Here is a 72,089-nt window from a genome sequence, read left to right as displayed (position 1 = left end):
GGATCAAGTTGAAACCTGTCCACCTAAGTGCTCAGAGTGTTTGGAATGGAAAAAAGGACACTGTGTATTGGAACATATTTTTATTATTAATTTATTTATTTTTTTATGAAGCTCCTGGAATTGTCATCCATTTACTCTCAGGTACTGTTGCAGCAGCTGCCAATCACATTAACCAGGGAAATGAAATATTATTAATGCACAGAGAATAGAAATGAAATGGCTCCTGTATTCCACCAGACCAGAAAGCGATGTTTCGCATCACCATTCTTAATGTTCCATCATTTCAGAGCGATACAAAAACAGCATAAAAATTCTCCTTACAGCAACATAATTGACACTTCGAATTTCCCAAATGTCATGCACTGAAATGTAATTTTAACCCAGAGAGGGCTGTGTGCTCACGCTAATTTAAGGAACATAAAAGCAAAACAATTGCATAAATGCTTCTGCGAGAAATATTGCAAACGAAAACAAAAAAACAAAAAAATGGCCTGCACTTTTATCATCATTCTTGTGTATTCCCAGGGAGGGCCAACATAACAGTAATGCTGAATGGAAAATATTTTTAGACAGCGCTTACAAGGAGAAATATGGGAATTGGTTTTATGTTTTTTGTGAAAAAAAAATTATATATATATTGCTGGCTCCTGCTAGCCACACGGATAAGTAATAGCTAGTAACCTCATGTGTCACCTCAACCACTGCAGGAAAGAAAAGGCATTTTTCCAGCTCAACGACCCTCATGAACCCATACTTCATGTCACTGCAAACCATTCCATGTCTGCTTCCACTGAGTAATATTGATTTTTTCTTAAGTTTCACACATTAAACTAACTGTATAATGTTAATGCTGATACTAAGTGATTCATCATTGTTTATACTTGTTTTACATCCTCTGTAATATTCTTTCTAAAGACATCTCCTTTAAGTCAGAGATTTCCCTATTGTATGTTTAATTTTCAGTCAAAATAGCCATTAAGGACAAGTTGTTCATTTTTCAGTTATAGAAAAAAGCAGGTTAAGCATCTATTTAATCTTAAATATCTTTAAACTTATTTTTCTTTGACTTTACCCTTTATGCAGGTGGATTATCATATATATATATATATATATACTTGTATAAGAAAGGGTAAAGTCAAAGGAAAATAAGTTAAAAAAGGAGTTTTCTACAGAGCCCTGCTGACATAAATAAAAATAATGTGTGGCCACGACTTAGTAGGGCATGAACTTGTTCCCATGCAATAATAAGGCGTGGCCACGCATTATTTTTATTTATATGGGATGTCACCAGCAGGGCTCCGTAGTTTTCAAAACTAGAGTTTTAAAAAAATTAAGATGTAGAGAAAACGGGACTCCTAACAACCATGCAAGACCTGACAGACCACCTGAACTGTCACCATCAGCTCAAGAAAATTGATATCCACTCTTGCTTCAGATCTGAAAAAAACTCACAGGTGTTTCTGTTCATTCTCCCACTGTGAGAAGACAAGTGGAGCACTTAACGGTCAAGAAGCCATTACAGTGAAAGAGGAAACAGACAAAGAAGAAAGAAAGATGGAATGTTCCACTAGAGCACTGAAACTGGACAGCTGAGATGTGGAATAAGGTTTTATGGATTGATGAGTTTACATTTGAAATTGAAATGATGTTGATTGTGAGAAGCAGAAAATGCAGCTAACTTCTAAGACTGGAGGTGAGGAAAAATATCCCTGCAGATTTCTTTGAATAACTGAAGGCAAGTCTCCCAAAAAGAATGGACGCTGTTATAAATGTAAAGTGTGGACACAAAAAATAAATAAAAATAAATTTTGAGCCGTTGAATCATCTGTGTAATTTTGTTATTGTTGTATATTTAAATGTTTTTTTTTCTTTTTTCCTGATTCTGAAGAACTAATAACTGAATTACTCAAAAGCTATTTTGACTGAAAAGTAAAGAAGTGAAAGGGGGATCTCTGACTTTTGAACAGTACTGTATATAATAGAGAAAAAGAGCAATATAACTGGAAAAAAAACAATATTATATAAATATATTGCTTTTGTCTGTAATTTCTGCTCAGTTTTGTGCCTTATTCAATTGTACAAGGTTACCCTAAGAGCTGCATTTGTCTAGATGTACTAGATAGATTTTCAGGCATTTAGGCTGAAATGTCTACAAATGCAGAGGCCATTAGTATGTGTCAGGCCTCAGTAAAGCAGTGTGTGTGTAAAGCAGGCTCATGGGGACCCAAGGGAGCCCGTGGATATGGGGCAATGGTGAGCCGGCTACTTCAGGACAGCGTTCAGAGTCTGCAGCCTGCTGGCTATGAGGACAGAGCTTTTTTTTCTGTTTGCTCTCCGAAATATAATGCCGCTTTACAGAACAATGAATTAATGGACACTACTGTGGTTTGTTTTTGTAATTATGTGTGCCATTGTGGCTGTGTATTGCATGCTGGAGCCCGTTAGGCAAAAACAAATGTCTGCAAATGTGCTGGCAATAATGTCCATGGTGCGAATGGCACTTGGCTTCAACTGGCAGCACTAAGCTGTGCCAATAATTGCAATGGGGCACACTCTTGTGTATTATGGCATTGCGTGAAGCTTAGTTTTGTCTGCGTATGATTAGATGAATGGCATTGAGTTTGGGGGTCAAAAGGGAGCAGCGTTTGCTCTCCAGTTCCAGAGCAAACACCAGTGACCCAGGGACATGGCCAAAGCCCAATGGCTACAACTACATCCAGACTGGACTCCAAAACATGCCCTGCCACAGACAAAAACGTTGTCTCTTGGCAACTCTCGAGGTGCGAAGATGACGAAAATCAGAGGAAGGGTCCATGTTATGTTTTTTTTCTTTACTTTGTTTTAAAGTTTGATGTCGTGCACTATTCATTCCCCAGTGCACATATGCAACTTAAGCAGCAAAAAGGGGAAGTTTTGGATTGTTTTTTTGATGTCACGAAAACCAATTCCAAAGAATAGAGAAAGAAATTAGAATTTTAGAATTAGAATCATCAGCTCCAAGTCTCCACATTAGAAATCTGTGGAACCCCTGTGTCTACTGCCTTTGCTATTCTTAGCCTTGTTTAGAGATAAATTAAAAATCACATTTTAACCCATTAACTGGCCAAGACCCACCAGCAGGTCCAGAGGTTTTTCTAGACACTTCCACAACAGAAGAATCACTCAGTCAGTTTGCATTGTAGTCCATGTAGCTACTAAATAATAAGCCTTAGTAAGTAATAAGCTTGGGTTTTTAAAAGGTTAAAGAACACTTATCCTTACCTTTAGGTAATAAACTATTTCTTGTTTTGATGTTTGTGTCTGCAACCTTAAGTGCAGGTTTCCTTTCTTTCAGTGATGCACATAAATGCTACTAATGCCCCCTTATGGAGAATCAGGATTATTATGGAGAAAATGAATCCTAACATTTAACAACATATACATATAAATTTAAACTTTTGACATACTCTTTCTGTTCACAGTTAAAATGACAAATCAAATCAAATTACACTTATTATCACATCACATTCACACACGTCTGAAGGTGAGTGAAAATTTTAGGTCTGTAGCCCCCTCATAGAACTTAAATACAAAAATAAACGAAGTGTACACAAAAAATATATTTAAGCAATAGAACATTCACAATAACACAAACCACGACAGTTAAATAAATAAAGTACGAAATAGATAAACTGGGCTGTGAATGTGGCATTTAATATGTTTTAATTATAGTGCCAAATTATAGTTCCTTAACAAGCAACTTGTTGCTACATCAGAGTAACGAACTCCGCTCATTCACTGCACAGTCTGCTGTAAGCCTCACCTTTTGAAGTACAGACTGAGCCATAAAACTGCCGCAATATCAAGTTTAGCTCAGTTTTGTCAACTTTTGCTAGATCAATATTAATGTTGTTTTGTTCCAGCCAGTCTGTAAAGCATCTTACAGCCCATTTTGTTTGGTGAATGGTGTTTGGTTCATTTCTACTGTAGGTCCAATGTGATCTTAAAGTATCCATTTTCTGTTTGTGCACAAAGTAAAAAGTAAAACCTTCAGAGTGATACAGTGTTTGTGAAAAACCCGTGCTGTTATGGTGAAAGAACAGCACAGTTAGTACAAGTGCTATCAACTGAAGAAGTACAGCCCTGAAGAAATATGGAGGATATGGGCTCTTGAACAATGATATCAGATCATACTGTCATTCTGTGGCATGGACAAAAAGAGAAAAAACAGTCTCACACCACTTCGCTCATTCTTACTTTAGGCCATCTGTTCATCATTCTTGGCCTTGCCTGCATGCTTCTCTTCTCCCTCGTGTCCATGGCGTGGCCATGCCAGCTGAGAATGGCCGAGTTGCTGAAGAGGCCTGGCCCCCCCTCACTCTTTCTGTCTCTCTCTCTCACTCTCTCTCCAACAGGCCCTTGGTGGATGCTTCACTCCATATGTAGTCTATGGTGCTAATTAAATAGCCTAGCTTGGCATTGATGCATGCCACCCTCATGTGAAATTTCTTTCTCGATTGTGCAGTACATTCCAGCTGACCCACATATGCTTCCTCACCGCTTTGGGAACATGGAACACCATGGAATTCTGATGTATGACACTTTCACACACTCTCCATGCTCGAACTGCCATTTCGGCTTGATATATGTATACATCAAAGTGGTCTCAGGAGGGAAATGTGTAAATAATGAGAGATTGTGGATTCCCTGTCAGATTTGCATGTCAAGAGTTATTACTGTCATTTTGCTACACTATTCAAATGTAAATGCATAATTATGGACTTAATTGCATGGGATGTTATGCCGTTGATTACGTTTACATTCAGTAGTGACAGATTCAAGTCTGCATTTCCGACTTTTTCCCATTTGTTGTCATCAAATAATAAAAATGTGGCAAAATATAAAGGACATTATATAATGCATGAAACAAGATGTACACACAACTGTAGCTTTATCAAAATAAATATTAAATATATTCTTTTCTACTTACAAATATGGGATCTATTGAACTTTTAGACTCAGCATTTTCAATCAAATCAAAATAATTTGTGCAGGTTTGCATTGTATTAAAGTAATACCCTATTAAAAACACTGTCAGGTTTGATGTGGCTTCAGATAGGAGACTTTTATTATAGAAATACCTTCAGACTAAAGGACAAAACTGAAGCACTACACACAGTAGATGCTGTGTTTAAAGGAAAGAGGCAAAATAACTTGAAATGGTTTATTAGCCTTGTGTTTGTGTAGTAACTATGCTAGCTAACTAGCATGATAGCTAATATAGTTATATTTTTAGTAAGTTTTGAAGGAATGTGATCTGCAACTTACTAAAACTTTAGCTAGATGAGCTGACAACTTGAGCTAAATTAACTCGCTAGCTAGAATATTTGCTATGAAACTAGGTGCCAGCCAACATTTTCAAGTTGCTTTGCCCTTTTCCCCTAAACACTGCATTTATTGTGAGTAGTGCTCTGTTCTCTTCTGTCTAGACTGAAGTTTTCTCTTTAATAAAAGACTTGTTAGCTGTGTTGAACCTACCACCAGTGCAAACTGCAGGAGAACAGCACCGCAGTAATGACTGTGCATGCCTGCAGCAAAACTGACACACGCATAAGGTTGGAAACGAAAGGTTTTATCTATTTACTGCATTAATGCTGGCACTCCTAATTTAATCCATTTGTTTTTTTTAGTCCTTTTTTTGTAGGCTAAAATTCTGAATCTTAAAGGAGAATTTCACATATTTCTGCATAATTAAATCATTAAGATTTTATTAAGAAGTCATTCAGCGCGGTTTGTTGTGAAATGCTCTATTCCCTAGAGGAACAGTCAGAATTATTCTCAGTGGTACTGATAGGAACCAGACATCCAGAGAGTTTAATGCATCTAAAAGCTCAGTCGCAGGAAATTATTACATGGAATGCTTACAAAGGCCCTGTCTGACACCTGAGACACTGCTTTACAATAGTTTTGAGAAAAGGTTTTGGCCTATTTTTAAAAGTCAGTCATGGCAGTGTGGAACACACAAGCAAAATAATCCCCAAAGAAAATGTATTTGTGTGCAAACCTCTATTTTACATTAAGGTCATTATGGATAGTACATAAAAATATTTACATTGTAGACATTGTAGCCCTTTGTTTCAATTACTTCCACTGTAAAGAAAATTAAGTTGGTAAGTTTTGCTAAAGTGCAGCATTTCATATTAAACTCTGAATGATTTTGTTTACAACTCAACTACTAAATTATGCAGACTCCCCTCAGAATTGCGAGTCAGTAAAAAATATGATTTAAATTCTATGAGTTAAGCTTTATATTTATAACAACAACAATATATATATATATATATATATATATATATATATATATATATATAATATATATATATCAGCATACTTTGTTGGCCCCCTTTCACCCTGTTCTTCAGAGGTCAGGACCCCCATGGACCCTCACAGAGCAGGTACTATTTGGGTGGTGAATCAGACACAGCAGCGCAGTAACACTGATGTGACTGTTAGTGTGTGTTGTGCTGGTACGAGTGGATCAGACACAGCAGTGCTGCTGGAGTTTTTATACACCTCAGTGTCACTGCTGGACTGAGAATAGTGCACCAACCAAAAATATCCAGCCAACAGCTTCCTGGGACCACTGATGAAGGACTAGAGGATGACCAACACAAACTGCGCAGCAGCAGATGAGCTATCATCTCTGACTTTACATCTACAAGGTGGACTGACAAGGTAGGAGTGTCTAATAGAGTGGACAGTGAGTGGACACAGTGTTTAAAAACTCCAGCAGCACTGCTGTGTCTGATCCACATAATGAGCATAGAAACAAGGAGGTGGTCATAATGTTATGCCTGATCTGTGTACATATAGCCCCCCTATATATATAAAGTCTCTCTGTTGCTAACTTGAGTTCTAAGCTATGTTTATGTTGCTGTTTTCTTGTGTTTGTTTTTTGGTTTTGGCTATATGGATTTGCCTTGTGTGTCTCTGCCCCTGCCTGTGAGGACTATGAATATTGGATGTACCCTAACAAAACTACTCTGCAACCTGCCTGAACTTATGAACACTATATGTTATAGAGTAAACAATAAATTGTCTGCACAGTATTTGCATGCAGTATTAAACCATTAGGTTGGGGTTAATGAGTAACTACAATCTAAGACCTTTTTTTTATTAATAGCTGAAATGCATTGTTCTGTAATAATAATATTCACCAGCTTTGCTTGAAATGTGAACACATCTTTCCAAACTGTAAAAATATTATTTTTATTATGGTCAGTTCCAGCTCTGTAGTGCCCCTCTGGTTCAGCTCTGCTATAAATTATTATTATGTGCCGCGCTCATAAATATGAAACCATATGAGCCTAAAGCGAGGGCGAACATTGCCGTTTTTGATGTTTTTTCATACATATCGTTTCATCACTTTTAATGTGTTATTAAGTGTTCTAGTTAGTTATTAATGGTAATTCTTAGTCATTGTATTTGTAGATATAGTAGTTTTTAGCCCTTTAGACTCAACTAGTCTTATATTGATAATGTTCAATGTATGATTAGGTAACCTGACAGACCGATTAAGTGAGGATTCTTTCAAGTCTCCATACAGGTGCTGATAAGTGCAGTGACCAGTTTGCAGAACGTAGAGATTTAGGGCCACCAAGTGAAAGATTTGTTCAGTGCCCACAAGAGCACCTGTATAGAAGGAAATGGTCCCTAATGGCCTAATAGAGGTATGTTTCTCATTGCTTGATGGCAAACTGAATGAAACTTAGACAGTGTTTAAAGAATTCCACTTTATTCCATTGGAATTCAGTACATCCCATAAGAAGAACTCGTGTTATATTGAGTATGGACCTGCTAAACAGCTAATTAGAAGCTAGCTGTCACTAACACTAGCTATAAAAACCCAGTTTCCCTGGCAGCCCCACCTCCAAACCATTTGATCACTGCAGTGCCCTGCCCAACATGCCCCTCACATTTTTGAACATTTTTCAAAGTTGAGCCAGGGGTGGAGCTTGCTGGAAAAAGTGAGGTGTACTTACTCCTTAATGCTAGGGATTGGTGGTTGGCATTCATTACTTAAAATAATCTCATTGGGATCATATTTTCTGATTAATATTTTGTGAGATTAGGGTCAAATAAATATTATGCAAATAATGTGTCTGAAAGAGGTCTAATTGCTCCCTAATGTCTCCACTCCTCTCCCTCCTCTCTCTCTGTCCTCGTGTCTGTCCATCTCTCTCTCTCTCTCTCTCTCTCTCTCTCTCTCTCTCTCAGGTCTCTGCAGTTTAATTGAGGTGCTGGCAATTAAACCATGCCCTGGAAGCCATATTCAGCATGCTCAATAGATTGTGGCAGCATCTCCAGATCTCCAGTGGAAAATAAAGTGCCTTTGTCTGCTCGGTTCACCTCCCTCACCCCTCCTGGGAAATTCTCTGATGCTTACAGAAATGTTTGGAAGTGCAGGACACAGCTTGAGACCAGCTCCCCCTCTTCTACAGAATGGGTCTGCCTTTCCACTATGTTTCCTTTCTCTGTCTGACCAAAACCATCTGACAGCGCAACCTGTGGTATGTCTCTAATTAGCGAGCAATTCCATTTGCTCAAATGAGGTCAGGGGTGTTCACCTAATGTACTGACTGCAGAATATCAACGGCGGTAATATCAAAGAAAGAGAGAAAGAATGGAAGTGGCAACCTGCACTCAATTTCTCTACTTCTGTTGTCAAAGGCTACATTGACACTGCAGGAAAAAGTGTCCTAAAATTGATTTTTTCATCACGTGACAAAGATTTTATTTTATAAAAGTGGTGAACATTGAACAGTAAAAGATAATATGAATGATATGAGGTCTTAACATGTGGCGATGTGACATCTGAACAGTCAGATTGGACTAAATCTCAAGAAAAGAATTTTGTTTTTAGTGTTTAGTGGCAGGACAATGATGTGTTAGATCAGGGGTCACTGATATTTATCTATCTATCTGTATATATATATATATATATATATATATATATATATATATATATATATATATATATATATATAGATAGATAGATAGATAGATAGATAGATAGATGTGTCCACCCTTGGTCTATTACAGCTTTCATTCTTTTCAAGAGACTTCAGTTTTTCAAAGAAATCTGCAGGGATATTTTTTCTACTCCTCCAAAGTTCAGTCTTAGAAGTTGGTTGCATTTCTTGCTTTTTGCACTCCAAGGCTACTTTAGCTAACTTTGATCAAAATTGGCAAATGTAGCCTTTATAGTGAATGATGTCTATTCGAATTAGCATTTATAAACATTTATGTAGGGTTATGTCAGTTGTCATGACAAGCTTATGTGAGTGTCATGTAGCCTTATAAACTGTACCCTACAGTAAAGTGTTACCGAGTTGTCTTCTCGCAGTGGAAGGATGGATCTGAAACAAGGGTGGAGTTTCATTTCCTTAATCTGGTGGTCATGGCTTTGGTGATCTACCAGGTCTTGCTTGGTCATTAGGAGCCCATTTCTTTTAATGGTGATCTCTGATTTTGCACTGTGGAGTACAGTGTGCAGCTAATTAACTTCTTCAGAGGTCCTTGATTGGCTGCTGTGTCTTCATCAAGACTTGTTTGCAAATATGCAGCCAGCCTCCACTGAACATCAATGTGTCAATGTTACCACTAAGTTACCGATTCCTAATGTTGTGTTCATTTTCCTTGTTTACTTTTGAATGACCATGCTAGGTGGAGTGTTGTTTTTTTTGTGCATGCAGGTCAGTTCAGGCCAATGATTTGTCCAGACTAGTGTCGGATATAGGCCATCATAAATGGACCATTTCAGACTATTTGAGTCAGTCAAGCACTTCGGCTTGCAGTGTAAAGGTAGCCTGTGCATCCTGTATGCGCTCTCAACGTTTTATAGATCTTCTGAATAACTGTGTGTTTAATAGCTCTCTATTTCCCTCTCTTTTTCGAGAGAAGAGTGGGCTCCAGTCTCCCTGATCACAAATCTTATTAACACTACAAATCTGGCAGTTGTTCTGTGGCGTATCTTCATGGAAAATGTTGCCATTGTTTAGAGAAACTGGCTAGCCAAGCAGCTAGCTATCACCCAGCAAACAAAACTGAGACATTTTCAGGGGAGATTGTTATTGGACGTTTCCCTTGGCAGCAAACAGAGTGCTAATCAACAGCCTATTCACAGCTGAAGAGCTGGCGTCAGCTGTTAGCATTAGTCAAGTGTTACACCAACAAAACATATCAGCCCACATCGCTACAGTCACACAGGAAGCCAAAAGGAATCTGTTTGATCGGGTCACTGATGAGCACCTCACTCCAGATGGGTTTTGGACTATTGCAGCTAGCTAGCTGAATAATCTGCGAGTGTAAATTATTTTATTATCACTATCTGCTATCTGACCGAGGATAAAAAGTTATTCACACAATTTTTTTGTACTTGATACCCAAATCTAGGGTCCACTATCAGATACCTGCTGTGAGCAAAATTATAAAAGTTCTTCTGTAAAACACATGAAAGATTGCAGGCAGCACTCACTGTAAATGGATTTTCACACTACGGATAATATGCAGTTATTTATAAAAGGATTTGTCTCTGCATGTAGACAAATGGGTTAAACTTCACCCACTGACTTGTCCATATGAAAAGAACATGTTAGCAGCATTCACATTGCCTGGTCTCGCATAACACCAAATTCGATTGAAATTCTCATATGTTGGAGAATCATAAGCAGCTATGAGAGCAGGTGGGCGATGAGGTTGGTCTTTATTTCTTTTCAAACTATTTTATTTCCACCATTCTTATGAATTTCAAATGCCTTTTTTCACATTTTCATGTGCGTTCCTGTTAAGTCTTGGTGAGACCAGGTTGAAATTATGTGTAATTAGCTCTGTTTGGCACCTCAATGCTGTTTTTCTATTCCAATCCTGAATATGTATGTTTCAGTCATGCATACTGTCTAATTATGTCTCTTGGTTTTCTAGGCACTGGAGAGAGATGCTCTAATTCAGGAGAAAAACACTGATGCAAGACTTGTTAACTCTGCTGAAGCAATGGCAATGGTAGGATTGTTTTAAAAAGACTGCAATTATATATGCTTGTAGAACAAAGTACATGATGCATATGAAGCTCCATGCCAATAACAAGCAAATAACTGGGCAAAAGTATTTGCTAATTAAGGACTTTTTGTTGTTAAAGTTTGTTTAAAAGGTTCTGTTTTGTTCTTGGCCTTTCATTACTACTTTGTGGGGACTCTTGGGCTTTTAGTGGTGCCCAAAATAATCAAGAGCTGCCTCATTTGACAGACAAGGGTCTTTTGATTGACATGCAAAGCAACCATTTTATTTTAGTATAATGTAGGGGCAGGCAAAACAGACCTGCAGCAAAAACAAACCAGGTGAAAGAGTTGTGTGCCTGTGGGCAAACATGCAATATCTTGTTTACTAGTTTCTAAATACTTTAGACAAAACTCCTGAATAACTTTAAATAAGTAATTCTGTGATTTTTTTTTTTTTTCAATCCGTCGATCCATCTTGCTCTGAAAGTCTATTGTCACAGTATGCAAACTAGTAGGCTTCTTGTTACTGGTGACTAGCTGGATGTCACGTCCCATCTCTGGGGAGACTCAACTTGGACCCTCCATGGCTCCGCCGACTCTCCTCCTCTCCCACACACCTGCAGCTCCTTTTGGACTCATTAAGACTGCTTCATGTACCCCTATGTTTCCACAGTTTGTTTGCGAAGTCTCTGTGTACTTTGCCTGAGATCTGAGTCTGTTTCTTGTGTTTGGTTTTCACTAGTGTTGACCCCTGCTTTTCTCTCTGATTTTGCGTATGGATCTGCGTCTTTTCTTGCCTACCTGTATGTTAACTCATGCCTGCTATGACAATGAGTATCGGAATGCCCCTAAGTCACTTTGCGCTTGTAATCTGCCTTAGCCCCTGTGCCACTTAAGCAACTGAACACCAGAGGGTATTATCGCAAAATAACTTCACAGCTGTGATTTGGTCAGAGGCACGAGCCGATGATGTTATTCGCGATAACACACGACCTCGAGTGTTCCATTGCTTTTATACAACAGTTAAATAAAGTGGTTGCTTAGCAACGGCGTCTCAGCAGAGTGATACAGTGTTGTTATGGCAAAATAACAGTACTGTTAGAACGCTTCTCAACCAATCAGCTTGCGTGGCTGGAACTAACTGTTGTAACACTAACACATCCTCCATCAATCTGAAGAACCATTTCACCATGCAAAGAACCTTTTATTCATGCACAAGTTCTTTGAGTGTTCATGGTTCTATTTAGAAGCATTTTCTTTACTAAAGAACCCTCGAAGAACCATCTTTTTAAAGAGTGTAGTAGAGTGTAACTGACAAAGTTCTGATGATAGTAGCTATGATATGGTGCATTCAGACATGCTCATCAATTTACAGAGTCAGAAAATGGTCATGTCATCAAATCAAGTACTACTTGTTTTTATTTGAGTTGTAATCAGTAGTTGGGGCAGGGATGGAGCAGTGACATTACTCAGTCCAGACATTTTTAACTACTAATTACTAACGTATTGGGAGTGCTTGTTCATTAAAAGTAGGCTTAATCTTCATGAATCATTTACACATTTTATACTACGAAACTGATGTACATATGATTAAACCCTTAAATGGCCAAGGCTCACCAGTGGGCCCAAAGTACTACTAGTATTTATGACATTGTCAGCTGTTCAATTGTTTTAAACTCAGAAATCTTAAGTGTTTATGAGCATACAAGTTTAAGTGGACTACTCAAATGCTCCAATAGAGTACAATATACAGAACTGTGCAAAAGTCAGTGACCATTTGCTTCATTTGTTTATTAGAACTGCCCATTAAGCACGTTATCTAGTGTGTCCTCCCTGTCTTTATTACTGCTTACAAACTTTTCATGAGACTTTCTTGCAGTTTTTCAAAGGAAATTTGCAACAATATTTTTCCAGACTTTCAAATTCAATCATAGAAGATTGAAAAAAAAACCTAAAAGTAAGTCTTATTTATTTCAGCAGCTTCTTTGTTTGATTTGTCCATTTCCTTTTCTCAGTACTGTCTTCTTGACAGCCAAACATCTTTTCAGACCCATAGTGTTGAGTTATCTTCTCACAGTGCAATGACAGACAGAAACACTTTTTCAGATCTGAAGCAAAAGTGGAGCTTGATTTTCTCCTCTCTCAAAGATGCATGAAGTACTGTTTATCTGATGGTGGAACTCCCATTTCTTCACTTATTTTCCTCTGACTTTTGCCTTCATTATGCAAGAATGTTATTTTATTTCTAATCTCCTCAGAAATATCTCCTCACCTCTACTTAATAGCCATTTTAAAGAGTGACCTCTGACTTTTGCACAGTACTGTATATCAGATGGTTTCTATATATCTGTGGGAGGAGCCTGAAACTGAGAGATATGCATCATCGTGCTATTTAAAAAAGTCACCCAAACATATGCAATCGAAACACATTCATATGTCGCTGCTCTTTTCCAAAATCCTGGCATCTTCCCAAAAAGTCTCTCCTGTCTCTTGCTCATCTTCCCTCACTCCCCCCCCGCCCCCTTTACACTCATACACACACACACACAGACGGCAGAGCTAAATCTGGGTCCTTTGATCAGTAAGGTGAGACAGAATGTGAAATGGCACAGCCACCTAACATGCAGAAGAGAAGCGGAGCGGCCCTGTCCCCAGGCCTGCATTTCATATCCATCGTAATTATGTTGTTCTGAATAATTCGTATTGAGAATCTGAGCAGCGGGGATTTGGAGCATTGAGGCATTAGGAAGAACAGGAAAGGTGCCTGTCTGAAGCCCAAGGAGTGGCCAAACAATGGCTCCGACAAACCATTGCTCTCTTTACCCTCTGTTATGAAGCCCAGGATGAATTCCATGGCTCTGAAGTTGGGGTTACACTATACGACTTTTACCCCGATTTTAGCCCTGATTCTCAGCTGGCTCTAATCTGCAAATTTCTGGGTCAGTCGGAGTCGACAGTTGGTGAAAGAAGAGAGTATCGAGTGTGTGAGGGGTGCAGATTTTTAGCCTCCCGGTTGTGTTTTAGACCAGTCGGAGTTTATCAAACATGTTTGATTTTTTTCAACCCGACTCTGAGCATGATCTAGTAGCGTAAACTGGTCAATGACTCAATCTGAACGGATTCCTGCAACAGCCAATGAAAACAGAGAACGCGAAAGAAGAAAATACAGCAAGTAAATAAAGAAAAACTCACGTGTGGAGTTTATGTACATTTAAAACTCTAAAAATACCACCCTAATCACGTTTTTTTAATCCATGAGCCTCACTGAAACATGTTTACCTGCTGCTTCTGTACTGCGTCAGTGCAAACAGCAGAGAAAACAGCAGCAGCAGCAGCTCCACGTTTGTTTATTTGGGTCTCTTAGTAACAGAAGAATGCAAGAGTTTGCGTGAGTTAGCGCGAGTTCAGTGAGTTCTTTTCAGTTCAGCAACAGCTTAAAAGTTGTATAGTGTGCGATCCCTAATTGCTAAGTGTGTGAAACCCAATATTTCAGTCGCCCAAAAACATCTGCAAAAAACAGTTGTATAGTGTGAGATGCACATTCTTTGTCGTGTAGTGTACCCAAGGCTTAAATGAGCAAGTATAAAAAAAAAAAAAAATGGAGAAAATGAGTGCAGCTGCAAATAGTTGTTGTGGTTTATATTTCTATTGCCCTGCATGTTTGGGTTCTGTCTTGTTTCAATTTTTAAAAATGCCAGTATTTCTGATGAATAATGTACAGTACCTGTAGTCTTAGAACATTCATCTATTGCAGTCAACTTTCACCACTTTTATGTCATGCTTTTTGAAACTACAGTGGGTCACTTTAGGGATTCTCTTCTTCAATAGGAGGATACATGTGGTTACATTTGCACTTTATTGAGTCAGATTCTAAATCAAACAGGTGGAGGTGTGCGTGTGCTTGTGGTTATGGTACTAAGAGATAAAGTGCACAAAACTTCAAAGGTGGCTGAGAAAAAGAACATTTTTTTTCTGTTCCCTGTAAGATTTCACTTTGATGGTTATCCTCTTGCCTGTTTGAATCATCAGACAGTGTTACTAATGTTCCAGGAATGTCTGGTTCTTTCAATTATCTCTTCCACTGCTCACAATACCTATTTGCCCCCTAGCCCTGGCAACGTCTATAGGATATGCAAATAAGGCTCCCTTATTTTTGGTTGAAATAATTATATGTTCAAAAGTAGCAAACTGTCACTCACTCTTATGTTTATTTATACTTACATTTCTATTTGTATGTTTATTCTGTTTTATGTTTTTTTTTGCCCTATTTTTTTCCCCCTGCAGTTGCTATAGGAACAAACCAGGGGGTAGTAAGCATCCAAGTTTTTTTTTTTTCTTTTTTTTTCCTTGCAATAGAAGAATGATGCCTTAAGCTTCTCCAGCAGATGGGAACAAGGCTGTTCTACCAACTCGTTTAAATACGCTGTCCTCACATATCTTCCTCTTTCAATAACACACACCACTGGCATCTCCTGATATGCCTGCATAGCTTGTAGGGCCCTGCTGTGTAAACATATCCCACCCTGGACGGCCTAGTTTGCGTCTGTAGTGTACAAATACACCAAAAGGGGTCTTTGATGTGGTAGAAGAACCACTTTTTGTTCCCTAAAGGATCTTTTGATAAACTTTCAGCTAAGGCAGGCTTACAGCAAACTCCTAGGATCACTTACAGCTCAGTTGGTGGAAGTTCTTTTTATTGTATACGTTATATGGCCAAAAGTTTGTGGACACGTAACTGTCACTCTCAGTGTGTCCCAAGTCACAGGAGCTGGATCCTTCAAAGGACACACCTTCATAGACCGCATACTTCGAAGGATCCAGCCCCTGACTTGGGACACACTGATAGTGATGGCTGTTTAGACAAAGCCTGAACCAAAATGAGACAGTCTGCCCTACGGTGGATTTTCTGGTTGTGTCACAGCACCACTGTTCCCGCCCTTACCGTTGTGCCACAGAACACTGCTCCTGTCAAGTTCTTTTAAAGTTCTTTAAAGATGGAGCCAGAAACTGTGATTTTAGTTTTCCATTTTTTCATTTATTAGAGCTGGAGATTCTTCACCATTTTTTATATTTAAAAGAGCACTCTTCAGCCACCGTTCATTCCTCTGTTGATGCCTCCATGTTCTCGAATCCTCGCCGGCATGCACTGAACCTCTGGATATGTTGGGTGGTGAAGAATGCAACCATTGGATCCTACTTTGCCATGGAAAAAAAGGACACATTTCTCAGCTGCATATGAAGGAGACTTCGAAATGGGACAGCCTAGTCACGCTGCTGTGATGCAATTTGCCCTCAAATGCAGCCTCCAAGGGACACAGCCCCTGTATTGGGACACATTATATATGTGCTTGTTGGACATCCCATTCCGAAAAAAAATGGACATTAATATCAAGCTGACCCCCCTTGCCAGCTAAAACAGCCTCCACTCTTATGGGAAGGCTTGCCCAAGATTTGAGTGTGTCTATGGGAAACCAAGCGCAGTCAGTCAAAAGAGTATTTATGAGGTCATGTTCTGATGTTGAACGAGAAGCCTGGCTCACAATCGACTTTCCGATCAGTCCCAAAAGTGTGTGGTGTGGTTGAGATCAGGACTCTGTTCAGGTCACTGGAGTTCCTCCTCAACAAACTAGTCAAACCATGTCTTTATGGACCTCATGTTGTCCACATGGGCACAGTCATGCAGGAACAGGAAAAAACCTTTCCCAAACTGTCTCCACAAAGTTGGAAGAATATCATCACTCTTGGAACAAAACCTCATATCTCCATGAAGATAACGTTACAGGAGAAGGACAAAACATTCTTAACTTATAATGAAAATTAATGTAAATATATTTTTCCAAGTAGATTTGCACCATTTCCATTGGACTCCAAAAATAGAGATATTGTTGTATGGCAGCAACAATATAACGTCTATAATGTCTGAAATGTCTTTGCATGTTTTAACATACATTACCCTTGATTGGAACTTAGGGGCTGAGCCCAAACCATGAAAAAACAGCCCAAGACCATTATCCCTCCACCACCAAACCTTACTGTTGGCACTAAATTCATCCATCCGACTGGCAGATAATTGTGATTTATCACTTCAGAGAATGCATGTCCACTGCTCCAGAATGCAGTGATGGCATGTTTTACACCACTCTGTGCATAGTGATCTTAGGCATATGTGGAGCTGCTCAACCATGGAAACCCATTTCATGAAGCTCCCAAAGCACAGTTTTTGTGCTGATGTTGCTTCCAGAGGCAGTTTAAAACTCTGTAGTGAGTGATGCAACACAGGATAGACCATTTTTATATGCTTCAGCACTCGGCGGCCCAGACACTTTATGGCTGAGATGTTGTTGCTCCTAGACGCTTCCATTTCAAAATAACCGCAGTTACAGTTGACTGAGGCAGATCTAGCAGGGCAGAAATTTCACAAACTGGCTAGTGGTAAAGGTGGCATCCCATGACAGTGCCATATTGAAAGTCACGGAACTCTTCAATACGACACATTCTACTGCCAGTGTTTGTCTATGGAGGTTGCATAACTGTGTGCAGTTTTGCAATGAGTGTGACTGAAATACCTGAACTCAAGAACTAGGAGAAATGTTTTTGGCCATAAAGTTTATATTCCTATGTAAAGCACTGTGTGATTTGTAACAGAAATTGAAAAATGCCATAAAAATAATAATTATTTCATTATAAACATTAGTTTAAAGCATAAATGGAAAGGTGCTGTACCAATTTCAGTTGTTTTTCCTAGTACAACACTCCCAAGCCCTCATTTTCTAAAAGACCCTTTTAGAAATCTTTATTTTTAAGAAAATAGATGAGTAGTGAGAACTAAGAATATGTTAATATCGGAAATACAACTCTCAGGGTTATTCCAGCATTTTTTGGCCCGCTAACCATGATGCTATTGGTATTTTGGAGAATAGAGGAGCGCGTGAAGGAGACAGATTGCTTGGCCTGCTGGCTCTCACTGCTGTATCATTAGCTTGGCTAATTGGATATTAATGACTGTGTGGCTTCCATTACAGCGAATGGCACACCTGAGGACATTAATATTGCGGAGGAGAAAGTGAAAAGAGCCAAACCACCTCCGTAGTTCCAAGGAGAGATTGTTTTAATGAACAAAAGAGCAGACTAGAGAAGGTCCGCCTGTTTGGCCTTGGAGAGAATGGCTCTGCTCTCATATATGCTCAGTTATTGCAAACTTGAGAGCAGCCTTGAGGGAGAAAGGCTTTCTTTTGATCTTGCAGCAAAATCACAAATTCAAACATCGGCTGCTTTGGAATAAATATGTAGAAAAAACATCGTCAAGCATCACTTAACCCTTTAACTAAGTAAATCCCATCTCCAACAGTTCACTCAGAATGGCTTCCTTTAGCACACATGTAGCTGCAGTTCAGTGATGTGATTGTTATTCAGCACTGGCTCCATGTCATCAGGAGAACATGGTGGGGAATCAGCAGGCGAATGCTGCGTTCATGTCCAAGTGGGAGCTGGGAAGTTTCCAGCTTTCAAGTAGGAAAAATCCATTTGAATGTCCCTCAAACTCATTATTCACGGAAAGTCAGAGCTTCTCAGAGTTGCTGATCTGTGATGTCATTTGAACAAGGTGGCGCCCATAGAACAAGAAATAATAGCATGTGTTAAGCTTTGTAAACAGAATTTTGAGTTTCTGTTTGTGTATAATATTTGCCATTTGTGTAAAATGTGAATGTGTACATTGGGATAAGAGGATGATTATAAGGCTAAGCCCTTCTGTGAACAATTTTAGATCAAACTGCACACTTTCGTATCATTTTTTGACTTTTTTTTTACAGTAAATTGTCATAACCCACATCCACTTTTAAAACAAATGAAGCACTAACCAAACAGCTCTTTAATTCAACTGTGGCCACTTTTAGGAGCTTTGTATAAGCACATAGAAGCCAAACAACTGCTAGTTTACTGTGAGGATACATTTTTTTTCTGACCTCAAACAGCTAAAGCTGCATGAATGCTTTTAGGTGGAAAGTAGGAGGACAATGCTGAGCTCTCAGTTATCATGGACACAGCAAATATTACATGAAAATAACATCAGATCATGGATCCTGTGGTAATTTGTTTTTTTTTTAGCCAGTTTTCTTGCTTTCTCAGTGTTTTTATAATGTGGTGACAGTACAGGTAAAAGTGTCCATGACTTCCAAATCTTTATTCAATAAAAAAATAAAAGAGAAGCCAGTTGTGGGCACAGCCATGATTGTTTACATTGACATTAACTGCATTTTGAATATGATGATAAAATGTTGATAATGGGATTATATGACAAGATTAAGTTATTCGTAAAACCAGGCAACCAAAAATGCAGCATTAAGAGAACCTACTAACTGAGGGGCTAAGCTTGAGTTTACGGCTTTTGTGAGTGTTTGTGTTAGACTAACTTAAGACTTAAATGTAAACCATATCCAATGTGTATTGCAGGTCATAAAATATTAACAAAGCAATTAGACATGCACCCAGGACAGCTGACAAAACAGGATGCGTCCCCAATGCTTTTGTTCATGAGTGTATTTTCTTTGTGCTTCTGTAATTTACTCTGACAATAAATGAAGACTGTGTCCACACTGTCAATTAAGACTAATGTCAGATTATACATACATCTGTTATCACAGAAATACTGTAGCATCCCGCTGCTGGTTCGAGCTGTGAAAGGAACACAGGAGGTGTGACCATACAGAGCAGCCACACGTGGAGACTCTCAGGAGGTTCAGAGCTCCTTCTATTTACACGGCCTTGGGCTGGGCTTGGGCTTGTCTGCCATCAGCCTTTGAGTTCTTGGAAGCACCATTCCTCTCCAGTCCACTGGGTGGCACCACCCCACTTCTGACACCAGTGTGGCATACAACAAGATGTGGGACACATTGTACTTTAAAAGCAAATGTTATTTTATTGAACAAGCAGCAAAGGAGAACTGCTACTAAGCTCACACTTCTAACCATATACTTTCTCCTAATGGTAGGCAATAACACTGCACCCCACAGCCCAACACAGAATAGCACAAACAACATGTGTTCAGCTAACAACAACAACATGCCACATCTCCCATGCTTCCATGTAGTAGCAGCAATATGCTGCCAAGTTTATGTTTATCTTATGAAGTTTTAACTGCATTTTTTTATGCTGTATGTTGTGGAAAGAAAAATCAGCAGATAGATTTGGTGAATGGCTCTAACTAAAGCTGACTCTTGCATCAGCATTCAAAACTGCATTCAAATCCAACTGGTAGGACCGTAATATCGAGGGACCAAGCATAGCAATTCTTACTGGTGGGATTGTACTTGTGAAGGGTTAAAGGAAACCTAATAGGAAGAAGGAAAAAAGGTCAACACTTTACATGAACCCTGCTACATAACACTGACACAACCATGTCAAAATCTTGTCATGCCAGATGTCATATGCTGTCATGAGTTGTCATGTAGAGGTAAATACAGGTAACTGTCATGACATGCAACACAACAGCTTATGGAGCATGTTAATTTTTGTTAAATGTACTGTAGTATTTTAGTTACTTTGTTAGCTGACATTAGTTGTGACTTGAGTCATGATATTTAATAGTAGTTGTCATGCCTTGTATGGACTCTAGTGTTACGGACTACATTTCCCAAGACACCTTGGGAAATCACGTGACCGCGGACTTCCCTGTAGAATTGGAGTCCTTCATGAACTCCATTACCCAGGAAGGAGGAAGCGGGAATCATGTGATCAGTGACGATCAGCCTAGCACCTATCAGTGCTCTCGGTCACCAGAATACTGAATGGTTTCACCTGTGTGTTTATGTCATATGACCAGTTTAGTGTAGTATTTAAGCCTGGGCTTTAGGAAGGGTTCTATGCAAGGTATTGCTTCTTTATATATTCGTGATCATCTATCGTTTCCTGGTTTTGACCTATGCCTGTACTTGGATTACGACTCTGCCTTGTGTTAATAAAGCCACTCTTCTCAGTTTTATCCGCACGAGTCTAAACCTTGCTGACTGGTTACAGTGGTAAGATAACACTGTTATGTTAAACTAAACAAAAAAACTAAGCAACTTATGATACCATTAGACATCTGCCATGACATGTTTATGGCATGACTATGTCAATTTTATGTGGCAGGCTTCAGGTATTACCCAAAAAAAGTTCTTCTGTACATTAAAAAATGTTCTTCTGTACCTCAAAACTTCATTGTACATTAAGGTGGAGAGATTTTATTCGTAAGAATTTTTGGCCCATTCATTGTGACATATTTACACAATGTAAAAGGTAGATGGCGTTTCAAATGATGAAAAAGAAAAGAAAAGGAAGGGTAATATACAATAGCTGTCAAAACACAACAATGAAAACATCAAATAAAGTGTGATGTAAATTGTCATAAGCACTATGAAAGGTATTGTACTTGGCATTATAGAATAACCATCTCTCCTGCAGTGCTTTTGCAGAACTGGAATTGCATGATCCCAGGGATACTATATTGAATGATTTACTGTTTTAGCACAGATTTGCTGTTGATCACATAAAGCCGAGCAGCATGTGCAATCATTTGTAAGAATTTTCTGTGGTTGTGTTTAATTTAGCACAAATCAATACTGTATTCCACACAAAAATAGGAGTGCAAAACTTGTTTATTGCTGCGTCTTGCTGTGCAACCAGAGATCACCTTAGACTCCTTCTGAGCAAAACAGTGATCAAACAACACACACGGGTGAGCCTTCAATCAGGGGCACATTGGACTTTTAGGCAAACAGGTTGAACCCAGTGGCAAAATTCATTAACTTAATCAAAATCACACCACTGTTCAAATATGTTATCATATTATGCTTATAATTAGAATGTGTTGTCATTACCATCACTATGTGTCTTCACAATTATAACCAAGTCTGTGATGGTAAGGATACATAATGGTAATTACCGTTCTCACTTTTAAGTGTTGGACTTGTTAATCCAACTGAATAGGTACTATGCATTGTACATTAAATATAGTTGTATGCCAAAGCTTGAATTCCACCGGTCAACTCAGGTTTTGAAAATGTTCTATGTGAAAATAAGTTAATAAACAAATCCTTTTCAGGAAGTGCATTTAATGTAAAATTTCTATTTATTTATTTTGCTGAGTTCACTACATTGGAAAAAATAAAACAGAAGATATAAAATGAGCACATTGCACATTTTCTCCCAATATTAAATTCAGCAAATAAACAGTAACTGTGTCCTCTATAGAGGATGTGTTAACTTATTTGCACTCTGAGAATCAACAAATCATGTAATTTGACCAGAGCTGCCCAGATTTTACATAATAGCACAAACAGCATATATAGGTCAAGGATATGCTATGATTTTTTTTTCTATTAAGTAATTTAATACATACATGACATATCACATTATTCTACAGCTCCTCTTTAATGTGAATACAATCTTCAGTGCATCCATTTCAGGCATTTAAAATTCATTTTGTCAAGTGGTGTGGCCATCCTACCAGACATGCAGATTAAGTATTTTAAAATGGTAATTTAGCCATAGAAAATTTTAAACATAATAGTTTGGCATGATTTTATGTTTGAATTTATGCCCTTAAAATAATAGGGAAGCTTGTATTATAGCACTGAAAAGCTTTTGTCCGTTCAGATTTCTTTAAATGTCAGGTGGCACAACCGAATACAAAGGATGTTTATTCTGACAAGCTTTAAAGAGTGTGCAAAGTATTGCATCATAAAGAAGACCCCCAAGTGGCCCTTATGGTGAAATGCTAAAGTCAGTAGCCCTTTCACAAATTGAAAAAATATAACTTTTCAGTCTCTGTTGGCTGATGCAGTTTACCAGGTCATGTGGTGTGACCCCAGGAAAGTCATGAAAATGTGTTGTTATTATTACAATAATGTTTATTTGAAAACAAATGTCTTCGATTTAAAAATCAAAGGAATATCAATACATTGGAAGGATTTTTGAGAGACAGGAATGCACAACATATCCTTTTTAAGATTTTTCAATTATCATTTTGAAAGACTTACTTGTCATTGATGTGCATATAAATTAAGGGAAACTTTGAAATAGTAACAATATTCGGTAACGATGCTTAATAAAAGCCACCTCTGGTCATCAGATATAGAAACATATGTAAAAAGTAAGAAATTTATTTAAAAAGTTTAGAGTCTAATCTAGTGTCTAAGTTTACTGTCTAATCTTAGCAAGTAAAACAACTGTTTAACTATTTTTTTCCTTTAAAAAATCAACACAGGGGACAAAAAGTCCTCTAATTGAAGAATCACCCACATGCTATTCACACTCAGTCACTGGAAGAGGGAATCGAACCCTGGTATTGATGCCATGTGTGTAAGCTGTTGACACAATGGTAGAAAGTCACATTCTGTGCCAAGGCAATCAGTCTGGCTACTTATCCACTGGTGCAGTGGGAGAGTGAGGCAACAATGATACTAAAGCAAACCTGGGTTTCCCTCTAGCACCTCCAATGAGTGTTTTCTTTAGAAAGAAATACTGCAAAACATCCCATGACGGGTGGAATTGCCAAATGTTCAATGTGCCACTAATGTTCCACAGCCTTGTTCTGACCTCACCGAGAGAAAGATTTCAAAGAGGCAAGACATCTAAAGATGAAGTTGATTTGCCAATCAACATTTGTTTTTATATATATGTATAAAAATGTGGGTGGCACGGTGGCGCAGTGGGTAGCGCTGTCGCCTCACAGCAAGAATGGCCTGGGTTCGATTCCCGGCCGGGCGACCAGGGTCATTTCTGTGTGGAGTTTGCATGTTCTCCCCGTGTCTGCGTGGGTTTCCTCTGGGTACTCCGGTTTCCTCCCACAGTCCAAAGACGTGCAGTCAGGCTGATTGGACATGCTAAATTGCCCATAGGTGTGAGTGTGTGTGTGAATGTCTATGTCTGTATGTCTGCCCTGCGATGGACTGGCGACCTGTCCAGGGTGTATCCTGCCTTCTGCCCAATGACAGCTGGGATAGGCTCCAGCACCCCACCGCGACCCAGAAGGATAAGCGGTTTAGATGATGGATGGATGGATGGATGTATAAAAATGTGTGTGTATATACACACACACATATATATGTATATATATATATATATATATATATATATATGATAGATAGATAGATAGCCAACCACCACCAGCCCACACAGCCTCGTAGCTGCGAAGTAACCCTGCTCATGCAGCTGAACACTACCGGTCTCATGGTGTCCTACATGTATCTGTCCACCATGAATAGATTTTTAAAAATATATTTTAGACCAAAATCTTATTCCAAAACTATCATCAAACAATGTCTCAGGCAACAGGCAGCATATTATAACCATTTCATGTATTAACTTCCTATAAGGGAGCTTTCAGACGTCAAGTTCTCATCTCCAGCACTGTGAACAACTCAGTAAACTCAGCAAGTTTCTCATTTCACATCAAAACTGCTCTGAATGCCTTTGTTTACATCTTAACAATTACTCTTATGCAGAAAGATTGAAAAATCAGTGGAATTCCTCTTTAAGTCTTATGATATTCTGCTTATGTTATAGTTGATAATAAGTGCAATGCTTCTGTGAAATGTAGTGTGATTGTTCTGTTAGCTGACTACAGCTGTTAAGTATTGATACAACTCAATATATTTCTTTTTAAATTACTGTAGCTGGGAAGGGTCTCAGATATGTGATGTTAAAGTGTGCAAGCTACTGAGAAGTGTTATTTTTGGTAGCCTTTCTGCCCAATATTCTGACCATCTGTAACTACTAAGTGTCACGATGCATATCGTGTGTCGTGAAAATGTCTTGAAGTATCCTATTATATTTTTGCCATATCACCCACCCCAGCTTTGAACCCCTTCAACTGCTATGAAAATGTCACTGCAGTGATGAGTCATTACAGTTGAACTGACATACAGATGATATTCTGAAGATGAACCCTTGTCTGTTTGTTAGATAGACTGATTTCTCTTTGTTCTCACAAGCCTCTCTCTTACCCTTTGCTTTAAAACATACCAGGCATTGAAAACGTTCGGGCATCTGATCCAGGATGATATTAGTCACAGAAATGTGTTCATTGCTACCCTAAAACACTTTGTGAAAATCAACTCAAAGTTTCATTATTCCTCTATTCATACCCAGGGTTGTGATGTAATGGAATACAAGTATTGCGTAAATGTATTCAGAATACAGAAATGAAATATCTACATTCAGTCCACGTTTCATTTTGTAAAGGGAGTATTCAGAATACAGCTACTTTTTACATTTTTAAGAGAATATGTTTACTCTACTTCCCTACCAAATAAAAAAAAACACAGAATCTTTAAAATAAACATCACTAATGCTTGTTCATTAGTGATTTAATAAAAAGTGTACAGTTTTCTAAAGAGGACCTCAATGAGCAGCTCGTTTGCAAACACTAAAATTTCTGCTAAAGCCTGAGTGGACTGATAAATCAATGTAATGATCGATTAATAATCTCAGTGTTACTGAGCTCTGTTAAAGCCTGAGTAGACTGATAAATCAATGTGATGATCAGTTATTAATCTCAGTGTTACTGAGTTCTGCTAAAGCCTGAGTAGACTGATAAATCAATGTGATGATTGGTTATTAAGCTCAGTATTACTGAACTCTGCTAAAGCCTGAGTGGACTGATAAATCAGTGTGATGATCGGTTATTAAACTCAGTGTTACTGACCTCTGCTGAAGCCTGAGTGGACTGATAAATCAATGTGATGATCGGTTATTAATCTCAGTGTTACTGAGCTCTGTTAAAGCCTGAGTAGACTGATAAATCAATGTGATGATCAGTTATTAATCTCAGTGTTACTGACCTCTGCTAAAGGCAGAGTAGACCGATAAATTAATGTGATGATCAGTTATTATTCTAGGTGTTACTGAGCTCTGCTAAAGCCTGAGTGGATTGATAAATCAATGTGATGATCAGTTATTAATCTCAGTATTACTGAGCTCTACTGAGGGATGATCAAACTAATAATCCTCTCAGTAGTGGACATGTTTGCAAGTGATAAGTTTAGCATTGGTGTTGTACTGGACTCCTGCTTGGGGGATTGTGGGTACAGCAGTGGACTGATGCAAGGTATGAGAGAAAAAAAATATATAAATTTATGAAACTACAGTGAGAAACAGTATAAATGTATGTATGTTTGTAAGTTTATAAGTTAAAAAAAAGTTGTTGTTTTTTTTTTCTCATGTGCTTTACCAAAATGTATGTAAATGTATTCTACGTGTATTCTGAATATGTTACTTTTATGTATTGCAACAGAATACATTACTGAATACATTTTGAACACTGTATTCCATATTCAGCCATCACTACTCTCTCAACGTATGTTGCCCAATCCTGTTCATACCCTAAAGAATCCCTTGAGAAAAGTGTTTTGAATCCATCACCATGTTCAACATGTTCAAGAGCAACAAAAGAACATCAGCAAAGTTTATACTATGGTGCTAAGCATCCTCTGCACAGGCTTATTCCAGGAACATTGATTTCCTACAACATTCCGATCTTAATTTCCCAGCACGTCCCTCAGCAGGCAGGACTTACGTAATTGCCAATTAATAGAGGGTTGGAGTGCAAAAGCAAGGAGAGAAAAGAGTTCCATTAAAACCCTTCCCACCCATTAAACAATCCCTCTCCGGTCTACAGTAAACAAATTCCCCTTAACTGACAGCAAGCTCCTCTGAGGCCAATCATGGCAAATAAATGCAGAAAATGACTTCACAAGCAGTTAGCAGGCCTGCTAATTGCGTGCTTTAAGTGGAGGTGAATGTTATTTTTGTTTGGAGCAGTTGAAAGCAATGAGATAAAAGTGAAAATGGGACAGGGTTATGGTTTTAGTTTGCACTAATAATACATTCAAGTGCACTTTTGTTATATGTTACTCTGGTACATATAATCGTCTGCATATAACATGTAAAAGGGTAACACGTAAAAGGGTAAAGTGACCTCAATAAGACAGACAAAACCTGTATGACTGTAGCAGCTGGGTCACACTGCAACGAACAGTGGGGATGTTAAGGCACTAGGAAAATTCTCCATGCTTTAACATACTGGTCTTCTTCAAGATGGAGCTGCTGCTCAGATGTGCTCCTTAACAGGTTCTTTGAAGGCCACTGGTTTCTGGGAGGTGTGAAAAGAACACCATGTAACACTCCAGACATACCCTAGGCAAGACGTGTGTGAAAGGGAATTCTCCAAATCTCTGCCCCTTTTCAAGGCCTGCTTATAATCATGGACCAATTCATTTTATGTCACTAAAATGTTTGATGATGAACAGTTTTCAAAGGCCCAAAGCACCATATGTGGTTCTCATGCTCTGAAAAAAGGTTTTGTTTGAATTTAAATGATTTAAATGTCTACATTGGTTCCACATAAGACAATTACATGACATGAACACAATTAGTCTCATTAATTTTACTTACACCTTTAAAAAGATGGTTCTTCAAGGGTTCTTTAGCAAATACAATGGTTCTATTTAGAACTATGGTTCTATGTAGAACCATTTGATTGATGGACAATATGTTGTATATGTAAATTCAAACCAACAATTTTTTAGTGCTTATCTGTCTTTCAGTATGGCACAAAAGTCAGAGACCAGAGACTTTTTCAGTTTTTCTCCAGGTATATTTTTCCAAACCTCCAAAGTTCAGCCTTACAAGTTGGTTGCATTTTATGCTTCTCATGATCCAAGGAATCCCAAACACATTCAGATGGCGAGGTCTGGACTCTGGGGTGGTCAGTCTATTGCTCTGAGAACACCAGCACCTTATTTGTTTGCAAATTTTCTTTTTTTTTGTCAATTTCCTTCTCTCAGTAGTGACTTCTTGACAGCTACACATCGTTTTAGTCCCATAACTTTGTGTTTCTTCTCATAGTTTTTTTAGATCTGAAGCAAAAAAAAGAGCCTGATTTTCTCATATCTTTCAAAAAAGCTTTAAATACTGTTAATCAGTTGGTAGGATGGTTTTTATGTGTCCCATCTACTCTACTCAGAAATATCTCCTAAAAAATGTAATAACTCATACAAAATAAATCAATGGAATTCAATGAAACAATATTTTGGGCCATTTCTATTGGTCCATTTATCATGAAATGTTCACACAATGTAAGAAGACACTGGAGTTTTCAAATAGAATAAAAAATACTTCAAAAATTAGAGCTGTGAGGTTTTGATATGACAGCGACACATATGCACTGTCTTTTAAGTGGGTCTGACATAATAAAGTCTCATTATTACCCCTCTGTAATGGCCAGCCTGCCCACATCAGGCATCAGGGATCAGTTTTACATCCTACTTCATTAAAATAAAAGTTACACAAGAACCTGATCCTGAATCAACACTTTGTTAATGACAGCTCTGGACTCTGAAGCCAGAGGCTTAAAGAAGGTCACTTACTATATGAAATGAATTTGCCCACAGCTCAAGCAGACTAAAAAGCTCATCCTAATCAGATGACAACAAAGACACCGAGTACCAACCCCCCCACACTCTTCCACAAGAGTTGTCATTAGTATTTCTCTATTAAAATGCAAATGAAGGAACTGAGACAGCCTTGAATTTGTCAGTACATGACTGATGCTGTTGAATCACTAACCATTTTTGGTAATACTATTTTAGGTGTCCATTATAATGCCCTTGTAATGCCTTTATTAAGCCATATCAAGCCAGTGGCTGGTAATTTACTACTTTATTAAGTAATAACTAGAGTGAATTATACACTTTTCAGAGCACCTTTATTTGTGTGTTATACATTATAATATTTTGCATATTATGAATTATTATGTAGATATCTGACAAGTGCTTTCATACCTAAATTGTGAGAAAGTCTCCTGTTTACTTCACCCTGGTCATCGCTTAATAATGTGTTAATGAACAGCCAGTTAACTGCCTTGAGAGGTCTTAAAGGGAAAGAAAACACATGGACCATGACATACATGTGAAATGTATAGTATTAAATCAAAATCTTCTTTGATAAAAATAATAAGAAAAAGAAAAGAATAAATACATTTCATCTGAATACAAAACCACAAAGTGCCTGATCTGCGCCTTTTCGGAAACCCCTATTTTTGAATAATGTCAGTCACCAGAATATTGTTTACAATGTGCAAAAAAAAAAAAAATACTCATTAATAAATTTTTGAATTGTTATATTACTTATGCTTACAATAAGAACCTACCTGTTATGTTTAATCTGTTGAGTGTTGCCTGTAAACTAAGATAAATTTATTTTAAAGCTGATGCAGGTTTTGGGGATTTGGAGGCCTCTCTGGTGGAAATGTGTAATTGCATGAAATGTTCAGAAGAATATTTTGTAACATCAGTTGTGTTATGGACCCCTTCCCCAAGCTAACTGAAAGAGTATTTAAAGAAAGCTCAGCCAAAACATGGTGAAGGACATGTCTCCTAAAGACGTGAATGAATGATCTACTATTGTCATCATGTCTTCATCAGTATAATGTTGATTTTGCATTTGACATCTAAACATTGCAGCAGTGCATGCATACCACATTTTTCCTGCTGATTCAGTAATGCTACTTTTTTCAATTTTAACAAAAAATGTCTCACGTAGCATTGCTTATATAAATATGAAATATCTTTAATGTAGACATCTACATGCAGTAGTATTCTCAGAAAACATACAGTGATCCATGTAGTTTTCAACATACCTTAAAATTAAGGCATGTATTACAAGCACTTCATAATGGCTAAAGAATAAACTGGATAACACTTTGCCTTAGGACAGTGTTAATTAGGCTATATGACATCTACATAAGCCTACATAAACATTTATAAACACTCATTCCAATAGGCATCACTTGGGTAACATTTTATTTTAAGGAACACAGTGAGAGTTTATTAAGGTATTGTTATTTGTTCATTAAATCCCAAGACACCTCTTCTGAATAGTTTATTATTATGACCTATATTAGTACATAATTGCAGGTCCATTATGTGCAAATCAATAAAAAATGCCAGGTTAATTGTAATAATACATAATAAATTCTCTATTATTACTTTGTAATAACAATAATTCAGTATAAATTATCATGTAATTCATAGGTTATTACAGTATAATTGGCAGCATTTTATTCTGGTCATGTCTCCCCCCTCTGGGGAGACTGACTTGGACTCTTCCAGGCTCTGTCTATTTTCCTCCTCTCCCACACACCCGCAAGTCATGTTGGTCTCATTAAGACTGCTTTATATACCCCTTTGTTTCCACCATGTGTTTGTGAAGTCTCTGTGTTTGTCACTTGAATTCTGAGCCTGTTTATTGTGTTTAGCTTTCTCTGGTTTTGACCCCTGCTAGTCCTTTTGTTATTTATAAATATGGATCGGCATCTTTTCCTGCCTGCCTGTGTGTTGACCCCTGTCTGCTACAACAATGAGTATCAGAATGCCCTTAATAAAGTTGCTTCACACTTGCAATCTGCCTCAGCCGTTATGTTACAATTCCTATAGCTAGCATGAAGTATCTGTAGTTTACTGCTTTAGAGTTAATAAGAGTTAAATAAGTCACTAATATTTCCAGTACTTTAAGTTTTAAGTTCTAGTCATCATCTGTAAGGTTCAATTGATTTATTTATTTATTTTTGTTTGCCAAAACCAATTGAATATATACTTCACTAATATGTCAGTATGTGTTCTATAAAATAGATCAATGACTAAAACTGCCATTTGGAATATGAAAGACATTTTGAAGTATTAGAGGCTTACTAAACTATTAGCTTTTGAATAATAAACTGCAATAAAAAAAACAAAAAATAAAATTCAAAAATAAAAAATAAACTTGTAGACACTATGTAGAACCTATATGAATCAAATTGTCACTGTCCAGTGAAAAACTCCAAAATAGTAACTGTACAGGAGAGGGCAAAAACCTTCTTTACTTTCAATGTAGGTTAATAGAAAAAGTTTTTATTCTAAGCAATTTTGGACCATTTCTATTGGTCCAATCATCATGAAATTTTCACACAATGTAAAGGACAGCTACTGAGCTCAAATGATGCAAAAAAGTAAAAATTGCAAAAAAAAGGAGATACATGTTTTTCATTGGACAGCGACGAAATGCTGCTAATTATACAACAAGTCAATGTAAATGTAGGTGATTATGCTCAATCTTTAGCATAACAAGGTCTTAAAGTTTACTGAGGATTATTACAACTAAAAATTCCATAAATAATCCAATTATTAGGGATTTTCACATCAGAATTAAACCTGAATGCGGAGTGAATTGACCGTATAGAAGGATCAAACTTTGTTGAACAAAGAACAAGGTCTTAGTAGCCTTTTGAACACTGCTCTCCAGAAAACTGATACCATAAACTGCTACCCAGTTTTTCTAAAGGCCAAAAAGAAGAAGAAAGAAAAAAAGATAAAAACAGAGTACAAGTAAAACACTGCTGAAAAATGTGTGCGACTAGTTCCCTCAGTATCTCCTGAGCTGTCTGGGAGGCAGAAAAGTCAAGGGGTGAGTTTGAGAAGTAAATGTGAAGGATGTTTGCAGAAAGCTACACAGCAAAGTGTTTGTTTGCTACAGCGCATTCTGTTGGAGCTTCAGGAGGCTGTCAGAGGCATGAGCAATGGAGCTTCAGCTGGAGAAGTGACTCGGCTTCAAAAGCCCTCAGCAGACTGAGCTGATTCAAACCCACTCCATTTTTTTCCCCAGCTACACCACATTAATAATTTATAAGAACGCTGGCAATTTGATTTCTTTTGCTGTGCCTGGTATGAATGCACATCGACAAAAACACGACTGACACCGCTATTGTGGTTCCTTTAGCTCAAACCCAAGAACACAAGCTGTGTGCCTTTAATTTAGCACGTTCTCCTGCAAATCACGCCATTTCAAACACAGCACAGGGAAACGGGTAGACAGATTATGTCAAAATGAAAAGGATTAGCAAACAGTTATTGCTTATCTTGGCTTTTCTGAAGGTTTTCTTCTTCCTTTGCGTCTTCTCTTAAGTGGATAAGTGTGTGGTAATTAGCATGAATGCTACAATTACTGCCGCTATCTCTAGCACCCTATATTATCCATAATTAAAATAAGGGTGATTAACATAATTGCAGTTGACATTGCTGCATACACATAACCTATAAGTAACATCTGATCATCTTAATTGTTCTAGTCATGATTCAGTCATATTCTAACCATAAATAACATAGTTGTAATTTCCTTTTGCAAAAGACAGAATGCTGCAGGTTAACGACCTGAAAAATGACTGTTAAGTAAGCAAAGTGAAGTCTACAAGTAAAGATTCAGAGCATTAAAGGTATGCTCTTTAAAATGAGGGTTCTTGGCTTGTACTACTACATTTTCTAGGAAAACTAATTTGTATAGAACCCATGTATCAAACACAAGGCCCGCAGGCCAAGTCAGGCCCATTGCACAATGCTATTCGGCCCCTAAACTATTTGCTATTAATATTAGCCCATTTCACCATGAGCTGCACTACAGTTCCCAGCATGCACTGCAACGTATTATGTACTCTCACCCCCCTCTCAACAACAATCTATCAAAAAACAAACAAACAAACAAACAAAAAGATGCTGGGTGTCTAGTTCAAGCGAATGGGCAGTTTTAAAAAACTTACTGTACACTGGGGACATTTAAAGAGGTTTAACAGTTCTCTGCAACTAATGTAGTCTACTGTTTTACATGAATCAAATTGTTTTTATTTAAAATTATTTTTGAATCGTTCAATTATTCAAGGCGTATTTGTGATGGTGTAGTTGTGGTGCACTTTGAATAAAAATGGCCTGTTGGAGTCATGGCAAAATGTTAAATACAAATAAAATAAAATAAAATAAAAACACAGCTTGCCCACTGATTCTTTGAGATTTTTTAATATGGGTGGAGTTTGACACCCCTGGTATAGAAGCTGACCTAGAGATGTGCAAAAATACTTGCAATGTGTTCCTTTACACATACACCAATTGTTTAATAGTCACATTGTAATTTGAAATTTATTAGCCTATTAGGCTTATTGTTTCTTGGCTTGGACATTCTAGAAAAAAACAAAAAAAAACATTGATTACATTGATTACATTGATTACACTGTGTGGAGTTTCCATAGGTCTCAACCCATGTGGATTACCAGCACAAAATATGTTGTATTGCATTGAAGTCTATTCTAATATAGTTTTCTCCATATACTTTTATACAGTTAACATCAGTATTTCTGTTGAATTTGGATTGATTTCTCACTTTCTATTTTATTAGACTTATTATAAGTGATGCCTTCAGACTATCAGTGATGTGGTACTGATTTCTGTGAAATTTTGTTCTCATGTGTGCACTGTACACATACAAAACAGAACAGATATGACAAAGCCATGAAAGCATTACTCACCTGAAATGAGGTGAAAACAAAAATTCTGATTCTAAATTCTATGTTTAAGAGCAGGAAACAACTAAACAGCACTGTAGTTTTTTAGATTGAGGAGCTTATTGTAACTATGATTAGAAAGTCTGATAAAATCGACAGAACACACAATTGATTCAGTACAGTTCCACATTGTTTGAACCAGACAAGCTATTCACCTCGACACATAAAAAGTACACACACACATATATATATATATATATATAATATATATATATTATATATATATATATGATGGTGTGTGTGTGTGTGTGTGTGTGTATGTACATACATACATCCATAATCCATAAGGCCATCCATAATGAAAAAATCAGTAAAACAAAGCACAGATCAAACAGCACAACTTCTATAACAGACTGTGTTTGTTCTGTACTTCTACAATGTCTATAGCAGACAGTCTATGACAGACTTTGTGTTTCCTGTGCTTGCTTTGTTTTACTGATTATTTAATTATGGATGGGCCTTGTGTGCATCTGTCTGCCTGTTTTTGACCCCTGCCTGTAATGACTACGAGCCTTGGATTGTCCCTCGTAAAGCACCTTAGCAAATACAGCCTGCTTACAATCTCCTATCATTACAATGACATAGTTTGTCTGGTTCAAACAATGTAGAACTGTATTGAATTAATTGTGTGTTCTGTTCGATGTACCAGACTTTGTAACACACAACACAAGAACCACGGATTAGTACACGGTTAAAGTTTCAGAGACTTTGCAAGGCACAAGGCCAAATGAAAGGACATATGTAAGTGACTTAATGACCCATTTCAGATAGGGCAGGTCCAAAGGGTCTCCCAGAGGGGCAGGAGGTGAGACATTGTGATCATCATTCGTGAAAAAATGCTGTGTTGAATATGGTAAGTTTATTTTATGAGCACAAAGTAAAAGAGCAAATGTCAGCATGATCAAACTGAAGTATGTTTTATTCATATGACATCTAAAGTATATTTTGTCATGAATCCAAGCATAAAAACTTTGAAACTTTGACTAGTTTGATTTATGTGAGGGGGTATGGAATTCTGTTTCACTGTGGGAGGCTCATTTGTAACACTGTATTAAAACAAACCCTGCTGTGTGGAGGCTGTACTTTAGCTGTACTTAGCTGTTTTTTGTCTCTGTGAGCTACATACATTCTTGAAAATGGAGCTGTCTCACAGCCACTAAGAGGGTGATCAAAATAAAAAAAAGTGTAAGACTCGGCATGTAAGTTTATGTAACTCAGTAATCAAAAACACAAAGAAAAAAGTTTTTTTTTTGGTACAAAAACTTTGTGTATCTTTAAAAATATCTGTCCAACTGCTGTCAAAATAGATGATATTTCTATGAGAACAAGAGAACATGAATCAAAGTATGTTCTACTACAAAGTATCTACATTACATTTTACCCTGCATTATTTTGTGCCCCCCTCTTCCCTACACTGTTAGAAATAAAGGTACTGTGCAGATACATTTTTCATTCATCAAGGTGGAAACAATGTAAGTGTACCCTCAGAGGTACATCAGTGGTTTTAAGGTCCAATTGTTTACCTTAAATAAGTTTTTTCCCAGGTGAAAGTATGTATTCATACTTTTTAATAACCTGATGTTTTAAAACAGAGCAACAAAATGAAAAGCCTGGAGAAGAGACGGGGTGTGTGGAGTCAATAAAACTTAGAATATATAATTTCATTGGATTATGATACAATTATGTGCCCTGACTAGAGGTACTGAGCTATACCATTGACGGTGCCACCCCAGTGACAAGAGGGGAACTGCCCCACTAATAGTTTGGTACCTTTTTTTTTCCTGAGAGTGTAATTAATTAATAAACTACCAGAGAAACATAAACTAAATGACCAAAAGAATGTGGACACCTGACAAACACATCTGTATGAACCTGTTGGACATCCCATTCCCAAACTATGGGCATTAACATGGTTAATGACAACACTTACAGTAGCCCAAGGCAGATCTAGCGGGGCAGAAATTGCACAAATTGACTTGAGGCAAAATCCCATCCTACTACCATGCCCTTTTAAAGTCACTGGGTCTCATTTCTCCAATATCTTCCTAAGTTTTTTCCTAAATGTGTGCTAGAGAAAGGTTCCAAGTAAAAGTCATCAGTTCCATGACGTGTTCTTAAACCGTAGAACCGTTCACACCTTTGTGCTCTTGAGTTTGTGTAGATTCTGTTCTTACCTAAGAACAAATCCCAAATAAAAAAAACATTGGTAAATGTCAGAGTCTTTGTGAAAACTGCATAAGTGGGTTTTAAGAAATTTCTTCTTAAGAACAGTTGGTGAATGAGGCCCTTTGAGCTCTGCCATATTTAAAGTCACTGACCCATTCTTCTACCAATGTTTGTCTATGGAGGATTAGTTTAGCAGGAATTAGGCAATGATTTAGCCAGTAATCAGCGCAGTTATTATTGCAATACCAAGAATCTGGAAAACGCTCTGTTGATTGTTGCTAATGTTACAGTCACTACAGATTCAACCACTATCAGTTTCAAAATTTATCTTCAAAATCCTCTTCTGATGTCTATCTGTGCTAAATATTATCTCTAGACCACAGCATTTGCCACAGGATATGTAGATGACAAAGGAGCCCCATAATCCTTTCTTCTTCTGTGATAGCGAGCAGTTATTCTGTTTCCAGTGTGGGAAGTAAATCTCTTCTTCCCACAGAAATTGATGTCCTCCTGAAACGCTGGCTCTTCGGTTTTGAAACTTTTTTTTTTCCTACCCTGGATTCTCGAGAGATGCAATTATTGTGCAGTCAACTTGTAAGGCTTAGAGAACCAGGGAATACATGCCCCCTTCTGCTTCCGTCCCTGCCTCTACGTCAGCCGTTCCTCGCGTTTATTTTTAACAGCTCCAGTTGCAGAAGGGTTGATGCTCTTTATTAAGAGTTTATCCATTGTGTCCGTGCTGTGTGATGAGTCGATGACACTATAGCTTCCTTTTTTTGCACTTAGGGGCGTCATCATGACTTCTGAGTAGCAGATCAGGACCATGTTGTCCAAAAATACTGTAGTAGAGGCTGCAGGGAAGGTTAACAGTTACCTCCAGTTTTCTATCATAGTAACAAGTTGAAGTACATGCTTAAATGAAAAGATGGTTTTTCAAGGGTTCTTTGGTAAGGAAGATGGTCCTATAGAGAACCATGAACACTCAAAGAACCATTTGCATTATCAAGTTCTTTGCATCGTTCTTCAGGTTGATAAAGAATGTGCTGTTGATGGTTCTATATAGATCTTTTTGAAAAGTGTTCTATATAGCACCTAAAAGGATTTTGCAATTGTTACAAGCTTGACATCATAGCAATAGAAGAACCCTTTTTGTTTCTATATAGAATCCTTTTAAGAAGGTTATATATAGAACCATCTACAGCACATTCTGAAGAACACTTTCATTATGTAAAAACCCTTTAATTATGCAAAGGATTCTTTGAGAGTTCATTATTTTTTATAAAATCGTTTTCTTTACAAATGAACCCTTGAAGAACCGTCTTTAAAGAGTCCCTCTGATGAATGGTGCGATGATGTTGCATTTTTCCTGTTTATGCTTGAAAAACAGACAGTTAAACACATTGTACACTCAATGGGCTCTTCACTGTCAAATTGCAGCATACAAGGTAATATACATTATATGGACAAAGGTATTGGCACACCTACACATTACACCTACAGGAGCTTTCATGACATCCCATTCTATAAGTCCATAGGCGTCAATATGGAGTTCATCCCCCTTTTGCAGCTATAACAGTTTCCACTCTACTGGGAAGCTTTCTATAAGATTTTGGAGTGTGTCTGTGGCAATTTTTGCCCATTCATCCAGAAGGTTGTGAGGTCAGACACTGATGTTGGACAAGAGGGCCTGGCTCACTAACTCTGTTCTAGTTCATCCCAAAGGTGTTCAGTGGGGTTGAGGTCAGGGCTCTGTGCAGGCCAGTCAAGTTCTTCCACACCAAACCTAACCAACCATGCATTTATGGACCTTGCTTTGTGCACTGGGGCTCAGTCATGCTAGGACAGAAAAGGTTCTTCCCCAAACTGTTCCCACAAAGCTGGAAGTGTACAATTGTCTAAAATGTCTTGGTTGGCTGAAGCATTAAGATTTCCCTTCACTGGAAATAAGGGGTTTAGGCCTACCCCTGAAAAACAACCCCATAGCATCATCCCTCTTCCACCTCCACTTTACAATTGGCACAATGCAGTCAGGCAGGTATTATTCTCCTGGCATTCGTCAAACCCAGACTCATCCATCAGACAGCTAGGTAGAGAAGCGTGATTCATCACTCTACAGAATACGTTTCCACTGCTCCAGAGTCCAGTGGCGACGTGCTTTACACCACTCCATCCAATGCTTGGCATTGTCCTTGGTGATGTGAGGCTTGCATGCAGCTGCTCAGCCATGAAAACCCATGCCATGAAGCTCCCGGCGCACAGTTTCTGTGCTGATGTTAATGCCAGAGGAGGTTTGGAACTCTGCAGTTATTGAGTCTTTGAACTCTGAACTTTTATGCTCTATGAACCTCAGCACTCCGTGACCTGCTCTGTAACTTTATATGGTCTGACACTTTGTGTCTGAGTGGCTGTGGTTTGCTTCCACTTTTCCACGCTTCCACTTTTCAGTAACGCCACTCACAGTTGACTGTTAAATATCTAGGAGGGAAGAATGAAGAAAGAAAGAAGCCTATTACAGTACCACACTCGAATTCCGTGAGCTCTTTAGAACGACCCATTCTTTCACAAATGTTTGTAAAGGCAGACTGCATGGCTAGGTGTTTGATTTTATACACCTGTGGCAATGAGACTGAATACAACACCTGAACTCAATGATTAACAGGTGTGTCCCAATACTTTTGTCCATATAGTGTATATGTTCATGTCTATTATAAGCATTAAATTAAATATATATGTAACGTCTTTTACAGGCTTAAAATATCCATGTTTAGTTTAGAATGGTGAAAAAATGTTCATGTGCATCCATGTTAGCTTAGCGCTGACATATTATTAGAGACCCTATCGGGGTACTAGAAGAAATAGAGATGAACTAGAGATGAATTTCTTATTTTTTGAATGTACTTTTTACATTTATGGTCCAAACTAAAGTCTTAGCTCTAATATTCATTTTTTGCTCTTGTATGAAACTAAAATTAATTCAACTCACTCTGAAATATCATCTTAGTTTAATATTCTTTATTCATCGCCAGATTTGGTGAATGCTTAACAGAGACTATGGGCAGAGATATAGCAGACAGAGTTGTGATATGTGCACTTGTGCAGGAGCATAGTGCATATAAATCTCTTTTATTACTCATGAATAGAAGAAGTGTGAATTATAGCGGCCAAAGTGTAGGTTATCAAAAGATGTCACAAAATGATAATCTCCAGAGGATTTGACTTTCAGTGAAACTCTATGTGGATTCTAGAACATTGCCCACATATACTTATTTGCATCATTAGCTGTGCCTGTAGGAGGTTGGAGACATTAGTTTTGAATTGTTTTCTCCTGTATAAGTTAGGTTTCTGCAGAATGATTTTCATTTTCCTTTTCTTTCGATAGATTAGTCAGTTCTCAGCCGCCTACTTAGTTTTGTCTTGTTTGTCATTGTTGGCCCAGTTCTGGAATGGTGGCTCAACCTTCAAGCCTCCTGCTTCTGTTTACACTGAGCAAATAAACAACATGTTGGCTGGTGAACTGTGTGGTTGCGCGTGTTAGTCTGGGGGTGGGATATTACAGTACCTCAGCATAACACCAGGATGATGAAGACAGCTGGGCTGGAAAATACCTCTGATTTTAAAGGGGGATTTCTGCATAATTCAATTCTACAATGAATGTCTGCAATAAGAAATTTTATTTTTTCAAAATGACCTTTGTGAAAATTGTAACTTCTTTCATTTGAATATTTATATACAATGTTAATAATGTTCTTATAGTTGTAAATCCAAAAAATAATAAAGAGAACAGATCATAGATTAAATTAAATAATTCGACGCCAAATGTTTATTGGGGTCCACCCATGTCTCCTATTTGTAATGGATTTTGACCTGCAGTTACCACTGCTTTTGTTTTACTCTACATTATTCCTCCAACCTACTTTAATTACCAAATAAACTATTTTTAGTTTGGCTTCCTGGAGTCAGCCATGTTGTTGCCAATGAGGTCCACTGAGATCCAAAAGGCCAAATGAGAACCATGTATTATGTAAAGTTTATCCAGTCTATCTGTTGAATTGACTAATATATTTATGAATGTGGAATTCAAATATAATTGATAATGAGATTTTTCAGCAGTTTTTATGTGCTTTATGTGCACTATCATTAAATATAAGTCAAAGGTTTATTTGGTCTCCAGTTTATAGTGTATTGACAGATTTTGACAAACTGCAGTTGTGTTCTGTTCTGGCAGCAGTTGAGTTCAGTAGGGTACAGTTAGGTTCAGACAGAATTTTGTCAGACTACAGTCAGGGCTGGATAGAAGTTTACTGAGCTACAGTGTAGTCTGGGCAGACCTTTGTCAGACTACAGTCAGATTCAGACAGAATTTTGTTAGCCTAAAGTCAAGGTTAGACAGAATTTTGTCAAGCTACAGTCAGGTGTGGTTAGAATTTTTTATGTTCTACATTTGAGCTCAGAATTTTGTTGGGCTACAGTCATATTTGGACAGATTTTTTTCAGACTACAATCAGGTTTAGATAGAATTTTGCCAGACAACAGTCATATTTGAACAGAATTTTGTGGGGCTACAGTTGACTTTGGATATTTGGAGTTTTTTTTTTAATTTTGTCAGGTTTTGTGTTTTTACAGAGAGATTTGTCAGGTTTCAACAGAATTTTGTTATTCTACATTCAGGTTTCAGAGAGAAATTTGTAAGGCTACAGTCAGATATAGACAGACGTTTGTTGAGCTACAGTTGAGTTCAAACTAAATTTGTGGAGTTCGGATTCTAACATCAGTGATCTGGGTTGGGTCAGACTCCTGAACAATGTTCTCAGGCCATTTTCAGGTTCCAGTTAGGCCCAACTAAAGCTCTAGCACATCCTACACCATCAGTCTTACTCTAAGACATAAATATGGGTCCAGCTTTATTCATGAATACTGTACATCTCACTTGTACAGTGTTAACAGGCATGTATTGATCATTAGATCAGCCATTGATCAATTCTGACAAAGTTCACAACTTGACGGGCCTGTTCCAGCAGTAGAGCCAGCTTTGTGCTGCTGTTCAGTAATGCAGTCTCTTTTACATTCACCTCTGTGGCAGAATCTGATCAATGCTAATAAACCACAGAAAAACACCTCTGCATGCCAGCCCATTTCAGCCCAGCCTGAGTGTCTGAGAACTGGCTGTGTGCTCTCTTATTATCCAAAAAAGTAGTCTGACAATTTGCCGAAATTGTTACAAGGGCAATTTTGTTGCAGTTTCTATTAAAGGGGTCGTAAAAAAATCTATGACCCTAGCCCTTGATTTGACATTTAAGAAATACTCCATTGTTTTTCAACCTATTCTTTGTCTGTTGTATCTGTATTGTGCCAGTGATTACCAAGGACAGTAATTTTGATGAATGTTCCTGTACTTAGAAAAGAACAGAAAGTGTTTTGTCTAGACGTTCAATAACAATAGTAACTGGAAAAATGAAAATTATGAGCTATAGTGATTACAGTTCAGGTCTACTAAGACAGACTTGAGAGAATGTCTTAGCAAAGTTCTTATGAAGTTTTTTCCAACTTTTGAACATTGTAGCAACAGTAAAAATAACAATTTTAACAACAGGTTTGATGTTATCCATGCACAACCAAGAGGAACTTGTACAACCTCCGGAAAACTCTAAGCTGGTACAAATTCTCCCCTGTGGACAACTAGTTCCAACTTTACAATAATAAATTATACAGATTTTTTGGCATTATTTGACAGAGGAACTTGAGAAAGCATTCTACAGTGACACATATTTTGCATTAACATTTACTGACCAAATTCAGCAACTGGCCAACAGCTTCTATTATATGTGTATTTTGAGTCAACAGAATTTCTCTTATAAATACACAGAAACAAGTAAAACTTCAATGCATACTTTTTTGAGTATTCAAATTAAAGTGTTTCCATTTTTTGAGACTTTTACTTTCACTCCATTAGCTTAAATAGTAAAATGTCCTACTTTTTACTCCACTACGTTCTGCATAAATGTGTTATGACTCATTAACCTGAAGTGTGTGTAAAAATATTTTTTAAAATATAAATCACTTTTCAATTTACTAAGCGCTTCTCCTAAATATCAATTGTCCAGTCAGCAACTGCATTTAGATAGTAGTTGGGATAGTGTAGTGCAGTGGGATAGTGTGGTGTGGTGGTCCTGGATTGAGTTGAGTTCCGACCTGTTATCTAATAAACTACCTCGCATCTTAAGTCTAATACATCTGATCTAGCTACTCAGAGACTTGGGAAGAGGTAGATTAGCTTGAGCAGGTATTGCAAATTGTGGTTGGAACTAGGCTCTGCAGAAAACTAGCTCTCCAGGACCAGGGTTGGAGACCACTGGTGTCACGGGCTGCTCTCAATGTAGTAGATTCCCCTAGCACACTACACTGTAAGAGTCTTTGGGCAAGACTCCTAACACTACACTTGCATACACCTGTAACAAATTTAGTCTTAATAAATATGTCAAATATGCCAAATACACCTTGTGTTGCTTGTGCAGGTCATGATCGTGCATCATGTGCATTAGGGGTGCAGGAAAAAATCGATTCTTAGATGCTTCACGATGCAGACGTGACCGATTCTGAATCGATTCAGAAATTTTGTAATTTTGTAAATATTTAATTTATAACGTAATGTTGACGGAACGCAAAGGACAGAACTTGGAAGTGGGTAAGCGCAGCGCCTGGACAGTCTGTGACGCATACATAACAAACACAACTGGATGAGCGAGAAATCCGACTGGCAGCCTCTGCATTTAAAGCCAGGTCAGGTCAGGAGTCACAACCCAAATGTTTAGATGAGACATTTTATCCTTTCAACAAAAATCAAACCACCTTGGGAGCCACAACATTTAATGTCCAGTATGTCTCAGTATGTGTTAATGTCCTAGTATAGGCTAAACAATATAAACGAAAATGCGGACCTGCTCTGCTCTGCTTTAAGCTTTAGCTATAGCCGCTTTTCTTCCATCTCCGCCAGAAAACTTTTCCTCAAAAGTTGAAGAGTTTCTTGTAAAACGTCTCTCAGCATTCGACTGATTTACGGGGCTGAAGTCGCTTCTCACTCACCAGCTTCTTGCTGAACTTTTCCGTTCCACCTTAAATTCTGACTGAGGCGCCGAATGTAAATGTAACACGATTTAAGGTGGAACGGGAAAATTAGAAAGAGAAGCGACCTCATCTTCGCAACTTTTTAGTGTGTGACAGTCTCTCGCTGCAGATTTAACGTACCAGGAAACCAACTACGCTGCTTATAAATGCGAATAAGTCCTTTAATCTCCAAATGTTCGTCTGTCTTTCTCTTTTCCTTTTTCGTCTGTCTTTCTCTTTTCCTTTTTCGAAAATAGAAATCCTGTATAGAAAAAAAAGATGCATCGAGATGCATCGATAATCATTTTAAAATCGCATTGCAGCCCTCTGAATCGTAATCGAGAGGTGCCTAGAGATTCCCACACTTCTAATGTGCATTTTTCCATTGTGCTGTTCTGTTGACTTGTGTTGCTGATAAAACTCCATGTGTTAAACTGGACTATAGATCTTTACCAGCATGCATGAGTAACAGAAGCAGTACTGGGCTATTAATTGTCAAGTATGCAAAAGTTGGTTTTGGTAAATACCATTTTTAGTAAACAGGAAAGTTTGCCTACCTTGTTTTTCATGTTTGTGTCCACACAGGTCTTAGTAGAAACTGTTCATTAGATTCATTAGATTAATATAACATAGTAACCACAATACTTAGATACTCAAAGTATTTTAAAATTGACACTTAAGTACATTTAAATGCAAATCCTTCTATGTTTATATGAGAAATGTTTTACAAAGGGTATAGTAACTTTTACTAAAATACGGGAGTTAGGTACTTTATCCAACACTGTAAAAATGATTGTGCATATTAGTTGACCATGCACTACAGAGATACTACTGCCAATGGTTAAGATTCCACTTTTTAAGTAATCATTTTAAGTAAGTAATTAAGCCAAGATTTCATATCAAATAAATGCTCTTGTGATCATTTTACAGGATGAGTTTGCTTTTCCAAGCACAGCTGTCATTGACCAACTGTTGACTTTCTCTCTCTCACAAATTGAATTAATTAACTGCTAACAATCAAACCAAACATTTCAGCATCTGGTACAAGCATGTCTCATACTGTCTGGTGAGAAATTGTAATGAGAAAACAATGTAAGTGTGAAGAATTGTACTGGCATTTTCTGTTCTCCTTCTCTCTCGTGTGGAGGCATACCGTTAGGCGCAGTGTTCGCGAGATAGGGAACACTGATTGCTCAGACATGAAATGAATAATACCTTGAGTTCTCCGTGTTCTTGCACCCTCTGTCATGTCCATTTGTGCCAAAGTGAGGGCCTACACAGGTTTCGCTTTAGCAGTACCACTCACCATGAAAGTTTAATGCAAATGTGAATCTTCATGCAGTATTACTTTGAAGGTAAGCAATATAAATGAATACAAGTGATGAAAACTTCATTAGAGGCTCATAAATGTTGCAGTGTGTGATTTAGGGTCCAATAGGTTCTGGCTATACGTCTCATGGGAAAAGTTTGAGCTGTGCCGTCAGCATTTTGGAGATTTTGTTTAATAAGATGTTGCGAAGGTTGCAGTTCAAGGATCATTGATTGCTGTACGCAGCTGTTGTGGGCTGTGATTGAAGATTGACACACAATGATCTGGAAGTGGGCGAAAATGAGAGACAGCAAGCGAGGGGCTGAGCCAGTTAGTAGTACATTCTAAAAGAGCCCATTTTATGGAAAACCACTTTTTTAAATAAAAGTGTTGTATGTACTATGTAAGCATTGTTGAAGTTTCAAAATACACCATTCACTTTCCAGTCAATATATAGGAACTAAGCTGATGTTTGTCACACTTTCCCATCAATGATAGCACTCCGCCCAGCCTTATAGCACTCCTCGCTTCATTTCACCAGCCAGCTCTATGGAGTCAAGGACTACATCTTCCAGGATTCCATGGAAGATCACATGATGCCAACACCTACAACATCTACCATACACAAGCCACTTCATTGTTCCACACCACTCAAATACAGACTGTTCACACCTGTAACCAATTTCTGTTTCATTTTAAGTACCTGTTTGTTTCACACACTCCTTGTGCAGTATTGCCCCTATCAAAGCATACTAAGAGGCTTTTCATTTCTATGTCTTTCCAGTGTTTTTGATTTGCTTTGTTTTTCTTACTTTGACTTTGGCTTGTCCCTTTCAGCTTTGGTTGCTCGTTTTCAGATTGGATACAGAATTGTTTGACTTTTTGACCTGGACCTGTTTTTGACTTCTCTTTTGCTCAGCCCCACTTTAAAACTTTAAAATTCTTTGTAAATTTATGCTCATTCCAAACATTATGTCTGCAACATATTTCATATACATATAAGTTGGGACAGGAGCAAACCCACTTGTTACCCATTAATACACCCCATAACATGACAGACCCTAGCTTTTAAACTACACTGGGAACAGTCTTGATTGTCCTTTACTTCTGGTCTGAAAAACACAGCATCCATTATTTCCATAAGTAATCTGTAAGGTTGACTTGTCAGACCCTAACACAAATTTCCACTCTGCATCAGTCCATTTCAGACGAGCTTAAACCCAGAGAAGTCGGCGGCATTTATGGATGCTGTTGACGTGATTTCTGAGTACAGTCTTAACTTGCATTTGTGGATGCAGCAATGAATAGTGTTTACTGATAACAGTTTTTCAAAGTATTCCCAAACCAATGCGATGATATCTATCACTGAAGCATGCCGGTTTTAATGCAGTGCAATCTAAGGGGTCGAAGGTCATGGGCATTCAGTTATGGTTTTTGGCCTTGGTCTTTATACACAGACATTTCACAAGATTCCCTGAATGTACTGTAGATGGTGAAATACCTGTCCTTGCAATTGCTTGTTGAGGAATGCTGTTTTTAAACTGCTTGATTTTTTGCTCATGCATTTTGCAAAATGGTGAGCCTTGACCCATCCTGGCTTATAAAGGACTAAACCTTTCCTGGATGCTCCTTTATATCCAAGCATGATTGCATCACCTGTATGAGATGTTTTTCAAATGTTTCACAGAGGTCCTAGTTTTAAATTGCTCCTGTTCCAACATTTTTGAAACATGTTGCAGGTGTCAGTTTCAGAATTAATGAATATATACTAAAAAACAATGAAGTTTATGAGATGATACATTACATATCTTGTCTTTATGATGTTTTTTTATGCAAATGCAGGCCAACATAGATTTATAAATCATTGCTTTCTGTTTTGATTTGCATTTTACCTACCGTCTCAACTTTGCTGGAATTGGGTTATTTGACCAAGGGTGTTTAAACTTTTGCAATGCCAGGCTGCAATGCCAGGCTGCATCATCCTTAGGGGTGGAAACATCGGTTGGACTGATTTACATATTGTGATGTAGCTTCATACTGCAGCACTGATCTATGTTATGCGTCCCTGTAGCATAATATAGTTAAACCAGAGGGGGCACTGCAGAGGCTAAACTGACCACAGTAAAGAATTTATTTTGACAGTTTGAAAAGAATTGTTAAAACTTAACCAAGATTGACAATATTTATTTTTAAAAAGCAATACATTTTATTCTTAATGCAAATATACTTGTAATGTAATATGATGTAATTAATCTTTAAAAGCACTGTAACAAAAATGTTTGTTTAATTCTAATAGATAAGGAGGGAAGATTGGAAAATGGTCACGTAAAAAGTTTGGTACATGAATCCATTCAAGTATCATAAATAGGGAAAATGAAGGATATGGCTCCTTTAAAAATAAACGTGCCAAAAAGTGCCATGAGAACTATTTTAGACCCCTAAAGAATGTTTCGTTGGATGTTTCTTTAAAGAACCAATTTTGTACATGAGAATTGTACAAGAATCTTCACATAATGCAAAAGTTCTATATCAATAAAAGGTTTCTCCGAACTATATGTGGAAGCTAAGAACCATTTAGCGACCTTTATTTTTAAAGAGTGTTGAGAGACAGAGAGACAGAGAGGGAGAGAGAGAGAGAGAGAGAGAGAGAGAGAGAGAAAGAGGGAAATAAAGAAAGATAGCTTTCTTGACGGGGGCTGAGGATGAGTGCCTGAAATCCCCCCACACAAAGTGATGTGCTCAAGAGGAGCCTCTCAATATGCTTCCTTGATCTTTCAGCTTACATAATATAATTAAACACTTTAAGCAGGCTTTAGTGAGGAAGGCAGAGTGTGTGCAGCGCATGGAGAAGGGTGGAAAATCCCTTAAGAAGGCCCATATGTGCCTCAGCGCTTGCACTGCTGCCTCAGAGTCGCACAGTCGCTGCTGAAATCCGTTCGTTCCGCTGTTACTGCAGCTCCAAACGCACTGCAAAACACATACACATCATCAGTGTCGTAACAGCAGCTCCACTCTTCAGAATGGTAACTATATATGAGAGGGACAGAATGTCAGCTTTAAAGGGCCCATACCCCACATTCTTCCTGTATGTATGGAAATGATCATGTAAACATGAATTATGAGGCTTTTTGGTACATTAATCCACGTGTGTTCATGTTTACATGATCATTTCCATACTTTCTTTAGCCCTTAGCAGTTTTTGTTACTGGGCCTTTGAGATTGATAGATGTAAATGATCTCTGCTCTGATTGGCTGCCCAGTATTGAGGTATTGTGCCTCTTTTAAAAAGTAAACTGGACTGAAACACTCATAGCCTTAATGTGAATGGGCGGGAATAAACTGCTGTTGGCTGAATACAGATTTATGTAAATGCATTCGTTTTTTGTGACATCACCAAAAGAATGAATTCAAAATGTGTTTTTTTCTTTAAATAAAAGTAAGGAAAAAAGCCTTTTAACTTTCTCTGTATTTTGCTATTTTCTCTCCACGCATGATGTTTATGTGGTTTTATGTCACAACTCATGTTCACATGACATGCTTTTACAACAGATACATGCAAATGACCTCTGTTCTGATTGGCTGTATTGTTTTGTACCTCTGTGAGGAAACAATCTGGGCTAAAACACTTCTAACTTCAATATGAAAGGGCAGGGCTAAACTGCTGTAGGCTCAGTAGGTAGATTTATCTAGATGTATTAGTTTGTGTGACATCACAAAAACTATGAACTCATAATTGATGGCTTTTTGCAGCTCACTTTCTCTATCTGTATTGTATGGACTGGGGAACGAATGGTACATTTTGAAATAATATTTAAATATGATGTTAAACTCTTTCCTTCAAAAAGATGTATTTTTCTATTATATAGGCTCTCTAATGTGTGTTAATTTATGAAATTTCAGGCCAAGTAGGACACTGTTGAGGTTAAATGGCATTTTTGAATGAAAATTGTTTAAAAAACAAAAAGATTTTGATACGACAATGACAATGTGCACACATAGAGTGAGAACACAGTGGGAAAAAGGAAGATACCACTAAAAAGTTGAGTAGAATCAAACGGCCCATCCAAATAATATTTGCTCTACATTTGGCATCTGACATTTCATTTTCTATCTTTGCATAGTGGCTGTGTTTGGAGTGTGCACTCAGCTTCATGTGTGTGCTCAGTGTTTGTAACAACGAGCGAACATTTCCTGGAGTACAGCTCCAGCACAGCTGTGCTGATTGCTAAAGACTCTGTTGTGTGCAGTGATAAGAAAAACTGGAGGCAGGACAGACAAATATACAGATGTGATAATCAGGGCTTATGTAACGCTGGCAAGCAGTAATCTAAAGCCAAAAGCCCTCCATTCCCCCTGACACACACACACACAGAACCATTCCATTCTCTGGCAGTGGCAGCTCTCACACTGTAAATCCAAATGTTTAGGCTTTAAGCACTTTTTTGTAACTGTGTCACAGTGTTTTTGTGTTATGTTTTACTAATAACATCAAATAAACACCTGTGTTAAAGAAGAGAACACTTACTTTCAAAAACATGTTTGAAATATTAGTGTTTATTCAATGTTGGAATCAATCTTTACCCCATTTGTTCTGAAATAAGGGAACATCTCGAAACACTGTTACCTGTTCAAAAAAGTGTTACAAAAAAGTGTTAAAGGGCTTATATGCAATATTGCTTATGTATTTTTTCCATTATTTTTTTCCCCGAGGTGCTCTTATGACATTTGTATGGGTTTATGTACCCAAATTAATCCCAGTCCATTTTTACATAACCATTTTCAACCTCTTTTTACCCCTTACAAATAAACACACTCACTGCAACTTTAAGACTGATGACTGTAAATGATTTCAGTTCTGATGTTCTGTATTGTGCTTCATTCAAAAAGCACTGGAGGCTGAAACACTCCTTATAATTTCAGCATTACTGGGGGGCTTAAGTGCTCTCTTTTTGGGGGTCATTTTGGGGAGACAAAACAGTTGTTGACAAATGTACACAGCCGAGTTGCGAAAGAGCTGTCAGATATCAAATATTGCATAGTTGTCAATTACAGTTTAAAACTCAAACTAAGCCCAAAATAAATTGTTTCATTTCATTGTAGTCAGTAATGACATTTCTTTACTGTGCTATGATCATTTGTTTACATATGCTATATTAATATTTCTTCCTTTTACTTCTTTAATATGTTTACATTTGTCATTATTGAGATATTTTGGATAAAATAAATAAAATCTAACAAAATCCAGTTTAGACTAAGCATTTTAGTGACACAATAGGAGGGAATAACTGCCATTTTTTTCTATAAAAAATTAATTCTTCTAATCAAGTTACACTTACACTTCATAAGAATTACTTGGGTTACTCATATGTATCTGAGCAATATTGATTTTGTGTGATGCATTTAAAACATACATTTCCTCTATATAGATTATCTGTGCCTGTCCTTGTAGGTAATTTGTGTGCTGCATGTAAATTCTGACTTTGTAAATATGACTCACACATCGTGAGCTCAGGAACTCTGCAGACAATCTGTGGAAGTATCTAATTGTGCTATTATGAAACTGATGGATAAAGATTCCAGTGCAGATGAAGAGAGATCTATAATCTCACCTAAACATGCTGGACTTGATTATCACTCAGAAACAGCTCTCAGCTTTACAATTTTATTCAGTAAGATTTTATTTTCAAACGGCTGTTTTGAGATCATTTCTAGAGGCTAGTTTCCAGGTTTTCAAAGAGCATCCGCCATTTATACTTTAATCAAGCAGAACTGGCTGTTTCTTGTTCAGGGCTGGCTTTAGCCTTTTGGGGGCCATAAGCAGAATTATTGAGGCCCCCTATCTTGCTAGCTGATGTGCTGTAAAATTACAGGCTAACTAATAACAATGACTACCATACACTGTCTAATTGCATACATTTATAACTGATTAATTGTGTATTGCTGATGATTAGATGCTCGTTTGGGTATTGAGTAAGCTAAAGGGGCATGTCCCACCATGCCTTACTTCTTGTTTACCTGGCTAACTACAAGCTTAGTTGGATCTAACCCTGGGGGCAATGGTGACAGCATTACTTTTTATTATTATAAATGCTTTACTTTCTACGTATTTAGGTTGCATTTTCTTTCTTTGATGACTCCTCCTCATGTTTCACATGATTGGCTGTTTCTCAAAAACATCACATCAACAGCACTTCATTTAATCGCAGAGTATCTAAACCTGGATTAACAGAGACAGTTGTTCTTTTTGTTGCACAAAAGACATAGATTTATCTATAACATTTTCCAACTCACTCCAGCATCTTAGACAACATAATGGTATAGTGAGAGCTCAGAAGTTGTTAGGGGGCCCCTGGTGGTGCTAGGCCCTGAGCAGCTGCTTGTGGCACTTTATTAGGTAGGCATTAGTCTTGTTTAAAGGCAGAAACAATGGCAGGTCTTTTCAGTTGTGTTTACTGTGATTGGCTATTGTCTTCTCATTAAATTACAGAAAAGGACTACTGGTATTCTTTTCAGTGAGTACAGACCTGTATGTGTTTTAGAGAGTAGTAAAGTAATGAGTGATGAGATTACTTAGCACAAAGTAAAGTAATCCCTTTACTGTCTGAGATAAGTAATTAGTCATTTCTAATAGATTGCATTTTTAAGTAACAACCACTTCCCTGATGAGCCCTTTAAATTATAAACAATTGGATTAACAATGTACCAGACAGGCATGGCTGCATATGGCAGTTTTAGCCCACGGCTTCATTTGACTGACAACATAGGATTTTCCTAGAAATGCACTAGCCATTTCTATTCTGGACTGAGGGGCAGGAGTGAAATGAGCTTGACGTTAATATTTGTTTTTTCCATGGACGGCTTTTATTAAAAACAGAGCCAAACCTCAGACTTTCTATTTTGTATTGACATGTAGGCTAGACTTCACCGCTTCTGCTGGGCCTTGACACCCATAAACTGCAGAAATGTTGAGTCGAGCGCTTTCTGGACATGAAACAATTTGGCCATGCCTGTCACATGAATGTCTCTGTCCCCTCATAAACTTTTAAACTCCTTTTATCCGAGCAGACAGACACACAGGACTCTGGACTCGTTTTCTCTGAGGGTTCTCTCTGAACCCTGGGTGGCTGAATGTGAGAATTTTAGCAAGTGTCTGCCATACGAGCGTAGATTAATGCAGGATCTAGAGTGAATTTGAGGCGCTCGGCTCCATCCTAATCTATGCCAGAGGGGACTGGAGCTTATTTTACCCTCTGTAGGGAGGGGAAGATATGGTAGACAATGTAATGTGAGAAAGGCTGGTGACATGCCACGCTAGCACACTAAAACAGCATCGCTCAAGGGAGGAGGAAGCTCCAGCACCTCCAAGTCTGCAGCAGCGTTCGCAATGTACTGCTGTGAACGGTTTAGCTGCTCCTGTACTCTTATTAAGAAGCTTATGACGCACATCTATTGCTTTAAATACCACAAAATGCTCACGTCACATAACTGCCACACAGACTTTTTTCATATGTTGCCATGGATTCTAATGCCATCCTAAAACGCTTTTCAAAGAATAGCCACACTATGTACTGCAGAATGTGCCAATTACGACTTAAACTGTAGAGCAGATCAACCTCTGCTGATCTAAACAGAGGAGGAAATAAGAATCAGTGCAAATATTGTACAATATAATTAGAATCGGGGGTGGGAGGAAAAGGAATTATAACATAATATCACAGTGTTTTAAGTGAAGAAGAATCAAGGGTATCATTTCAAAGAGGCTCAAGTATCAGTGTTGTATAGTTCATTATTAATTCATCGTAATTATTATTATACCCCATTATTTTTCATTCATGTTGAGAATTAAGCCTATTGGTAACTAGTGCAATACCTACAACCCTAATTTTCTTAATTACTATTTAGATTGGGTTACTTTTATGTAGGAAGGTGTTATAATGTATATAATTACAGTATTACCCATGTTTCATAGTCATTTTAATCCTGTCTATCTGCTCTTTTTTTCAGACTGCACGCTCCTGCACCTTTAAAGATTAGTAAAAACCCTATATAACATTAATCCTCTATGAATTGCTATATTGGCAGATATTCCACTATATTCTGTGCAGTTTTTCTTGAACGTTAAGGCACTCAAAGAAGTATTTGTATTCTCTGTGCCACAAAACAAATCAATATGTATTGTTCTACTTCAAGTGCACTACTCTGAGCATTACCATAATGTATAAAATGACAAGAAAAAGATTTGATTTTGATGTTGACTTTAAATTCCAAAGCTAATGACAAGGGTAATGATACACTGCCTTCACTTAAGACAGGGTCGGTGTGCAAAATATTCACTGGTATTCCAAGGGTCCCTGTTGGATGGCTGCTAACTCACTCACCATAGTGGCGCTGATGCTAGCTTCAGTCGCAACAAAATATTTGGTTTGAAATTTTTTTATGGAAATGCTCTTTATTATTTTGGTAATGTGATCTTCCACACATTAAATGAGATCTTAAACAGCTCCTCAGATTAAAAAATGTGTAACAATTCACTCTTTCCAATAAACTCATGGGAAATTGGGCAAGTTTCCAGATTTGCAAATATGCTACAGCATATTACATAGCTTTTCAGATGTATCCCAGGCATAGTTACAGTTGCTAGGCTATGAAGGACCAATTGGGTGAACTAATTTGCTACCGTGCCACCCTGAGGCAGACAAGTGCTGCATCTCTTATTAGTCAAGACTACCAAAAACAGATGTTCACCAGTTGTGGGTGAAGCAAGCTAAACAATGACCTTTCCCTGAATTTGTATTTGAGCATGTATTCTTCCCTAATTGATAGCATAGCGTCATAATAAATTCATTTTCAGGGTCCCACCACAGTTTTGATTTTGAGACATTCAAAAGGTCCAAGAGGTTAATTTGGGGATCTCTGAATCTTGTGTATTTTGCACTTTGGTAAGAGTTAATGAAACATCAATAAGTAAATTGAGTAGTCACTCCTATTTCTGGGATTTATACTTTGTCAGCTTGTGAAAATCAGTCATCAACATTACAATTTTAAGTGATAAAATCACCTCACCTACTCATGTTCAACTAATCTTGTCTAAATAATACTCCAGTTCACAAGGTAGCACTAAGTCTTTTTAGGTCACAGCTTTATAGACTGATAACATTACATTCATCCACCATCACTCTAAAAGAGCATCTTATGAGCAAATTTTTCAGCATATTTTGAGTTACGGTAACTTTATTTACATGTATTATATTCACTATTTTTATTTAATTTGACTTTACATGCAAATACAAACAGGCCAATAATGGGTTGTTTTTAAAGACTGTTGAAAATTTAGTGTGGCTTAAGGTGAGAGACAGCATAAATGTTTACATTTAAATGATTTGGACTCGTGCTTTATTCATAATTTTATTTTGATGATCTCAGACTCATCTCAAAGATCTCATCAAACGGAATCTTTGAGTAGAATAAACGTATTTCAATTTAGTTTAGACTCTCAGCTTTACTTGATAAATGTTTGGTCAATGCAACCTTCTTGAGTAAAACTCACAACATTTATATATTGGGCATGTCTGTTTGTTGTCATTCTCCTCAGCCTACCTTCCCTTGTGTCAACTAGATTTCTAAACTTTTGTGACTCATGCCAATCAGCACTGATCAAAAATCAGTGTTGAGAGAGCTGAGTTACAAAGCTCCTCTCTGCTGAGTGTGGTTTTCTGTGGTTTAATGCTACAGAGACTATATCTGGACTGTACTGTCAGCATTTGGTGAGGTGGTCTGTAGTGACATAAAGGTGAACAAGACCTTGTTACAAAACTATGATCATATCTCGGTAATACAATATGAATTTGTCAAAATGACAGCCTATTGGTCAAATTAATTTACAAATAGTTAATTATTTTGAGTTAGAACAGCTTAGACATAAGTCCCCAGTACTCAATCATTTTAATATCAACAAAACAAATGGAATTAGTCTTAATTTACTTAAGTGTAAATGAGCATTTGAGGTAATCAGTTTCCTCAAATCATTTGAGTTGACTTAACTCATGACCACAATGCATGTTGCAGCTCACCACCACAGACTTCAGCTCAGCCCAGTTTTATTCTTGGATCTTATGAGTTTTATTCCTGGCTCCACCACACTGCTGCTACTATTGCTTCCTCAGTGATGCAGCATAGCTGTGTGACTGTGACCACTTTATTATGATTTTTTAACTGTCAAACTGTGGGTCTGCCGTGCTGAGTAAGAAAAGAGGGCAGGCGATTTGGAAAGTCAATTCCCAATATAGTCTCACTCCTCCTCCCATGAGGGTGCTACTTCATCTTTAGAAGCTATTGGTCACGCAGCACACAAACTTTTCCTCCCAATTAATCATAGCTGATTGGTTCTTACTAAAACCTAAAACTCAAGCGCAAAGAGCATCACTAAGAACAGCTAAAAACAATTGCTAACTGCTAAATACTGGCCCCACCACTAGTAATTTATTTCAAATTATAATTGAAATAAAGCAATAAGCTGTGAAAGGCCATGTGTTACACGATTTTAGGGGTGCTGTTAGGCACAAAGCTGTTATGAAACAATAAAATACAAAATGATAAATCCTTCTTAGTTTAATTTATATATATATATATATATATATATATATATATATATATAGAGGCCGGCACGGTGGCGCATGTATGTATGTATGTATGTATGTATGTATATATATATATATATATATATATATATATATATATATATTAAATAATGATATACTGATGCACTGTATGTAGCATCTAAATCAGAACTGTATGTAGCATCTAAATCAGAACTATCCATATTATGATAAGAAAAACATTTGTTCACAAATACATATCCATACATGCAAAAAAAGTGCATCACACATTATATTAGGTATTGTATGCTCATTACATATACACTCATTGGCCACTTTATTAGAAACCCCATTCTAATATTGGGTAGGACCTCCATTTGCTCTCAAAACAGCCTGAATTCTTTTTAGCATGGATTCACTAAAGTACTGGAAACACTCCTTACAGATTGTGGTCCATGTTGAAATGACTGTATCACATAATTGTTGTAGATTTATCAGCTGTACATCTGTTGTTGTCCTACATTCCAAACATGCTATATTAGATTCAAATCAGGTGAAAGGAGGTACCACTGAAGTACACTGAACTCAGTGTCATTTTCATTAAACCAGTGATAAAGTGCATCATTGTGGAAGCAGCCATTAGAAGATGGGTAAACTGTGGTCATAAGAGGAGGATTATGGTCAGTAACAATACTCAAATAAGCTGTGGCATTCAAAAGATTCTCAGTTGCCATTAGGGGTCCAATGTGTGCCAAGCAACATTCCCCACACCTTTACACCACCTCCACCAGCTTGAACTGTTGACACATACAGGTTGCGTCCATGCCAAATTCTGACACTACTCTCTACACATCTCAGGAGAAATTGAGATTCAAGATCATGTCAGGTGACATTTTTTCAATCTTCATCTGTCCAGTTTTGGTGAGCCTGTACCCAGTGTGGCCTCAGATTCCTGTTCTTGGCTGACAGAAGTGAAACCTGATGTGGTCTATTGCTGTTGTTGCCCATCCACTTCAAGGTTCGACATGTTATGCATTCAGAGATGCTTTTCTGATCAACACTGTTGAAGAGTTATTCAAACTGTAGCCTCCTTCTGGTCAGCTTGAACAAGTCTGGCCAATCTTCTCTGACCTCTCTCACAAACAAGGCATTTCCATCCACAGAACATTTTTTCTTTTCACATTATTCTGTGTAAATTCTACAGATTATTGTGCATGAAAATCCCAGGTGATCAGCAGTATCTGAAATACTTAAACCACCTCCTCTGGCATCAACAACGATGCCACAGTCAAAGTCACTTAAATCAAATTTAAGCGCTAACTGAAACTCTTGACCCATATCTGCATAATGTTATGAACTGCACTGCTGTCACATGATAGGCTGATTGGATAATTGTATGGATGTGCAGGTGGTCATGTGCTCCTAATCAGATGACTGATGAATGCCTTTTTGCATGCACATCATGGACCCCTGAGTGTGAATCTGTGCATTTCATGTACTTTGATTTATACAGAGATTTATAATACACTGTGGCTGTGAGTTGTTATGACTAATTGTCTTTAAAAACCTCTAGAAGAGTTGCTGACCCATTCACACCTCACTGTTGTCTGCCATAGACACAAAAGCTCAGAGAGTGATCTATTTAAAGAATGCAGCAAAGTATATGGGTCTGAAATGTTGCTATGACTGTGTACATGTCAGTGACAAAACGCCTACTGACACATAATAATGGCTACTTCTATTAAATAATTATACACTTGCTGGATATGTTGCTCTAGCCCATATGCCATACTACTGAATAATACACGACAGTGTCATACATGGGGCACTACATACAGCAGAGGTCTCAAAGTACTGGTCCGAAGTACTTCATGTGGCCCATCATATATGTATAATGTGTCCTTAAATCCAGCCCACAAATGCTTCTTTTCTTTTTTCATTTTTTTTAAAGTTTTATACCTCACACATAGACCTACTTTACCCACAAGACATTGTGGCTGGTTACCTAACATATGCTACATAAAACCAGCATAGGCTAATTATAACATTGTTAAAAGCAAAAATAAAGTGCTGCATGCAAGAAGAAGCATTCAAACAAAAGCCTGATGCAGCATGAATACGGCAAATCAAGTGATCATGGTTGTAATTTAGCTATAACAACAGAGGCATTATTCTACTTCAGACTGATAGTTAGATATTTCTGCTTTAGTGGATTTATTCATGGCATAGAAGTAGATACTGTGTGTCTGAATTAAGAAGTAACTGGAACTATCTAACTAGCCCACTGAGAATGCAGATTTAATGGGTTATTTTGGCAACACTTCACTTGCGCTCAGCAGGGAAGCCAATGCTATCACAGTAAGTGTCCTGTACAATCCCCCAGTTTACTCAAATTAATTGCACACTAAATTATTTTTACAAATTCTGTGTATTTATTCTACTACTAGTAATAATTATCTTAGCAGTAATTATTATAGCAGTAACATTAGTAGTAGCAGTAGTAGCAATAGTTGAAAGCAGCAGTGGTAGTAGTAGCAGTAGCAGCAGTAGTAGTAGTAGTTATAGTAGTAGTAGTAGTAGTAGCAGCAGTAGCAGTAATAGCAGCAGCAACAGTAGTAGTAGTAGTAGTAGCTGTAATAGCAGTAGTAGTAGCAGTATTAATAGTCATAGTAGTAGAAGTAGCAGCAGTAGCTGTAGCTATAATAGTAGTAGTAGCAGAAGTAGTAGTAGTAGAAATAATAATAGCTGTAGAAGCAGTAGTACTAGTAGTAAAAATGTAATAATTAGTATTAGTACCAGTAGTAGTAGTAGTAGTAGGAGTAGTAGCAGTAGCAGCAGTACTTGTATTAGTAGCAGTAGTAGTAGTAGAAGTAGTAATGGTAGTAGCAGTAGTAGTAGCAGTAGTAGTAGTAGCAGGAGTAGCTGTATTAGTAGCAGTAGCAGGAGTAGTAGCAGTAATAGTAGTAGTAGTTCCTTGTAGTAGTAGAAGGAGTAGCAGTAGTAATAGTAGTAGTAGTAGTTGTATTAGTAGCAGTAGCAGGAGTAGTACTATTTGTAGTACTAGCAGTAGTAGTAGTAGCAGTAGTAGTTGTATTAGCAGCAGTAGCTGTAGTAGTAGTGTTAGTAGTAGTAGTAGCAGTAGTAGCTGTAGCTGTAATAGTAGCAGTAGTAGTAATAGTAATAGTAACAGTAGTAATAGTAGTAGTAATAATAATAGCTGTAGCAGTAGTAGCAGTAGTAGTAGCAGCAGTAGCAGTAGTACCCATAGTAGTAGTAGTAATCAGAATAGTACTAGCAATAGTAGTACAAGTAGCATTAGCAATAGTAAGTTAATAGTAGTAGCAGTAATAGCATCTATAGCAATAATAGTAGCAACATTAGTAGAAGTAGCAGTAATACTAGTAGTAGTAATAGTAGCCATAGTAGTAGTAGTTGTTTTAGACTGTAGTGACAGAAGAAATGCTGTGCTTTAATGAGTCTATATGTTGCGTAGTGAAAATTCATACTTATTTTGGTTTACAGCATTAGGTAAGACTTCATATGAAAAGCTTTATGTAGATAAAAGTCATACTTAAAACATGTAGAAGACCACTTGGCTAGACCCCTGACATACAGCATACTGTATATATGCCCATGGCAGTATGAGACTGATCGTAATCACAAATTTTATGATAATTTTATTGTATCATTGAGTAAAACGAATCTTACTTGAGCAGATTTCATTTGTGCCCTTGCCTACATTTACAAGTTCTTTCTACAATTTTTAAGAACACTGCTTCAGTACAATATGTCTGGTATGAATAAAACATGAAACATACTAATTGCATTTATCTATTCATTTAAAATAATAAATAAATAAAGAGTGCACCTCACATTAAAGCGCTGCTTCCAGTGAAAGCTTCTGTCCATCATCACTCAAGGCACAGTCTGTGTGTATCAGATTAACCACAAAAGTTATAGATTTATGGGGCCACTTCAGTCACAGCATGAATAGACGGCTTTAATAAGATGATGGCTCCATACTGGCAAGAGTGCAAGGGGCAGTAGTCATTAGTCATACGAAGGAAGGGCCGTTGTGAGTATGAATGTGTAGCTGTGAACGATCAGATGTGGGTAGAAATCAATTATATTTACTCAGATGTGCTGTGCCTAAGTAAAATTGTGATGGATTTGTACTTTTCTGAGCAGTTTCAATTGATAGTTCAGTAGTTTCAATTACTTTCACTTATGCTCAACAAAGGAATCTGCTTTGAACTTCTACTACTTTAGTCCTTCAAATTTAGGTTCTGATTCCTTTTTGGCATTTAATTTCATTTTGTTCTATTGTTGACCACATCCATAGAACAACCTACTGCACACAGAGCAAGCATTGTGTCATGTAAAGTCACAATGGGTGAGAATACTTGAGACTCTGTGGCAGCTAGAGGTTGCACAGACTAGTTGACTGGTCAACTTGTCGACTTTACTGCTTGGCGATGGCGCTTTAAGCTTGATGTTGAATAGTAACTGATCATGTGATTGTGACAATGATAACATGGATGGCTCAGAGAAGAGAGCCTGCTGATTTTAGGGTCTGTATCTCTGGTCCCGTAAAAAGCCAGCAATGCGATGCAGGGGAACGGACAGATCCTGCTGAACTGACCTGTGGAGTTTGGCTTCATTATAACATTTCTCCACTGATCTACAGTGCTTCAAAAATCAGACATTGAATGTCGTTGTCTCCAGTGTCCTAAAGACTACAATAAAATGTCATGTGTAACTGGAGTGAGGGTATAACACCCTACAATCCTGTAAAATGACTCTTATTTTCATCGAGTTACAGCACTCTAAATTTCTCTGGAACTCTGGCCATGGGTGAGAGTCAAGGCTGCCTTCAGTTCCCTGAAAGCTAGCAATGCAAACAAGGGCTCATTGGAAGAGGCACGTCACGCTTTACTGACCTGTAGAGTTTGGCTTCGTCATGTTTTAAAGTTGTATTTTCAAAGTCACTTATTACAAAGCAATTAGTCAACATCAACTTGACTTTCATCACATAACTGTTGACATTAACCCCTTAAAACTCCCAACTTATTACATACTGAGGCTTATTAATCAGTAACTACAGGGACTTCAATGCAAAGTGGCTGAGCTATTCTTAGGTTATAGAAGTGTGTAATTAAACTTTAGGCCCAGGGACAGTGGGCCTGGTCATTTAAGGGGTTAAGAAATCTGAAGTCATTCTATACTAAAAGCTAGTATAGAGTGAAGAGTTTGACCAAAAAAGGAAAATATGTAAGTGATTGCCAAGCAATCGGTACAACAATCCACTGTCAGATTATTAAAGATAATGTTTAACATAGTAAAAGCTTTTGTGGGAGCTAAACATTATGACATTATGACAAATAGTAAACATCTGGTGCTGTTTAAGGCCTCTGAAATGCTTTTGATGTCAAAGTTAATGTTGAAAAACAGATCAGTGGTATAAGACTATTGTTGCTCTCAAGGAATGTTTGGTTTATTTAGGTTTTACATTTATTTTCAGGTTATTACAAGTCAGTACAGCAGCCTTTCCTCTAGTAAAAGTACAGTTACTTCTGTGAAATAGTAACCCAAATAAAAGTATTTTCTCAGAAAATAGTGTGAGTAGGACTACAAAAGTAGCATAACTACTCAAAAAGTACACATTGCATTCCTTGTAAGAACTGCAGTGAACTTAGTCCATCCAGCATCTATCAGCAAGTTTTGTACACAGAAAAAAATGGTTCATCATTCAAATGTGTCAAGTGGTTGCACATAAACAAAGTATATTACATTAAGACAATTGCATTCTTTAAGTTGACTCGTTTTGACATTAATTATGTTTGTGTCTCGTTCATTTGCAACCAATCTTGCATTTTTTTCAGTGTAAACAGCACTTTGGACTTTGAGCTTTGTCTCACACCTCTCACTTTTCAAGCTTTAAAGTTTTAGTGTAAAGCAGAAGAGAACTACTTTAGTAATTGTGTAAAATTATACTGGCCAGTAAAATTAAACCAGGGCTGTAATTATGTCCATTTTGCAGAAAAGTGACCTACATCACTCAAAGAATAAACTAACTCTAGAATGCGTGCATTACCAACTGTCAGTTTGACCTGTAGGTGTTTTTTTTACCAATTCATTGCTCTCTTTCTCACCCATCCTTTTCCTTTAATTTGTTGATTTTCTATCCCTCTATTCTTCATTAAACTGCCATAACTGTACCATAAACTGAATCAACTCCAGTTACTTGTTTGATAGTTCAACTAGGCTAAAGATGCTATTAGCTAGTAATGAGTGGTCTAAATGAAAAAAAAAATGGGGTTTAAAATTTACACTGTTTCCTAATTTCCCTCAACTCTTACATTTTTGTCATAGCAACATGTTATGTTAGCCATTTGCTGCAAATCTGTACATCTCAAGTCAATGTCACTCTGAGAAGCGCAGCATCTTGTTCAGAGATGAACCTAGCAGGCTGTTAATTCTATGTTCTGAGGTCAGCTGTTTCCACGCTAAATCACATAAAACACTTCAGAAACTACAAAGGTCTGGAATTCAGCGTCCTCATGCTAGTTAAGGCCATGCTCACAACTATGCCTGTTTGTCTTTGTGCAAGGATCAGTCCTGCCCGTAAGAAACTGCATTGCACATGACCAAACAAAAAAAAAAAACGAAAAAAAATTCAAAGATTCTCAAAACATTTTTCAACTCTGCTGCCTAATACTGGATTTACTAAGAGGTTCCACTGCACATCTATAGGGATCTCAGTACTTTGACCTCATACTTTTTAACTTGGGTTGGTAACCTTTACTTCTTCTTGAGACATTTTAATAACAATGGAGTTTTCTTAATTGTGGTTTTGGGCGACTCTAACCATGTTTAGAATCAGCTTTTGTGATTGCTTCCCTGGCACGCAGCACGTGCTGCTGATTTATGGAACGCTGCTTTTAGAGTTAAAGATGTCAGGGGTCATTCTGTCAGCAAACAATTCCATCACTTAGCCCTACGTTTGAGACCCTGCTCAGGCATAATTAACAGCCCGCCCAGGAGCAGGCATCCATCTTCCGCCTTTAACGTCCTGCTCATTCCTCATTCATGGAGAGCAGCTCCGCTTCCTCCCCGCTCATATGGCAGCCGTCTAAAAATACTTCAGAGGTCATTTGCCATGCTTATTGCAATCAATAAGAAACCGTTCTTTTCCTGCAAGCTCGCGCTTGTTTGACTTTGAGCTTGCCACCGTGAGCCTAGCTGAGATAACAAGCGTATGTGTGTGTCTGTGCAGCGGGTGCTGCAAGGTGTGACGCAGCAGAATTCTGATTGACTTTGGTAAAAAAAAAACAGGGGATCATTATAGCTGTTCACTCACAGAATAAGTTATATGCACTAGCAGAACAGGACCTGCTGTGTTGAAACCTGGACTTATACCAAGATTTTGTCAATTTATAATTCTTAAAAATGAAATTCAAGCAGGTAGGGAAGTTTGAACTACAAATCCTGTACATTTTATGCCGCAAAGCATAACTTGCCATGTGAAATTATCATATTAAATGTAATCAACAGGGCCGGTCCTGACCTCACTGGGGCCCCAAGCAAAATTTTGCAAAGAGGCCCTCCTAACTGACCCGTAGGTCATGTAAACCATTTACAATTGCCACACACACGCACACACCTGACCTAACTTAAGAATAGCTCAGTCAGTTTGCATTGAAGTCCCTAAATAACAATTATTGTTATGCAATAAGCCTGGGATTTTGAGGGGTTATTATGATGGTATATTGCCTAGTATGCCCAGTTAATCAACATTTTGATTTCAATATTTAACTAATAGTCTATGTTAATCCATAGGCTTGCTATTGTGCTTCAGTCCAGAGCTGTAACTAAACCTTGACTGGGACACTAGATAATCATTGTGTTGTTTTAAAATGATGTGCTACTATGAGAAGTGAGCCATCACACCCACATATTGTTTGGTCTGGACTGGTGAGTAGTGAGCGTCTAGGGCCAACCAGATCTTGTGGTCAATATTTGCAGTGTTGCTCATTATGAGATTTGAATTGAGCTCGTTTTGAACTTCCCCCATAAAATAATGTTAAAAAACCCTACAACATTCATCCCCCTTTTAAAAAAGCATCCTCCCATCCATCCCCTCTGTATCGATGTCAAAAGTGAAGTCTAAAACAAGCTAAATTATCTGCTAACGGAATAAGATACTGAAAAAAAACTGTAAAAATTATGGCAGTGAGGTCAAAATCTGTAAAATTACAGTCATTTGATTTACAATACCTATAACTGTAATGATCTCTTTAATAGTTTCACTAGTTCAACTAGTTATTCTGACATGTAGTATTTCCTTCATAATAATAACAATAACAAAATTTGATAATACATGCAAATGTCTATGAAATAAATGTGATGTTTGTAGATTTACTATTTCTGTACATTAACAGCAGCAGTGTTAAAATAGAGTATATGTATGGTTTATTTACAAGAATTGATCATTACAGTACTTTGACAGTGAAATTACTTTTTTATCATGTAGATAAATGTATTTAAAAAAAGTAAAAAGGGCTCCCTGAATGGTATAATGGTCTAAGTGTTAGCCCTGTCATTGGGAAACTGCAAGTTCGATCCATGGAATCTGTGACCAGAGGTCCAAGAGACTCACTCTGTGTCTTGGAGGGCAGGATGGTCCTCCTTTTTCCTTCATAATTAGGCATGACACTAGCCAATAAGGGCATCTGTTAGAGAACAGAACAGAATGGGCAGTTAGCTTTCTCCAAGCTTGTTGTGTTGTCCAGTGATGTTAGTAGCGGTTGGAAAAGATGCAGTGACTGGCAGCTTGTTATCATTGCCACAACTAAATTTAGGAGAAAAACTGGGGATTAATAATGATAATGAAAAAATACCATAAATAAAAAAGAAAAGTGAAAAAAAACTATAATTTTTTACAGGAATCTTGTTCTAAGGAATATTAGATATATTTATGAGATACGAAATGACTTCCGTTTTACAGTGTATCCACAGGATGCACCTTATCACTTGACGCTGAATGCAGTATGAGACTTGATTTGGATTCAGTCCATTGACTTGACACTTGACTTTAACATTTGTCTTTGTTGTATATAAACTGACTCGTGAAATTTCTTGCAAACCTTCCCTCTCTGCTCCTCTCCATTCAAGTATGCATATGCTCTTTGGCAGTGGTAGAGTGCCAGGCTCTGTCAGAGCACTGTGCAGGTCTCTGGGGGAGGCCATGCATTTTTAAACACTTTTCTGTTCCCTGTTCCCTGGAGAAATGAATGCTAAAGGCGGCCGTGTACACCGCTCAGAGCAGAATTAATACTGAGCTGTGAGACATTGCAGCCAAAGCTACCGTGACCTCCAACAACTTACTCCAACACCTTTATGTAGAACAAGCGCTTACTGTAGATCTGTATTTCGCACTCTGTCTTGGCCATTTAAGACTTTAAGCACTTTAATAACAGCAAAGTGTGGCTGGGGTTGGTTCAGATTAATCTAAGCCAACTTAGGGAATGAAAAGGGTAACATGTAGCTTTTATTGAACTGTTCTACAGTGTATGGTCTTTGCTTCAATGATGTATGTGTGTGTGTAGGTTTGGGTCACTATGTTAACCCCTTCAACACCATTGCAACATTAGTAACACTATGAAAACTTAGAAGTGTGGAATCAACGTTTGTTCAGTAATATAAAACCTGATAGGTTTCACATGAATGCAGAAAAAAGCATTGTTCAAATAATTGGTAAAAAACTGTAAAATTAAATTTCCAATATGAATGGAGCTGAAGATGACTCTGTAATTACTAAGTAAGCTGTACAGCACATAGATTAGCTATAATAAAATTAACCTTCCGAATGCCTTAAATTTGAAAAGTGGTGAACAAACTATTTTAAATTGCTTGTTGTATCCTTACAACAATCTCATATTGAGGAATATTCCATATTGACTATAATACACTTTCCAGGATATCATTTTTGCACTGTAATTATTATCTTAGTGCGTATTATTCAGTAATTACTATGGAACTAATATGTAACTACTAGGTAACTACCATGAAACTTATTCAGATTTAAAAGAGTGGAGATTTAAGGTCACCATTTTATCACAGGAGGATACACTGGTCATTACTCTGATAAGCTGAGGTGGTTGATCTCATGCTTGGATGAATATTTGATGTTTCTCTTGATAAAAGGTCTACCAATCTAAATTATACAAGAGTCTCCCTGGAGTCTGACCAAGAACCAAAGCGTGTAATGTTAATTATTTACTCATCGCTTAACTGCAAACAGCCTTACGGGCTTGCAGGAGGGATGAACTCTGACCTTTAAAAAGGAGTTCAGCCCTCTGTGAAGATGGAGGTGAAAACATGTTAGGCATTGATTTGCATACATTCATATTCACATCCAAACAATGTACTGTATTCTGGAATGTAGGTCGCAAATTCAGTATGCTGGAAAAAGGTGGTTCAGGCTGATGTTAGTTGTAATTTCATGTTCTGATGCCTTGAAAAGCCATGTGGTCAGCTAAGTGGCCAGTACTGAGCAAGCAATGTGCATTTTACTAGCAAAATAGTGCTCAGTATACTTTTAAAGAGTAAAGAATGAAGTTTCTAGTGAGATATAAATAGGCCAAAAGCCTTCGTCATTCCAAGTATGTGTTGGTAGAACAAGCAATTATTTCTGACCTTTAGGGCAAATTCAGAAGACAAAAAAGAATAAAAAAAAGAGGAATGTGCACCCTGGTGAAAATAGTTTACATCATATGCACACCCTCCAGTTCCTCTCTCCCTCTCTCTCTCTCTCTCTTCTCTCTCTCTCTCTCTCTCTCTCTCTCTCTCTCTCAAAACTGGATGTGAACTTGTTTTAAACCAGATATACTACAATTAAAAATATCGTGGCACATGAAATCATCTTAAATCTAGCCAATGTATCTAATGTTTTTCATTAAGGGATTGTTGCAAGAATATTATTTCAGCTGATTTCTCAATATTTTCAACTAGCTTTAAATACTTGAAGAGAATTTCCTTTTTTTTTTTTTTTACCCCAAATTGTAGCATGATTTAATGGTTGGGATGTAAACAGAAATACTCAGAATGTAAAAAGGTTCATTGTAAAGAAACTCAACAGAGGTACTGTCCAAAATGACCATTGAACCAACATGTCTTTTGAGTTTTTTATGTAATATTGACAATAGGGGAAAAAGTGGTAGATCTGGAGGGGGCACTGAGCATTTTGGATGTCTGGTTCCATTCACCACTGCTGTGAACAATTCGACTCGGTATATTTTCCTACAATAGAGTATTTCACATCAAACCACTCTGAATAACTTCCTTTACATCTCAATCACTTAATTACACATATATTCAGGCAAATCATTGGTTCCATTTAAAAATTCCAGGCATTATTACATCCTAAGGCCTTTAATTCAGCAACTATGTGGAAATACAAACTGGCTGAGGCCTTAAGTTATAGGAGTCTGTAATAACAGTTTGGACCTGCAGGCTGATTGTGGCCATTTGAAGGGTTGAGAAAGTTATCTAGTGAAATTGTTTTATTCTATTGGCATATAATTTTGCTTCTTTTAAGCAAATAAGCAGGATTATTTGCTAATTGAATTAGATTGTTTCAATTTAAAACCATTGCAGATATTCGTAAGATATTTGCCAAGTCAATACGACATTCACTCAGCCTCCACCAAATGTTCTCCCTCACAGGAACCTCTTTTTGACAGGTGTTTTTAAGCTCAACATTTGGAAAGTGAGTGTTGCAGTGCCTGTTGTGTTCATGACTGCATCATAAAGTAAAGACTATGGCCTACAGCAGCGCTGTTTTTAGGTGTCTATTTTAGGACTGCAAGGTCAGAAGCCCCCAGCAGCAGCAGCAGTATAAAGGGGAGAGGGAAATAGAGAGAGAGTCTGGGGGCGAGAGACTGCTAAAACAGGGCTGGAAGAGTGTGAGGATTAATACACACGACGGGTTGGGGGATTGGATATCCTTAGGGAGGGACAACGCAGTGGACCTTCTCAGTGAAAAACGGCTGGAGGAGGGGCCGGACTGGCACAGAGATTCAAGGTGGAACATTCATTTTGGAGATGTCTCCAACAACACTGGTTTAAGCATGTACCTTTACACTACCCCTTCACAGATGCTGTGTCCCAGAAGGCCAATTTGGTCACATGTCCTTGACTTATCTTCTCTTCGTGGCCTAGAAATGTTTGCTAATCAATCATGTTAAAAATAGAGCTTCCCAAATGGTTTTTGGCTTGAAGGTCAGGGTTTAATTCATAGCTGATTTATAAAAAATACTCTTTAGAGAGCCTTAAAAGGTGCTTCAAAGAGAACCAAAAGTAGTTCCTTTAACCTCCTACAAGGCTTAGATCCAACTGTAATATTCCTACATCTAATGTTTACATGTTCCTGATGTGATAATGCTTTACTTGAACCCTACTACATAGTATTGGCATTACCATGTCATTAACATATGTCATATGCTGTCATGGGTTGTCTTGACAAACTATGCCCAGTACTACAACAGTGTCATGTTACCATTACTGGTAATTGACATCACAGATGTCTCAATGTTTAATGTCATGATGGCTAAGCAGAATACATTTAGCAGCAATTAGTATATGATGTAAGCCAGGGGTGTCCAATTTTGGTCCTGGAGACCTACCACCTTAGAGATTTCAGATCCAACACACCAGGCTCTGATGTTCAGATGGTCCTGAAGGCCTTCATTACCTGGATCAGGTGTGTTAGATTAGGGATGGAGCTAAATTCTGCAGGGTGGTAGATCTCCAAGACTTTTTTGGGTGAGCTCATGAATAATCTGATCCGATTTGCTGGTTCACAGCAATGCACCATGATGGCTCACACAGAAGAAACATATCAAAATAGACAGGCAGGAAAATTAAATGAACCTCTGTGTAAATAAGCTTGGTTGTCATACCATTTAGTTAGCTCTTACTTAGAGCTTGCTAGTAGCTATTGTTACCTATACTAGCTACTTGCTTTCAATCTTAGCAACAACACACATTAAATTAAAGTTGATAGCTCACTATGAAAGTTTTAATTTAAGATGATCTGGCTTCAATAATCAAAAAGTGGAACAAAATCAAACAGCATGGCTATTTACAGGCTGCAGTTGGGGTTGTGATGCTAATGAAGTTAGAACTACCCCTCTCTTTAGTGTCAAACGCTAAGCAAATCATGCTCAATACTGTCCAAGGGTTGAGAAACTCCAGAGCAATATGTACAGAGTAAACTAACACCTTTGAATTAAAGTTGTCCTGGATCCTGTTAAAAATGTGAGAGATGAAGTTGGCTTCATTTTTGCCATTTTTTGTGAATTTTCCATTGCACTTTAAATGGTGCCACAGTTACATTCTGTACAAGCTATAGCATTTAAGGTGAAATTAAACATTCAATTAAGAAGTTGGCAAATTGGAAGAAAATTTCAACTTTGTTTAATCATCCATGCCCATTGACAGTTCAGTTCCTTGGACAGACTATGAAAAGTTCTGACATATCTTTCATAACCTGTAATGGTAATATTACATTTTTGTGCATAGTCCAACATTTTATTTTCTGTTTCTGCATTGTCATTGTATGTAAATTTTGGGGGCATGAATATTAATGAGTCAAGACTGCTACATAACACTTTAGGATTTTGAATTGGCTTGTTTTACCGCCCTCTTTTGCAAATGCAGGATTTGTATTTGAAGGAGGAGACCATATTGTGTTTGTCCAAGGAAACTGTCAGCAGGCATGGATGATGTTCATCTTTAAACAAGGTTGAAGTTGGGTTCCTATTCGCCAGCTTCTCAACTGAATATTTTGTTCCACCTTAAATGATATAGCTTGTAGAGAGTGTAACTGTGGGACCATTTAAGGTGGAACAGAAAATTTACGGTATGTCAGTTTTATGTACTGAACTCTCCTTATTCAACTATACTAATGTAAATATTGTTTTCCATATGGCACCATTTAAGTGTTACCCCTTGACCTCTTAAATCAAATGGATGAAGTGTGTTAGATTAGGGCTGGAACAAAATTCCTCAGTGTGAGCAGACCACATAGAGCACAGATGTGGCTCCAAAGAACCATTTTAGCACCTTTATTTTTCAAGGGTGGGCTTAACAGAGATTTATTTTACTATTTTTAAAGTAAAGAAAATGATAAAATAACACATTAATTCAACCTGTATACAGAGTTTTATCCTGTCATTCACTCCACTACAAAGACAAGATTACTTTCTCGGTGTTGATTTTGTATGCTAATGACCACCACCCCCACTGTCTCTCTCAGTAGAGGAGGCAGGGCAAAAGGGGAGATCAATTTGACATAGTAGTGAGCTCAACAATAGCTGCAACAGAATACAGTATGGTGAGACTGGCCTTCACTTTGAATTATAGAGGTCTGCATTTGAAACGCCAGCTGTGAAAGCATGGGTGGATCTCATATCTCTATATGTACGTCTTGGTTCCCTCTCCTTGTGTTATAGCTCGTTCCTCTGAAGACGCGAAGAAGAGATACAAGGATAAGATGCAAATCCTGTCAGCTTGTAGAATCACGTTTTCTGCGAAAGGGAAATACACCCAAAACAACAGAGACTTCATGTTTCATAATTTCTCAGATGGTAGACAGTAAAAAGTAATGTATATGTGAACTGGTAGGGACTTTTTCCAGTCTCCTTTAAGGAGTTTTCAGTAGCAAGTTTAAATTACTTTCACTTTCCTCATTCAGCAGGTGTCAGTGTATTACTTAGAGGAGAAAACCTTTGGATGACACCACCCAGTTTTAATATAAGCAGCACATTCTCACTTCTCTTTAAAAAAAACTGTAACTAACAGTGAGGTACAAATGTAAGTTCTGAAAAATATTAGATTATATGAGTTGGATTAGTTTTTACATATTTTCTGAGCAGAGTCCGTTTCATTATCTCTCCACTTTTTTCTCATTTGGAGCTAGAAGACAGGGAGAGGGGACAAAAAGATTAAGATGCACCCTGTTACTTTTTTTTATTTCTGCATTCATATGTGATGTTATTCTGAAAATAATCCACACAGACTGCAAAAGAAACCAACCATGACACAGAAAATCTCATTTAAAAGAAATCTTTTGACAGTTTGAAGCTGTGCTTCTGTACCAGTAACAATTTTTTGGTCATTTGTACTTCATGAAGGTCTCCTTCAGGACCGCTTTCTCCCTATGTAGTTGAAACCAGGGCAGTTGCTTCTTGTTTACTCACAATAGTTCCCTCCTGCTAAGAAAGGCCTTAATTTTCACTTTGAAAGCGATCTGCAAAAGTGTGTTTGCTAATTAACCTAATTGCCTATGTTAATGTAATATGATAAAGGAAGGGGAAAAAAAAACAGCTTGAGTTTTAATACCCAGAAAAGAGCCCAAAAGATAGGCTGCAGCCTTTCAAGTTTGGCTAACTGGGGGCGTAATGTGCGGTGACAGTTTCCAGTGGTGATGGAAGGGAACATTAAAGTGGAACAGAGCACTTATTCTTTCACTACACCCGCCTCCGCGGCGGCCCGTCAGCTGAGTCTTGCCAGCAGTTACCTTTCTCTGCATTTCTGAGCCTTAGTGTTCCTCAGGTTTCATTTTTCTGTGAACCAATTGTTTGCCTGTTCATTGAATTTTAAGTGCAGCCTCGTTTGCCCTGGTATGTTCAGTCTGGATTACTGCCTGTTTGATGATTCATTTGGACTGTGTAAGATTAAGAATCCCTGCGTTTGAATCCCAACGGTGGAATCGGTGTTATGCACTTATGCCTTTCTTTAGCTGTTGTTATTTTATTTATTTATTTATTTTGTAGTTCTGAAGTTTCAGGACAAAGTTACTTTCTTCGCAAAGTTACATACGATATTTAACATTGTCCAGGATAGACAAATATGGCAAATATTGCACATCTGTACTGTGAATTAAAATATGATCATTTTTCATCTTTATTTTCTTACTAAAGCAGGAATTATACAGTTTAACATACAGTTGTATGCAAAAGTTTGAACATTTTTGTAAACACACTGCATGTTTGCACTGTATGTCTTGTTGATTTTCTAAGTGAAAAAAGTGAACATATTCTCTACAAGGAACAAAGATAAACATGGCATCTTACATTTTGCCGAGTTTAGTATATTAGGAAAAAATGAAACATAAAACATAAAATATGCCATCACTTTTGCATCTTAATTTTTTGCTTACTTCATTTTTATTCTTTTTTTCCCACTAAATTCAGCAAAAACACAGTAATTGTGCACCAAATTGTGTAGAAGTGTGTTCTGTGTAGAGGAAGATTTCATCCAATTTCAACTTAGAAAATCAATAAAATGTAAATTGGGGCACCTTCTGGGTCAGGGGGAGCTGGAGCCAATCCCAGCTATCCTATCAGGCGGAAGGCAGGAAACACCCTGGACAGGTCACCAGTCCATGGCAGGGCAGACAGACATATATATTCACACACACATTCACTCCTAGGAGCAATTTAGCATGTCCAATTGGCCTGACAGCATGTCTTTGGACTGTGGAAGGAATCTGGACGCTGCTGTTGGAACAAAAACTCATATCTTCAAAATGATAACTTTACAGGAGAAGGAAAAAACTTACTTTACTCTTAATGTAAGTCAATGGAACCAGATTTTTTTCCAAATAATTCTGGGCCATTTCTTTTGGGTCATTCATCATGAAATTTGAAAATGAAAGCATTCAAAAACTGAAAGCAGTCAAAAATTGAAAAATTGAAAAAAATGGAGATATGCAGTTTTGTTCCAACAGCAGAGTGGGGCAGCCAGAGAAAAGCCACACAGACATGAGACGAACATGCAAACTCAACACAGAAAGGACCCTGGTCACCCAGCCAGGGAACCAACCCTAGGCCCTTCTTGCTGTGAGGCAACAGCAAGAGGTGGCAAAGCCTGATTTGATGAAAGAGTAATGTGAAAGTAGTGTAGGGCTGCTAAGGGCATCTTTGAAGGACAGAATTTTTTTGGATATTTGTGTTTCTTATCTTCAACCAAATGGAAGTGAAGTGCAGATTAAGTGGATGTTCAGGGTTGCATGCTATGAAATGAGCTTTGCAGGTAGGAGCCAAGCTGTGGAGATGGAGTGGACTGGATGTAGACACACCTATAAATGGCTCTACATGCCTTTGTAAAAGGTTTGCTTATGACTCTGGCTCTGACAGTCATCTAAGTAATTGAACTTTGCTGGCACCATTTGTAGATGTTGGTGATGTGTTGATTAAAGGAAAGTTTGCAGTCCAATGTTATCCCCAGTTACATAGTCTCCAGAGTCTCAACTGTGCGTCCATGTGGTTTTAAAACCTTCAAAATTAGAAAGCAGCAGTTGCCAAGTTGGGAAAAAAGTTGTTTCTACAATCTTTTGGGGTAAACTAGAAGTTTTAGAAAGGCCATTAACCTCACCACGCAATATATGTCTGCCACCCCGGCTTTGGTGT

Source organism: Colossoma macropomum, unplaced genomic scaffold (genome assembly GCF_904425465.1).
Source record: "Colossoma macropomum unplaced genomic scaffold, Colossoma_macropomum, whole genome shotgun sequence".
Classification (NCBI taxonomy): Eukaryota; Metazoa; Chordata; class Actinopteri; order Characiformes; family Serrasalmidae; genus Colossoma; species Colossoma macropomum.
The sequence above is the reverse complement of the archived record's forward strand: the minus strand, read 5'-3'. Positions refer to the sequence as shown.